This window comes from Elaeis guineensis, chromosome 2 (assembly GCF_000442705.2).
Source record: "Elaeis guineensis isolate ETL-2024a chromosome 2, EG11, whole genome shotgun sequence".
NCBI lineage: Eukaryota > Viridiplantae > Streptophyta > Magnoliopsida > Arecales > Arecaceae > Elaeis > Elaeis guineensis.
In genome coordinates, this window is record NC_025994.2 from 125,886,669 (window position 1) to 125,943,052 (window position 56,384).

A 56,384-nucleotide genomic window follows, 5' to 3' on the forward strand; every position below is an offset into this window, starting at 1 on the left:
CAGATACTGTCGGAGATGGAGAGATCATGTTCAGGGATATTGACGACGATTAAAGCATCCTATGCATCAGATATGAGATATACACCATCACCATATACTTCAGATATGCTAGCACCATATATTTTGCAGATGTCACCACCACATGCTGCACATATGCCATCATTTTTTGATTCATAGATGCTAGGACCTTCATCTTCTTACATACCCCAGATGACAGCATCGGATCCGAGTTGGCATCATGATTTTTCATCTAAATTTCTGATCTTTTTGTTACAGGCCCATCATTGGATTCATATAAGGGGGTTGAGGGGGTCACTCAGCTCAGATGCTCCAGCAGCACCTGTTATTCCTGATATGCATGTTCAGGAGACGTCCATTGTTATAAAAGAGGGACCATCATAGATGACACAGAAGCAGGAGCGATCGTTGAGGATCTTCATGAGAAGGTCTAAGCGGCCACGGGCATCACGACATCCTTGTGGAACTTAATATTTTTAAGATTTATAGTACTATGAGATTTTTTTATAAACTGTATATTTTTGTTCTATCTTATATTATTTATTATTATTTATATCAGAGTTTTAGATATTTTGCTTGTTTAATTCAAGTGTTAGGATATTATATGTTTGTCATGATTTTCAGATGTGTTTCGAATAAAATTTGAGGAAGAAAATGTCATGTTAAAAGAGCTATCTAAATTAATTTTAAAAATAATATCATGCACAAAAAAAAAATAAATAATAATAAAAAAATATATCACGCATCCAAAAATTTTGGTTAAAAAAATACAAATAAAATATATCATTGACCGAATGTTAAGGTGAAGAAAAAAATTATCTTAGAAACATCATTTGGACATATGCCATCACTTTTTGATCTACAGATGCCAGAGCCTTCATCTTCCTACATGTCCTAAATGACAGTATCGAATTCGAGTTGGTATCATGACTCTTCATCTGAGTAGTCTGATCTTTTGGTTATAGGTCCATCATTAGATTCAGATGAGGAGGTTAAAGGGGTTACTTAGCTCGTAGATGCTCCAACAGTACCTATTATTTTTGATATGTATGCTCAGGAGACGTTCACTGATATAAGAGAGGGGCCATTATAGGTGATACAGGAGCAGGTGCGATTATTGAGGACCTTCGTGAGAAGATTCAAGTGGTCACGAACACCACGACGTCCTTGTGGGACTTAGTATTTTTTTGATTTGTAGTACTGTGTGATTTTTTTTATAAACTATATTTTTTTATTATATTTTTTATTATTAATTATTATTTCTATTAGAGTTTTAGATATTTTGATTGTTTAATTTTAAATATTAGGATGCTATATGGTTTGTCATGACCTTCAGATGTATCTCGAAAAAAAGTTGAAAAAAAAAATATCACGTTAAAATAATTATTTAAATTAGTTTAAAATATAATATTATACATAAAAAATATAAATAATAATAAAAAAATTATCTAAAAATATTGATTTAAAAAATATAAATAAAATATATCACATATGTGATAAAAAAATGATATTTTGAATTGTATTCAGTAAGAAATATCATTGAAAATGACAGTTTTAAAAATAATATTTTTAATGATATATATTTTTTTTATAGTAAGATTCTACACTCAAGATGTGTTGGATCAAAAAAATATCATTTTAAATAATTTTTTTTAAAAAAAATATCATTTTAAATAATATTTTTTTAAAAAAATATTATTGAAATGATGTTTTATAAATTTTATATTATTTTGATAAAAAATTAAAATTTATATTAAATTAATAAAAAAAATAAATTGTATTAGTATAGCAAGGGGCTCTAAAAACGCCGACCTCTTGAAAAATTATTGCATGCACCTGGTGGGGTAAATCCGGAGCAAATGATAGCGCGCAATCGGGAATTGGGGGAACACAAGGATAGCGTGGCGTATTATCCACCGTAGGAATGGGGGAACACAAGGATAGCGTGGCGTATTATCCACCGTAGGATTTGACGTGGTGCAACTGCACCTGGTGCATGCAATTCAGGGGCCCTTGGCACCGCCCTGTCTCTGTCATTCTTGTCCGGCGCCGGTGGGCTCCAAGAAAAGGAAAGCCAGAAACCATGGAGTCGTTCTTCCTCCCCACTCTAAAACCCTAAACCTAAACCTAGTTCTTTCTTGAGTTCGATCGTCATCGAGATAATGGAGAAGGAGATCGCTGTTCTCTCCAGTGTTGTCGTCAATCACCTCTTCCTCGGCCAGTTCGAAGCGTTCCGGGCGTTGCTTCTCAGCCTCAAGAAGTGGAAGACGGAGGTCGCCCTAGAAGTTCTCCGGGCCATAGTCTTACAAGGTGGGAGTATCGATAGCGTCCTTTAATCGAGCACCTGTATCTCTCCTTCGCAACTCGCATGGCTGTCCGCCCTAGAGCTTCTCAAATTCGACAAAAACTCGACCTCGATCTGGAGATTCGGTTCCGACATTCTTTGCTTCAAGGTTGAGTTCCTTCTCTTAATCCAACTCGTCGCATCTAAAGTCTCAGAAATCTGGAAGAATCGGCCTCAGGATCCGTACCTTGATGACAAAGGGAAAAACCCTGATGTACATATCGGCTCTGTAGAAATCTTGAACAAGATATTATGTTTGGGTGTTCGGAGGTTGCAGAGTGATGTAGGGGGTGATTCCGAGGTTCTTGATGAATGGGTTCCTGAGGATGAATTAAGGGGTCTGTGGTGGGTTTTTCTTGATAACGCGGAGGCTTTTGATGTGCTGTGTGGGAACATTCAGAGGCAAGCCCACACAGCCGGACCCTACGAATCAAAATTGGTGATCAGTGTCAGAACGGCAGCAATGGGGAGCTTAGGTTCGACTCTTCTAGGAGGTGGAGGTTCTTGGTCACATACAGCGGCGTGTTCAGATGGTGCATTTGGATGTTCTGAAGGAAGCCGGTGAGATAGATGATTTGGACGGAGCCTTTTCTCACCTTCGGTTTCTTCATCAAGATTATGGTGTAGAAGATACCAAGTATGAGTAAGTGATTTGGAAAAGCATTTATTATCGAAGTAGTTTAATTTTTTCTTAACATCAATTTTTGCTACATTACAATCACTATTATCAATACTTTTTCTGGATATTAGTCTATTTTCAGCATTGCAATTTTTGCCCCTATATTCAGAAGTGAGCTAGATAATCAGTTATCTAGCTTCGATAAGTCATAGTAGGCCTTCTAATGCTCAATTATAGTTATCTGTAGTGTTGCTTGGGCAGCATCTTCAGAATGCTCTTTATTAAATTTTCCTTAGGTGTATAACAGAGATGATCTGATATTTTTATTGTTGATTGTCTAACCCTCGGTTTCCATTCTCCAATTTTACTTTTGATTGCTTCAAGGTGCAAGAGGATTTTAGACCATTAAATCTGTTACCTTAAAGTTGGTTTAAGATTAAGGTATGAGAAAAAGTAGTTGTGATTGTATGTATCTGATCTTCGGGGCCACTGAAGTTACTAAAGATTTTTTTTTTTTTTAAATCCTGAATTTATATTTTTGTGGAATTATTGGATTTAGAGTTCAAAAAAAAAAAGAAGAAAAGAAATTAGATGACTCCAACATATACTGTAAGATATGGCCAGCTTAAACCATTCTCATCCCGAAGAATAATGTGATACTATCATCCTTTTCTTTTCATATTCTTTTATTCTATTATCTTAAGCATTTTGAAGGACTTATTTTTATTATGACTCAAGAGGTTTTTTGTGTGGTGAGCTGTTATAGAGCACTAGAAACTGACTCTCCATTCTTTCTACCTTTTTAAAGTTCACCTGTAGCAAATCTTGAAATGTATAAGGAGATAATGCTGTCTCATGCCTGTCTCTAGGTTACAAAATCACTGGTTCTTTGTAATCTAGTGGTTGACAATGTCACACAAGCAGAGTACCATTTTTTTATGTCAGAGAAACTTATAAAATGTTTCGATATTTATCGAACCTATTTATTTGTCCCTTTGTTAGATGCAATCTCTTCTTCTCAATCTGCTTCTTCGCAAAACATATAGGAATTAACATGTTATCTACTACTTTTGACTTGTATGTGATTCTCTATTAAAGGCTTTCTTGTAGTATGGCGATGCATGTTTTCATCAAGAAGGCTCTATCTGAAAATACTCATTATGGAGAAACTTGGATTGATTTAGGAAATAAAATGATGTTGATGTATGCTGGAGCTCTTTCATCTAGTAGCATGCAGCTTGTACAGATGATTCAGATGACAAAGTTCTGCCACTGATCATGTTTACTTTACTCTCTGCAGTATTTAGCTAGCTTTGAACACCTAATAATATTTCTTGTCTTGATGCTTGGAAAAATTTTGCATTATCTTTCTATGTTCTTATGAAGTGTTCTTTTTTTTTTTAAAAAAAAATCAAATTTATAAAAACCTTCCCAAAGTTTATAACTATTAGCTTTTATTTGTAATCTATATAATTATGCATTGAAGTCAACATCTTCTATCGGTTATTGTTTGTACAGCCCAAAGGAGTCTTCCTTAAGTGCCATGTCATTGGTTGCCTTGTATGAACTTACGTGTGCAGCAGTCATATGGAGAACACTCAACCCAGTTATAAAATTGGGCTTCACAAGCGCTGTATGTTTACCACAAAATTCTTTCTTTCTTCATTGCTGATAGCTTGGTGCCCAGAGTCAAATGTATATGACATGTCATCATTGATTTGTACTTAGAAAATTCCTTCTTGGCATTGATAGCAATGGATGAGTTTGGATCAACACATAATAGCCTAATTATGTCTGTAATTGATCTATGTCATGACCAATTGGTGCTGGAAGAAATTATACATGGGAACGATTGAAGCACTTCCAGCTGTAGCCATGTGATTAATGAAGCAGTTTGGAGAACCAACCCCAAGCATGTGATTGTCCAAGTAGTTTTGCGAACTGATTGCAGTTTGAAACATAATGTGGATGAGATCACCATTTTTAGGTGGCTATGTTGCAGTTAGCAAGCATACAAGAATGAGGCCATGATTGAAGTGGACATCACTGACATCTCAATGCAACTGCCTTACATATTTGCATTGAGTCTTTAATGGAATTATACACAAACACTTTGCATACCTGTTCTTGGTGTGATAAAATTCCATCCTGGAGAACCTTGTTTGTACCCAATTATACTTTTTATACTAATTGATCTTCTTGGAGGCTTCTCTACCTCTGAGTTATTACTTTTCTCTTTATTTTACTACTTGATGCAATTCACATCCTACTAGAAATTGTGAGAGTCCTCTTACTGAAGCTTGACCGAACGTTGTCTTTTGACTTAACTGATCTCATTGATCTATCCGTTTGATGTGGTACACCAGCAACTTTATTGACCAAGGTTTAGATTCTCAAGAAACAAATATCAAGAAGACTAGCACATTAATCTTGGTGGATAACAAGGACTAAAAGAATTAATGGTGGCTGGGAAGGGGAAGGGTTATTTGGTGTGATGCCTTTTACGTTAACAAGACTAATCCACTTGACAGGTCCTTGTCTTGAGCTAATTATGGTTTGCAACATATGGTTTCTGAAATTTATATCAACACATTATATCTTGTACTGAACATTGTTTTTTAACTCCAGATTTTTTATCCACCAAGCCATTCATGATGATGTGTTTTATCTGGAAATTGAACAGCACAGAATTTTTGATGGTGATTCAATTCCTCTGTCCCTTAAAAAGTATCCGACAACATTAGCCTCTAAAAATGTTCCTAATCTAGAAGGCAAAACTCCTCCAAGCATGGCAATGAGAGACCTATACGGCTATACCACTGTGCACGAATATCTGGAACACATCCTGGAATGTATTATGGATATGATTCTGTTTTAAAGAGTTCAGTTCACAGTACAATGTTTATTTGAGGATAATAATGGTTGTATTCTTAGATTTGCCCTTTTACTTATTTTATTTGTTGTGGTGACTGTCTCAGTAATATACTTTTTATTGTTTTGTTACAGCAATTCGTTGTAATATGACATGGCTATGATACAGTGGATATGCAAAATGAATTTGACATCATAATTTTCTTAAAGGTCTTGTTCCATGTAGTTCTTGGGATAAAATGTCAAAATGTGATACAGCTTATTAGCCTGCAGCCTTTTGCGTCAACTTCTGCAGCCTGGAAGAGGTGCAAATCTCTATATGCTTTGACCTTTGCTGAATACCAACACTATATGACACAAATTCTTGGAACTGATATGTTTGATTTTAACTTGGGCTGTGTTGAAAATTTCATCTGACCTTAACACTCACCCTTGGCCTGCTTAGCTTGCTCTAGTTTTACCATCTACCTTCTGTATGTAAAGGTACTAGATGATCTTATTACCCTAGTTTGCATAGAAGCAAACATGGATTGGTTCAAACTCATAAATTATGCACTTGTTATTATTGTTTAGTTGTTACTACTTACTCTTCAGAATTGGTCCACCAGTTTTATTTGCTAAGCTTACCTGTGAGGGAACACTATCATTTATGATTTTTATCTGTCACATGCTGAGGTTCTTAAATGTTAGTATACTGTATATGGCAGAATGCAGGATATTGAACTCATTCACATGCAGTATGCTCCTGAGTCGGCTGTTTTTGCTATAGGAGCTATGGAGCAGAGTGTTAGCAATGAATTTGATAACCAATCTCATATAGCTATATCATATTTGAAAGACATGCAAAATCACATGGAAGCTATCAGTAATGCTCCTCGCAAGGTGTGTGCCTGTTCTTTTGGCATGCTAATCTAAGTGATCCATATCTTCTCCATGCTTACCATATCATGTTGTGTTTTAGCCCTACTATTCATTTTATGTGTCCTTAAGATTGTTGTCCCTTCTCCTAAAATTGCTATCCATTGTTTTCGTGGTACAAAGTGAAATAGTGAATGTTTAGTTTGCCAATAGAAGTGCAGCTTAGACATAACAATGCTTTAATGTATTTGACAATGTAGGCAGTTAGTTTCCTTGCATCTTTATTCTAATTTTGGTTGTTGCTCTTAGTTTATTGTATAATGATGTAACCACAGTCCTGCATCTTTTGAAGAAGAATACCATTGTATTTTAGTCAATAGTATGCATCTATCATATGCCCAACTGTGCTAACCAAGGATTTGTTTTAAACCTGTATCTCTTTCAATTTGTCACTGGATGAACTGACTTTTCATACTAGCATGTGCCTCAGTTTGTCTGTAGCGTTAGTGTAGTCACATGTTTAGCATTTGGTAATGATCCAGCTAGAGATAAAAAATCAGAATTTTGAAAAAAAATCTGACAAATTCATCAAAAGCTTTTAAGATTGGTTTTTGGTTGGGATGGAACATTAGAAAGGACTCCTAGCGATAACAGTTTTCCCTTTTTTTTTGGTTCAACAATGGTGAAAGTGCCATCTTTCAGGATTGAACCAGGAAACCCTTCCCAGCACATATTGTAAGGCTGGCTGAGACAGGTTTATTTTCAGAATATACAGACATTGCTTTGGGCACATTCAATGTACACGGTATCAATTTCTCAAGTCATGCAATATCTTCAGCACTCTGCATCAATGACCCGTTCCTTGTCAAGAAATCATCACCCTGACCCAAAAGCTCTCATCACCCTTGAGAAATAATTAACACCTGTATGATTAAAATAATACTAATAAAAACAGGGATATAAAAAGACTTTCCATGCGTAGTAACAAGTTCAGCATTTGGGAATTATTCAGTGAGAGATAAAATTCAGAATTCTGAAAAAAATCTGACAAATTCATCAAAAGATTTTAAGATTGGATTCATTGAGATGGACGTTTAGAAAGGAATCCTAGTGATAACAGCCTCATATCAGAAAGAGTTTGCCAAGATTAAGGGTCGGATAACTGTTATAATGGAGAAATCTAATTAGGGTAATGTGCTAAATCAAAAGTTGGGAAATGTTTCCTCTTCTATGTAGTGTTATGACTTGTAAGGTGTTATGCTGTATTTTGTATTCTAATAATTTCACAGGAATACGCTAAATAGGAAAAATTGTTCAAAAAATGGAGCCCTTGGTCAGAATAAATAGCAAAGAATGATTTATGAAATCAACCTATATAATTGGGAAAAAACATCTCCATTATCAATTTTGGTTTAAAATATACTCTGCATTAATATTGTATTAAGGTTGCGTTTGGTGCATTGTCAAGCAAAGGTAATCTGGATTATCTGATAATCTGATTTACCTGCAATCTGAATATATTATCAGTAATATTGATTACTGTATTTGGTACACGTAGGTAATGTTGCAGTAAAATTATTGAAAATCTTGATTGACATGTTTGGTATGACAATCATATTATTAATAATATAACATCAAATTTTCGAAAATATTCTTAAATCAAATTATTAGTTTAGCATTTTAAACTATTTATTTAATTTTTTAATGATAAAAATTATTATATGAAAAAAATTTTACACTATTTTATAATACTTATTATTATTATTTTTATTAATTTTTTATTTTTTTTCATTCTCCTTCCCCCGCAAGCGACACCTCTCCCCCCTCCCCCCACGCTCGGTGGCCTCCATTGCCCCCCGGCCTTCCGTGCCTCCTCCCACGCTCCCGCACCGCCTCTTGGCCCCTTGGTTAACCCGTGCCCGCCCGTTGCTCCTTGGGCACCACACCCCAGCCCCTCGGTCGCCCGCGCCATCGTACACCGGCCTCTTGACCGTCCATGCTGCTCGTGCTACCCCCCGATCATTCGTGCCTCTTCTCCTGGATCTCCTTCCCTGGAGGATGACACCGTCACACCGCTTTCCCTTTGCCATGTCATCTTCGGCATCGCCGGCTCTGCCTAGCTCTGGCCGCGGCGTCGGGAGTTCCTCCACATGTGATGGCAGCTGGGGGCCATACGTAGACACATCTGGCTCAACGACCGCATCCCCCACCCCCGGAATGCCTCCCTCGCCTGCACCCTACCCCCGGTCCGCATCTCCGGGGACATCTCCCGCCTTATCCAGCTCCGTCGGGGAGGTTGAGGAGGAGGCCGCCAGGGAGGAGGATGATGGAGGCTGCCAGGGAAGAGGAGGAAGCGGCGGAGGAGGTTGAGGAGGAGGCCACGCGGTGAGGGGGAGGGGGGAGGAGAGCAGTTTTGTCCAGAAATTTTTTTACAAGATTATCAAAGTAGTGGTAATCTGAATAGACATTTGTTCCCTTGGTAATCCAAATTACCTTATGACGGATAATCTGGATTATCTGGTAATCTGGATTACCAACCCAAAAGGCATACTAAATGTGGTAATTTAGTGGGGCCCTTTTAAATTGCCAGTAGTTTGGATAGATTGCCAGCTACTAAATGCAACCTAATTCTCTTTAATTATCTTGTTGGTTATCTTTATAGTGACTTTTCCTATGTTTTTTTATTTCTATCTCTCAGGTCTTATTTGTCTGCTTAAACTAATTAACTTTGCTGTTCATCTGTTCCTAAAGCAGATACTCATGAATCATGGTTAGCATTGTAACTTCACTATTTTTATTACTTTTTTATTTTTCCCCGTTCTCCTTCCCCCGCACGCCACACCCCTCCCCCCCTCCCCCCCACCCTCGGTGGCCTCCACTGCCCCTTGGCCTTTCGTGCCTCCCGCACCATCTCCTGGCCCTTTGGTGAACTCGCGCCCGCCCGTCGCTCCTTCGGCACCGCACCCCAGCCCCCCGGCCGCCCTGGCCACCGCACACCTACCCCCTAACCGTCCGTGCCACCCGTGCTACCCCCTGACCGTCCGCGCCTCTTCTCCTGGATCTCCTTCTCTGGAGGCCGCTTTCCCTCCGCCATGTCATCTTCGGCATCACCGGCTCTGCCCAGCTCTGGCCGCGGTGCTGGGAGTTCCTTCGCATGTGGTGGCGGCTGGGGGCTATGCGTGGACACATCTGGCTCAACGACCGCATCCCCCACTCCCGGAATGCCTCCCTCGCCTGCACCCTACCCCCGATTCACATCTTCGGGGACATCTCCTACCTCATCCAGCTCCGTCGGGGAGGTTGAGGAGGAGGCCGTCGGGGAGGAGGATGACGGAGGAGGTTGTCGGGGAAGAGGAGGAAGCGGTGGAGGAGGTTGAGGAGGAGGCCGCGCGGGGAGGGGGAGGGAGAGCAGTTTCGTCCAGAAATTTTTTTACAAGATTATTAAAGTAGTGGTAATCTGGATAGCCACCTCTTCCTTTGGTAATCCAAATTACCTTATGGCAAATAATCTGGATTACCAACCCAAAAGGCATACTAAATGTGGTAATTTGGTGGGGCCCTTTTAAATTGCTAGTAGTCTAGATAGATTGCCAGCTACCAAACGCAACCTAATTCTCTTTAATTATCTTGTTGGTTATCTTTATAGTGACTTTTCCTATGTTTTTTTATTTCTATCTCTCAGGTCTTTTTTGTCTGCTTAAACCAATTAACTTTGCTGTCGTTTGTTCCTAAAGCAGATACTTATGAATCATGGTTAGCATTGTAACTTCACTATTTTTATTACTTTTTTATTTTTCTCCGTTCTCCTTCCCTCGTACGCCACACCCCTCCCCCATCCCCCCATCCTCGGTGGCCTCCACTGCCCTCCGGCCTTCCGTGCCCCCTCCCACCCTCCCGCACCGCCTCCTGGCCCCTTGGTGAACCCGCACCCGCCCGTTGCTCCTTCGGCACCGCACCCCAGCCCCCTGGCCGCCCGCGTTGCCTTGGCCACCGCACGCCAGCCCCTTGACCGTCCGTGCCGCCCGTGCTACCCCCCGACCATCCACGTCTCTTCTCCTGGATCCCCTTCCCTGGAGGATGACACCGTCACGCCACTTTCCCTCCGCCATGTCATCTTCGGCATCGCCGGCTCTGCCCAACTCTGACCATGGCGTCGGGAGTTCCTCCGCATGTGGTGGCGGCTGGGGGCCATGCGTGGACACATCTGGCGCAACGACCGCATCCCCCACCCTCGAAACTTCTCCCTCGCCTGCACCCTACCTCGATCCGCATCTCCGGGGACATCTCCCGCCTCATCCAGCTCCGTCAGGGAGGTTGAGGAGGAGGCCGTCGGGGAGGAGGATGACGGAGGAGGCTGCCGGGGAAGAGGAGGAAGCGGTGGAGGAGGTTGAGAAGGAGGCTGCGCGGGGAGGGGGAGGGAGAGGGGAGGAGAGCAGTTTCGTCCAAAAATTTTTTTACAAGATTATCAAAGTAGTGGTAATCTGGATAGCCACCTCTTCCCTTGGTAATCCAAATTACCTTATAGCAGATAATCTGGATTACCTGGTAATCTGGATTACCAACCCAAAAGGCATACTAAATGTGGTCATTTGGTGGGGCCCTTTTAAATTGCCAGTAGTCTGGATAGATTGCCAGCTACCAAACGCAACCTAATTCTCTTTAATTATCTTGTTGGTTATCTTTATAGTGACTTTTCCTATATTTTTTTATTTCTATCTCTCAGATCTTATTTGTCTGCTTAAACCAATTAACTTTGCTGTTCATCTGTTCCTAAAGCAGATACTCATGAATCAGGGTTAGCATTGTAACTTCACTACTATGGATGGATGAAATATCTGTTGATTTGACACAATCTGCCTCATCCCAGAGTTAATCCTTCTCTTGGGAGCAGCTTGATCATAGTACTTCACATGAAACCAGAAGGTCGTAGCTTTTATTGAGCTGCTACTTGCTATATTGCACTGCAATCTGCCGGCAATTGGCCCTTAAGTAGAGCATATGTTGAACGGTAATCCGACAACTGCAGGTACACGGGCATTAGAATGGAGACTATCTAATGCTAAACATTTTATTGTAGACTGGGAATGATGCCTGTTCATTTTGCAATGACTTCAACATTTATCTGGACACCAATGGAGTTGGAAGGGGGCCTTAGTTATTTTGCATGCTGCTCCTTCCAAGATGTTAAATCTGTGAGTTTGTTAAGACCTTTTAACTTATTTTTATATTGTTTATCACATTCTTCTAATTGTGCCTTGCAAAAATGTGTTTTAGTTTTTACATGGAAGAACTTCATGGTTGATTCTTGATTTAGACCGTATTCATATTATGTCAAGATTTGCAGCAAATTGATCATGTGGTAGCTTTTTCACCACCTGCTGTTGTCCTCTTGCAACATCTATTGTTTAGAATTCATTTGTTGTGTTTGGGCTAATAATGTTCTATGGTTATGAAATAAGTACTCAAAGGCATTCACGACCTGGAATGTTCTACCCAATTTTAGTAGTACAAGATGGCACAAAAGGTTGGAGGCTCTAAAGCACCATTAGTAAGGTTGATGAACTTGGAGGTGAAGGTTGATATATTTGATTAGAGGAGAACAAATGACTGCATTCAGTATTGGCTGGAGTAGCATCACTTAGTGTTATGGCTCCAAATTAACTTAAAGTTTCTTCTCCTATTGCACTGTGTCAACCCATGTCACAGCTCAGTTTGCATGGAAAGCCATCTTTTTGCTTCTAATGTTTTTCATGGTCTTGCCTCAATGCAATTTCAACATCCCCTTCTACTGCACCATGGCAACCCATATCACAACCCATTTAACATGCAAACCATCTCTCTGCTCACATTTGCTCATGTTTCCACTAGATGCTGGATATCTTTAACATCAAGAAAAAATTCATTGCTCACATTGGCTCATGATTTCTGTGGGGTTGCCGGAGATGATACCATACATTGTTTAGAGGGCATGCTTGCTCCTTTATCAAAATTTGCAGTCGCTTTTCCCTGATGTTACTCTTTTTTTCCTATTAAATGCCTTCTTCTTTTCTTGACAACAGATATCTGCTGGCTTCTTATAGTGTGAGTAGTCTGGGATTCGAACAGTTTTTGACCAGTCCTAGGAGCTTTAGCCAAGTGGAATTAAAATTCTGATGTGTTCTAGCATTAGCTCTCTAAATGGCATAGTACCTCATTAACACCTTAAATCACCATTCAAATTTGATCTTGCTAATCTTCTGATAAATTCTTGGAAGGACAAAATGATGCCCGATGATTATAAAGAACAACTGGCAGGACTTGCGGACAGTGGCCTTCTGAATGGACATTGTTTTGACTGCTGCTGAGAAATGAAAACTGGAGCAGGTATTGCTTCAGCTTTAGCTTGTGAAATGCAATCCTCCACACACAGACTGTACGTCTGCCTTGGAACCATGTGCGAATAGCTGGAGGATGGAGTGATTTCCACATCCACCACTCTAGCAATACAAATATTTGCTTTCATTATTGCTTGGATATCAGCACTGTCTGAGTTTCTAGTGATCCTGTGATGAAGATCCTCACTTGAGTGACTTGGACTGCATATGTCTGAGACGGTCTAATAAAAACTACCCTTTTTGGAAGCACATTGACAGGTAGCTGACAGCCGAAGATCCAAAAAATATGCCCACTCCTGGATTTTATTATTGAAAATCAGTTTCTGCTCAAATTTACCTTTTTCTGATGCATTGTATCTCCCTATCCTTATGGCAGATTACTTGAGATATTATATGGTCTTCTTTAATCCCTAAATAATTTACTAATTATGTTCCTGTACATATTAATATATTTCTGTGAAGAAATTTTAAATTCATATTTCTTGTTTGTTCCAGATATTTCTGATGATGTTATTTTTCTATATTCTTTGAGCAGTTGCATGCAAAAGGCAAAGTATGATATAGAGAAAGAAAGATGTGCATCGGCTTTCCTTGCCTGCTGAAGATAAAGCAACACTTGAACTCACTAAATGGGTGGCTGATCTTTTTTTTTTGGTACAAACGAGCGGTCACACTAATCTAGTGCAAGAGCAGTCCAATAGGTCAAGATACAGAAAATCCCGTAGAGCCTGTGGGCAAACCTCGCCCTGCCTCCATAGCCGGACACCAGATTGCTCAGTAACAAAAGTCACCACCCAATCTGCTGTCGTGTTCGTCTCGCTATAAACATGTCGGACTCTCACAGCAGCAGCTTGACGGAGGGAGACCCTGATATTCCGGAGAAGCGGATGACCATCAAGCTGCCTGGCCTCCCTCTAGATCCACGAAATGATAATAGCAGAGTCACCCTCTAGGACAATTCACTCCGCATGAAGCTGCTGCCTAGCAAAGGTGACACCTGGCAAAGCAGCATGAAGCTCTGCAGTTGGAACCGAAAGCTCAAAAAGGTGGGAACCACTAGCTGCTAAGAGTCTTCCATCCGAGCTATAGATAATAAAGCCAGCTTCGCTCCCGTCCATTCGAACACTGCCATCGAAGTTCACCTTGACAAACCTCGGGGGTGGGGGTTCTCATGAAATGGAAAGAACCTTATGGGTCACTGTCGGGGCAGCCAAGGAGCTACAGAGATCGGGGATGTCAAGGGACGAAGTGGCAGTATCAAACTGATAGTATTCCTGAGCTAAACAGACAGCTTACTCCAGTACTTGATGATCAGGAATCACCTCACCGTCGAAGACAAGGCTGTTCCTGGGCAGCCAGATCTAGTAGGTAATATATGCCAGCCGTCCTCCAGCAATAAACGTCCTATCAGCAACACTCTGACGGATCAAACTAAGGAAGGATGCCAACCAAGGGTCAGGACTCCTCTCCCAAGGGTAATCGCCCACCCATCTCCAAATCGCCCTTGCCCTAGGACAGCGCAGGACAGCATGCTCCGCAGACTCATCCTTCATCCCACAAATCGGGCACAAAGTTGGAACCTCCATGCCCAAGCAAGCTTCCAAAGAAAAGTCCGCACCCGAGGATGAGCAGTGGCTCTCCAAATCCAGGCGGCCTCAATCTGTCTGGAAGGCAGCAGGGTGTATAAACGGGAGGAGGAAACCTTCGAGCAGGAGCAATATTGATGCTTTCAGCAGCGCATCGATATTGTTGCACTTTGTCCTTTGTTGATGACTATTCAATAAATGCTTCACTAAATAAAAAATTTACTGGGCTTTTGAGTACAGTTTCACTATTATGGAGGATCTTATGATACTTTCACAAAGTAGCTCGGTTCAATTGAATTAGAGTTCAGAAGAGATGATGGTCAAAAGAAAGCATAAAAAAAAAGTTAGTGAAAGTTGGGTTTTGGCTTTTTGGCCTATCTGTTTTGTCCTGCTCATGTTGGATTGTGCTCTTGCTTCTTGTAGAACCTTTGCATGGGATAGACATATACATGCGTGTTTGGAAAATTAACAAAGGATAGAATAATAGACTGGATAAAAACTTAAAAATGGTGAAAAGAGATGAAGTAGAACCAATTCAATAGAATGGTCTTCTGAATATATGAAGACCAAATTAAAACCTGCTAGAAGAGGGTTGGAATCCTTGTGGCAGGGCTAGACCTGTGGTTGAGAACCTTCTTTAGACTAGCTGTTGTGAGTCCTGTAACTAAAAATTTAGTGCTTGACTGGAACAGTTGTGGTTGAGGAGGGGCAGGAATCAGGATGCTATGCAATTTGCTGCTACTGCCAGAAGTAGTAAAGATCTAAGGCATCTACGTCATATTGCTGCTCCATGCATCACAAGATGCTGTACCACTGTTAGCTTAAGTGCGTGTATTTCAGTCCATATGTTCTTATTATGCTGGCTTTGTTTTGGAGATGTTGACTTCAGATGATTGGGCTAACTTTTCACTGTTTTGCTACAGAAAGTAACTTGTCTAACAGTTCTTTCCAGATGGAAGATGCAGTATATTGTGTTGCAGAGGGAACTCTAAATCCCACCCTGGAGTTGGATATCCCATCCTTTCATAGTCAATTAGGTCCTTTAGGTACAGTAAGTACCAAAATGACAGTGGTCTATATTTTTTTATACTCTAGTTGTAATTGCAATTATAGACTGAAAAACATATCTCCTGTCAGATTCTCCTTTGTCTGCCGCAATCTGACAATATAACCTGGAAGTGTTCCAAGTTAAATGGATCTGTCACATCCATTACATCTTATTCAGAGAATTTTTGACATTACATCATCTAGTGATGCTGATCATGTTAGGTGCCTATCATGTTATTTTGAATTGTCAATAGATGTTAGGTGCTGCCATCAATATATATGCAAAGAAACACAAAGAATGGCTTGACTGTCTTATTGACATGTTAGTCAGCAGCCACAGGTATGAGTTGGTTATGCATTCTTGAAACTAGGATCAGTGTCATTGCTGTAATGCAGTACTATTTCTATGTTAGAACACTAATAAGGCACCTGATTTCTGACATCAGCATGAGTTGTATTGTCTCATGAGGACTTGTAGCCACTGTTCACAAAGGCATTGAGTTCGTGTCTTTTTCTTGCAAGAATGAAAGTGCAATCAGTTAAAGATGGAACAATCTGATGCAGTTTACAATGTAATGGTAAAACATGTGTGAAGCATGACAATGACACTGAAATAAAAACCCAAGAGCTTTCAAAGAAAAAATAAACAAAAGATTGATATCATAGCCAACTGCTGCATTCCTCTATTGCTATAGTTTTCTTTGGATGTCAAGACATAATCAACATTTCCATATTCAAAAAATGCTACATCAGGAAGCCTACATCCTAATATTATATTTCACCTCTGTTGCATGCCTTTGTTGGGTAGGGTATCTGTTTTTATTATTTATTATAAGTTTTTAAGATGAGCAACCTGCATTCTGACCACGTTCCTCACAAATTTTTAAGCTTTTTTTGGTATGCTCTTTACCATTATCTTATTATTTGGCATGACCAGTGGGATGATATACAGATTATCAATCTGTAAAGTCTTGCTATATGTAGGGCTGCCTAATGAGAGAGCTGTTCATGAGCAGCTTGTGTTTGGCTTGAAATTCAACTTGCAAGGAGCTAATTTAATTAGCAAACAAGCCAAACATCAGCCAAAGTTGCGAGCTTGAAATACATACAAGCAGGAGCTGGACCCAAGCTTCTTGTGTTCAACTCCCTATAGTTCAAATATTTAAAAATAAATATAAATTATAACAAAGCATATATTTATATTATACATATTTTATTTATTTTTTAAATTTATTCTATAAAAGTGATCCTGTTTTCTAAGTCATTAGATCAATGTCCAATGGCTATAAAACTCGATATATTTTATCTCAATGATCTCAGCCCTTGGATCAAATCCAATGGTTGAGATCAAGAGGTGGAAAGAACGAAAGCACCTCTATCCCTAATGTCCATCCGCATCCCCTCTTTCTCTCCTGTTGCCAATCTCACCACAATGCTGGCTAATCTTCACCTTCTGGTCCACCCTGAGCTCCTCATGCGGGCACACCACCACACTTCTTCCATTTTTATGTTGAGAAGGCAGAATAGTTGCCCTCCAGTCCATGGGATGACTGAGCCGAGCAAGTCAAGCTGGGGCATGATCTCCTCAGCTGATCTTGAGTTTAAGCCTATCTGGGGGATTGAGCCAAGCATCATTTGAGGTCAGCTTGCTAAAGTCTGGCTTGTTTAGAATGCTAACTATGTGTTCAATGCCCTTGTCTGAGTTGTGCTTCATTGTTGAATTAGTAATTTGCTTTCTTTTGCATTCTTCATCTTCTTCTGTAGCTTATCCAAATCTCAGACTAGAGAATGAGAGTTTTTTATTTATAAAAGTCTTAATTTTTTAAGGGATTCATTTATCTTTAAGTTATCCAAGTGGTGACATCACTTTATAGATGCTTTTGACTATACTACCAATTTTGCTTCAGTCATACAACAGTATGGCATGAAGGATTGCAATCTGTTCTTTCTTGTTATTCCAATTATCTTTTGCTTGTTCCTTGTCTTGGTCTTCTCATAGCCACCCAGTTAAAATGGCCCATATCTCAGCATATCTCTTTGAGCGCAAGTACTTCGAAACTGATTCTGAAATCTTATCCCTTCACTTGGTCTCTATAAAACTGTGCACAATTATCTAGATCCACCCCATCATTTTCGATTGTTTGTATCAATCTTTATTTGTCAATGGTTACTAAACAGAAGGAATTCTTTAAAGCATTTCTCGGTATAAGTATCCATTTTTTTATGGTCAAACCAACAGATAGGTTTCATTCAAACCATTTTCTAGGGCTTGGAGAAGTGCTTCAATGTTTTGATAAGTATGCTGATATGACATACAAGAGGCTTTTTTTTTTGCCTTAACAAATCAATCTTCCCAAGCTGTCTTCATAAGAGAATGTATGATTGGTGTATACGTATTCAAGATTTCATAAGAGAAGACATAGATACAAGAGTTAAGAGGTAATAGAAGCAGTTGTAAACTCACAGAAGTCATTCTGCTTCATCACCCCTCTCCTTGCCTGCCCTCTGTCTTTCTAGCATATACTTCCCGTGCTAGATAACCAAAACATCTTCTAGTCAAAATTCACTTTTCACTCTCCCTTGTATGTCATATCTGTTCTTTAAGATAAGGACAAAAGTAAGGTTGGATGGCGATGCAGTTATGGTCTTCTATCAGTTGGCTTTAAACTTTAAACAACATTCTTTTTTTCCTAGCTTGCAGTTGGACATGCTTGTATGCTAGCATATATCAAAAGCATGTTTGACAGTAATAATGTCTGGAAGCCTTCAAGAAATATTTCTCTTGAACATAGCTTGATGTGTATCTTACAGTTCTTTCTAGAAACTTTATACTTGTTTGTGATGATGTGTATCTTACAGTTCTTTCTAGAAACTTTATACTTGTTTGTGATGCCATTTCCATCTCAATAGGAAAGTCCTCACCTGTGGTCTGTGGTCATCTAAAGAGTGCTTTCCAGATAGCATCCCAAAGTGGAAGTGTGGCTGATGTTCCATATGTGGCCCATCAGGTTGGTGTTTCTATGACAATTACTTATACTATAAAAATTCATATCGTCATCATGTTCCTTTATTTTCTACAGTTTCACCTGGTACCTTGACATTGATCTATGACTATCTGTGCTACTATGTTATTGAGCAATTAAGTTGAAAAACAAATGTTACAATTTAATAGGATTTCTGTATTACTTGGAAAAATACACTCGCTTCAAGAAATGAAAAAAACTGAAAGAATGAATATTGTCCTTTTATCAGAAAAGGATGAAACTGAAAGCACTTGACCACCTATATATGTGGACTGAGATCTGCGCTCTGCCATCTGCCATATGCCCACACCATCTCCAACCATTTTTATGATAAAACTTACATGGAGAAAATAACATTTTCTTTGTCAAAATAGTTATGGTTTATTTTAGAATTTGCAAAATTCCCTGTTCATCCTCAAAAATACCAGATGCCTCTAAACCTTCTGTATGTTATGATTACTTCGCTGCGGTCAGATAAACAAATCGGACTCGATACTAATTGCTTGGGATGGATGGGACTCGAACTTTTTTCCTGGCTGACATCTCATGCAAGATAAAGCTAAGTAGTCACTCTGATTCATCATATAGTGTTACTTAGAAGTTAGAAATGTGTAAGTATTTTGCATGGCAAACCCTATACTCTTACATGATATTACTGCCTCCATTCTTCAAAAGTATTCGGGGATGCCTTAAGATGATGATTGTGACTGAGGTGAAGTTGTGCATCGTCATACCCACCTTAACTTTTGTGTTTCCACTAATCAGATTAACAAATTGGACTCAGTGTTAACTGCTTTAGTCTTGACACTTATTGGACTCAAACTTTTTGTTGACTGACATCTCATGCAAGATAAAGCTAGATAAAGCTACATAGTCAATCTGATTCATCATATAGTGCTTCTCAGAAGTGTTCTATAGCATGTCCTATTGGTTAGTGTTTTTGCATGCCAAATGCCATATTCTCTCAGTTTACATGACATTACTACCTCCACTCTTCGGAAGTATTCTAGCATATCTTTCTTAAGATGATAATTGTGACCTAGTTTTTCATCCCTCATACCCAACTTAATTTTTTATGCTTTCCACTAATCTTGCAGGTTTTGCATGCAAATGCACTACCTGTCCTTGACATGTGCAAGCAATGGTTAGCTTAGCATATGTAATTCTGTAACTTTCAAAGATACAGGGTTGGAAAAACAAAATGTTACAGGAACCTTTTATATGTATATATTTGAGTAAAATGATAGTGCATGCAATAAAATGGTTATTCCTTTATTTATTTTGAGAATATTGGCTTGTTTGTCAGTTCCATTTTCTCTACAGATTTTCTGTTCCTTGCATGGCTAATCAGTTGTATGGCTCATCGCTGAAACAGGTTACCATATTTTCAGTAAATAATAGTCATCCAAAGGTTGCCACCAAAACTTACAGGACTTAATAAACGCCATATCCATTCTTGGAACTGAATAAATGCCACATCAACAAACAGTCATTAGCAGCCCTAGCTGATGGATCAACTACCTGGTTTAGGCAACCTATATTGATGCTGTAGTGTTTTTGGTGAGTAATCAGGGTTCTTCTGCAGCTTCTGCTTTCACCCTTCTAACGGGGAGTTGGTCAATTGGTTTAACAATTCCTTTTTGAGACTGGTGCTATACTTCCAGATCAGATCTCTCTCCAGTCCCCGATGATCCATATATCCATTCCCATATCCTGCAACTTCAAGCCATGCACAGCCCTCGTCCATCTCGATCTTATTGATCAGTATGCATATTTATCTTCTAGCCTGGAAGCTGTGGTTGTTATCTGTCAAGCTGCAGGGTCCCAGTTAAATGATACTTGTTACACACACCTCAAGTAAGCCGTAACACGAGAACTGTGAAGCCGAAAAATCTTTTACTTGTTCATCTATTTAAACTGATTCGCTACAACCATGTTTTGATCAACATGTGGCTGGACTGTTGGTCAATTAAAGTCTAGAAAAGGTCTATTTTATTCATATGCGCACGTATCTCAGCAACGTTTTGGCTAGAAATATATCCAAAAGCAAAAGGTGATATGCTGTGGCTGCTAGTTATCCGCTCCTCCATTTGGCAGCTTGACAGTTGACCCTATCTGAGCCGCCAGACTGATAGGTTCAGATAGATGGCTAGTTCATTATTTATGGACTGGGCCTTGCAGGTGAAATACACTGCCACTGGTAATGGGAGTGAGGCTCCTTCTTCAGTTTTCTAGATCTACTTTTCTTAGTTCTCAAAATAAATCTGCTTTGGGTTGTGACTACTCAGGTAGGTTAGCCACCTCTTTGCAAAGGCAATAGACAGCCTACAGCAACCTTATGCTACATCTGCCTTGGGTACCCTTCAAATCTGAATTATAAGAAACTTCTGCACCTTTGTTGCATGGCAGGCTTTTATGGGGTATAATGCAATTTGGACGAGATGCTTTTTCTTTTCTCCACGATCCAAGTTGATTTCCTACAGTTTCCAACGTACAGGTCCACTACAATTGCATGAGATATCTACAGCTAGTTGAATATATGATGGATTGAAACAGAAAATTTTTGTGGTGCTTGATAGTGCACATGAAAAATTTTGAGACCACGTAAGCTAGCTTGCCATTCTATATTCAAAATTCCTAGTTGAATGCTCTGGAGACTTGGAGTCGGGCCAATTGTTTTATGTCACATGACAGAACTTTTCAAATGGCCGTCTCCTAGTGTTACTTAGATTTTATTCGATCATATTATATTGAAAATCCAGTATAATTTTACATGTTAGAAATCCCTGAATCCGATTAAATAAGTTCTTATAATTACGCAAGGGCTTCTTCCTTACAGTTTAACAACGTCAGTCCATGATCAACAGTCAACAGGGGACGGCCACTGTCTCCGCTTTTTTCTTTCCTCTTGATTTGGTTCATAGCCGCATGGACAACGTCGATTTCTCTCATCTATGCTCATCAGCGCTGCACATGTGAGAAGCATCGTACCATCGTTCCTCATCTCTCTCTTCTCCGGCCAGCTTCTTGCTGCCATTGCTGACGCAGCGTTGCACTGGTCGTCATGAGCACTCGGAACCCGACATGTGCGGTGCACGAGTCGACGAAGGCCGCATGTTCACCCGACTACTCCGCCTTGCTTTGAGCGGACCGGATGCCAGCCCCTACCCACCATAATCAAACCGTTTTGCGCGGCGCCACTAACCGTTTTCTCAGACAATATTTCCCCATCTCACCGGAATGGAAATGGAAATGCTTCAGCGGCCACGATGGCCAGAGCAAGCGATGGCGACGACGCCGATGAAGCAGCGGGCGGGGGCGAAGCTGGCGGCCGCCACCGGGGTCGGGACCCGCGGCTCAAGGAGCTGGGCATCTCGTGCATGCTCAACACGGAGGTGGGCGCCGTCCTCGCCGTGATCCGGCGCCCCCCAGACCCCATCTCCGGCTTCATCCCCGGCGGCGCAGACGAGGGCGCCAACCCCCACCTCCTCCAATCCCTCAAGTCCCTCCGCTCCCTCATCTTCCACCCCCAGCACGGCGAATGGCGCTCCACAGAGCCCTCCGTCTACCTCTCCCCCTTTCTGGACGTCATCCAGAGCGACGAGATCCCCGCCGCTGCCACCGGCGTCGCCCTCTCCGCCGTCCTCAAGATACTCCGCCTCGACGTCTTCGACGAGCGCACCCCAGGCGCCCGCGAGGCCATCCACTCCATCGTGTTCGCCGCCAGCAACTGCCGGCTGGAGCGCACCGACCAGGCCTCCGAAGACGCCGTCCTCATGCGCATCCTCCAGGTGTCGACCGCCATCATGCGGTCCCGCGCGTCCGTCCTCCTCACCGACCACGCGGTCTGCAGCATCGTCAACACCTGCTTCCAGGTGGTCCAGCAGTCGGTCCAGCGGGGGGATCTCCTCCAGAGGAGCGCCCGCCATGCCATGCACGAGCTCATCCAGGCCGTCTTCTCCCACCTCCCGGAGATCAAGGTGCCCGAGACCGCCGACAGCGCTTCCCAAGTCGACGACGACGACGACGACGACGACGACATCCCCATCACCGGCTACGGGGCGCGCTGCATGGTCGACATCTTCCACTTCCTCTGCTCGCTGCTCAACGTCGGCGAAGTGGTCGATTCTGCTGAGGGATTCGGCTCCATCAGCACCGATGAGGACGTTCAGCTCTTCGCGCTCGTCCTCATCAATTCGGCGGTGGAATTGGGCGGTGAAGGAATCGGGAAGCACCCCAAGCTCCTCCAATTGGTCCAGGATGATCTCTTCCACCATCTCATCCACTACGCCCCATGCTCGAGCCCGCTCGTTCTATCCATGATCTGCAGCGCAGTCCTGAACCTCTATCAGTTCCTGCGTCGGTAGGTACTAAATATTTCCTCCTCACCGTTCCATTTTGCTTGTCGCGATGCAAGATTAATTAAAAGAGGGAGGAGGAAAGAGCAAACATTTTTGTTTATTCACAGGCGTCTCAGGCTCCAACTTGAAGCATTCTTCACCTACGTGCTCTTAAGAATTGCAGCAGGAGGGAGCGGAGTGCAGCTCCAGGAAGTCGCCATCGAAGGGATCCTAGGCTTCTGCCGGCAGCCGACCTTCGTGATCGAGATGTACGTCAATTACGACTGCGACCCCATCCGGCACAACGTGTTCGAAGAGATCGGGAAATTGCTCTGCAAGATCGCATTCCCTGTGACCAACCCCATGTCCCCCATGCAGGTCCAGGCCTTCGAGGGTCTCGTCACCGTCATCACCACCATTGCCGACAGCATCGAGGTAGAACAAGTTCCCGACCGGGGGTCCTACAGTACCGACGTCCCCGATTACAAGCCCTTCTGGGTCGGGAGGTGCGACACCCACGACGACCCCGACACCTGGCTGGAGTTTGTTAGAATGAGGAAGATGAAGAAGAAGAAGGTGATGATCGCTGCCAACCATTACAACAGGGACGAGAAGAAAGGGCTGGATTTCCTGAGCATTTGCCATCTGGTGCCAACTCCACCGGACCCCAAATGCCTGGCCTACTTCTTCCGCTACACGCCGGGCTTGGACAAGAACAAGATCGGGGACTTCCTAGGCGACCCCGACGAGTTCAACATCCAAGTGCTGAAAGAATTCACCGAGACGTTTGAATTCTCCGGCGTGATCCTCGATACCGCCCTCCGAACCTACCTCGAGACATTCCGGCTGCCCGGAGAGTCTCAGAAGATACAGAGGATCCTCGAGGCGTTCTCCGAGAGATTCTATGAGCAGCAGTCATCGGAGATCTTCGTGAGCAAGGATGCGGTGTTCATCCTCTGCTACTCCCTCATCATGCTCAACACCGACCAGCACAACCCACAGGTGAAGAAGAAGATGACCGAAGAGGAGTTCATAAGGAACAACAGAGCCATCAACGGCGGGATGGATCTCCCCAAAGAATACCTCTCCGAGCTCTTTCATTCCATCTCCACCAACGCGATCACACTCTTCGGCCAGACTGGTCTGCCCACGGAGCTCAGCTCGAACCAGTGGGCCGACCTCATCAAGAGATCGAGAATCGTGGAGCCCTTCATCATCTGCAACTTCAGCCATAAGCTGGGCCGGGACGTGTTCGTTGCCATATCAGGAACCTCAGTCGCCACGCTTGCCGCCACCTTCGAGCACACCGACGACGAGGAGATACTGCAGGAGTGCGTTCATGCGCTGATATCCATAGCAACAATTGCAAGATACGGATTGGAAGATATCCTTGATGAGCTCCTCTCTTGCTTCTGCAAGTTCACCACTCTGCTAAATCCTTACGCCACGGCAGAGGAGACTCTGTTCACATTCAGCAATGAGCTCAAGCCAAGAATGGCCACTCTGGCCCTCTTCACCATCGCAAACAAGTTTGGGGACTCAGTGCGAGGGGCATGGAGGAACATGGTCGATTGCATGCTCAAGCTCAAGCGGTTGAAGCTATTGCCTCAGTCTGTTATCGAGCCCGAGAACGCTCCATCATCGGACTCCCTCTTCACCTTGCACGCTAAGTCTGAATCCGGGGTCATCTTCCCCTCATCCCACATCAGGTTTGGCAGCAGCCGCCAGGTTTCAGGATTGATCGGGCGGTTCTCGCAGTTCCTATCGCTAGATGGCAGTGGCGATTCCATGCTCAATGCCGGGAGCGAGTTTGAGAACAACTTGAAGATAATTCAGCAGTGTCACATCGGGAATATCTTCAGCGAGAGCTCCAAGTTGCCTGATGAGTCATTGCAGAACCTTGGCCGGGCTCTCATCTTCGCAGCAGCAGGCAAAGGCCAGAAATTTAGCACTCCGGTCGAAGAGGAAGAGACCGTCGGATTCTGTTGGGATCTCTTGGTCATGATTTCGATGATGAACGTTCAGAGGTTCGCAGCATTCTGGCCTCAGTTCCATGACTGCTTCACCGTCGTATCGCAGTTCCCTCTCTTCTCGCCATGCCCATTTGCCGAGAAGGCCATCGTTGGGCTCTTCAAGATTGCTCTCAAGCTCTTCTCATCTCCACCGCATATCGACAAGCTCCCTGAAGAGCTCCTCTTCAAGTCCATCAATCTGATGTGGAAGCTCGACAAGGAAATTCTCGACACATGCTGCGAGAGCATTGTCGAAAGCATGGCTCAGATCCTGAATGAACATGCGAAGAACGTCCAGACAATGATTGGGTGGAAGACGCTCCTTCACCTACTCTCCGTCACAGGCCGGTACCCTGAGACATTTGATCAGGGTGTGGAGGCTCTTATGAAACTGATGAGCGAAGGAACCCATGTCACAAGGTTTAATTATTCCTACTGCATCGAGGCGGCATTTGGATATGCGGCGCTAAAGATCAGCCCACTGGAGAAGAGCTCCAAGATTTTAGAGTTGATGGGAGAATCCGTGAATTGGCTGATCCAATGGCATAAATCAGGTTACTCTGACCCGGGCAGCACTCACAGCGGCTCGTCCATGGAAGACGTACAGAAGATGGGTGCTAACGCCGGCAACCTCGGGGCCAATCTGTTTGTCAAACTGGCTGAGGCATTGCGTAAGACTAGCTTGGTCCGACGAGAGGAGATCCGAAACCAGGCGGTAGCGGAGCTAAGGAAGTGCTTCACAGCCGCAGAGGAATTGGAGTTCACGCCGGCGAACTGCCTTGCTTGCTTCAATCTTGTGATATTTGCTATGGTGGATGACCTGCATGAGAAGATGTTGGAGTACTCGAGAAGGGAGAACTCGGAGAGGGAGATGAAGAGCATGGAGGGGACGCTGAAGGAGGCCATGGAGCTGCTTGTGGAGGTGTTCCTGCGGTTCATGGTGCCTCTGTCGCAGAGCCCGGGGTTCCGGACCTTCTGGCTTGGGGTGCTGAGGAGGATGGACACCTGCATGAAGGCTGACATTGGGGGTATGGGCGAGGAGGGGGTGCTGCAGGAGCTTGTGCCTACGCTGCTGAAGAAGATGATAACCGAGATGAAGCAGAAGGAAATTTTGGTGCAGAGAGATGGGGATGAGCTTTGGGAGATAACGAACATTCAGATACAATGGATTGCTCCTTCGGTGAAGGAGGAGTTGTTCCCTGAGGAGTTTTGAACTGTCCTGACTTGGGAGGGGAAAGTGAGGGAAAAGGGCATCATTGTAGTTTATTTAAAAGGTAGAGGCAGATGGCAAGGAGAGTAGCAGGCCTTTGTGGATAAGCTGTTTTTGACTGTCTTTTTCTGGTCCTCACTTTTCTGTTGTTGTAGTTCTACTTAAAAAAGGTTTTCCTCCTCTCTTGGTCGGTCGGTCAAGAGAGGAACACATTCTCTTCACGGAAAACGATTGGTTTTTATATCTGTAATTTTGCAATTTTATACCTGCAACTCTTGGTTTCTACGTGATTTATATGGCCATAATTTGATTTTTGTTCCTAGTCTCATATGAAATATAAGTCAGAATTCATAGAAATAAGGATCCTGGAAAAATGATATTTGGCAGGAGCAGTGATGAAATCTGGATAACTAATTGCCGATTTGGCCTTTAGCAGATGAAGGCAATAGCATGTCAGGACCGATAGAGCCAAATCCAAGATATAGGTGATGACCCATCTCCATCCAAAAAAAATAAATTTGGGGGGGGCGGGGTGTTGTGACCTGTATTTGGGTGGAAACGAATTCGCATGTTCAGTGCCTGAGAAATATCAAAGCAGCAGGGCTGCTTAAACACAAAGCTTGCTTTGGTTGAGATATCAAATGGAAGTGTTTCCTGAACCTTGGATTTTCAGGTTGAATTTAGTAACTAGGGTAGCTAAGCAGAATGCCAACCAAATTTGATCGCTCCTTGCAAATGAAGAAAATTTAATGTATCAAAGCCTATCATTTTTTGGAAACATTCCACGCATGCCACATGCCACCATGCTTGCAGCAAAATTTGTCAATAAAAATAGGAAAACAAAATAATCCTAAGCAAATATTAGCTGGCTGTAATAATACAGATCTTCAGTCGTCGTTTAAGGCCATCAATATGATAATAAAAAAGAACTGGTCTGGCAAAATTTTTCCTTTGGAAGTTGAAGGATGGATCTCCGTGATTAGTCTTGCAGCCTACAAACCTATCCCTCTGAGCAAGTTCAGAATTTGAACAAATTTGGAAGTTGGAAGCCCCGAGCACAGGAATCCACCCTCAGGCCTGCACCCAAATTGAACAAGACTTCTTGTCAAACATCTAAACTCTCGTGAAATGATTGTTTCAGCGAAGTACAGGTGGTGATTAGAAACCGTGGTGCATCATTCAGTTAATATATGCCAAATTGTTAGAGCAAGATTGATACTTCACACAAGCTTGAGATGACAACCATCTAATATGGACAGATCTCTGTTCCAATTGACGACATGACGCAATTTAGGAACGTTCCGCATAATCATTGATACACCAACCTTTTCACATGTTCCCATCAGTTTCTCTCAGGAAAGATAGGGTTAGCGGATCAACTCAACCACCGGAAAGCATGCAGCGGGCAAACGAAGACCCCAAACGAACAATCATGCAGCTTTAAATATTCACAAACATGCCTTGGAAAATAACCATCGAAAAGGGGAGGGGTGGGGGGCACCGGTGTGCGGGGAGGGCGGCGCTGGAAAATCAACTATTGTTGGAGCTTTTGACAAATAGATTAAAAAAATGTGTTTACATCTGTTTATCCAGAGCTTAGTAAAAAAAAAAAAAAATGACCTTCCTCAGCTCTGAATACATAAAACTTAATTTAAATTACATCTGCAACGCTATGGCGTACCATAATTCAATTTTCAAGCAAATTCTCTTAGCCTCTTCTATTCTTGTTGCAAATTCATATACAGCCTCTAGTTACAGAGGCTGAACTCCTAAACTCATGCTGATGGCAGTCAGATGTAACAAGCCAAAAATGAATCTACAGAAGAAAACCAATACATCAGAGCTTTAAGATTCACACATTATCTGAAAATAGATATCAATGAATGAATGACAAAGGTTGACAATAAATACCACCATAAAATTCATATTTACTTGTCTGCAGATAAAACAGTGTAGACAAGTACTAGTAACACAATGGAGCTTGAAATGATGACTTCTGCAGTAACTTCCTAAGGTTTTTCTAAAAACTACAGTTAAGCCAACTACAGAATATATATATATTTTTTTTAAAAAAGGTGCTAGCAATATGCCACTCATGCATGAATGTCAATGATATTGACACTAAATTGCAAAGAATGATGTCTATTCATATTGACATAAACATCAGATTCACCAAGGAACTTCCATTTACAGGATAAAGCATCTGGAGTTCATGGCATTCATTGTGTATCCCATATTTGTAATGAATGGCTGCCGGTAGAACCAAAAGCATGATTTAAAAGACAATAAAATCTGTCATACAACTGTAAAAGCCGAGCCTATCATCAAGAGCTGAGGCAAATATGGATACTTGCTAAGCAAAATGTACTAAATCTGGGAAAGAGCAATATCGGGCATGAATTGCCGCATTAGAAGGGCTGCAAATAAACCAAGCCAATCATGAACAGCTTAGGATTGGCTAGACTATTGGGTTGTTCAATCAGTAAACGAGTGATGCTCAAATCCACTTGTAGGCTCCACTGGTAAACAAGTCAAAAAATCAAGACTTAGCCAGCTTGTAAAAATAATTATAAGCTCAAGCTCAACTTGAGAGTTGGCTTGTATATGGAACTTACAAACCAAGCATGAATAGCAATGGCTGAACCATCTCTCACTCAAGCCGAGCTTGACCAGTTGCTCGTATGACCAAACCAAGCCTAGACAACCCAAACCTCTTATGATAGATTTTCCATCTAAGGCTTGTTTGGATATTTCGGCAGGACTATCTTATAGAAATCAGGCCTATAGGCCCACGTAGCCCGGCATCTTATAAAGGCCCACCAAAGTCCCAACCTAATCCCAACCTGCAGACCTATTTGTCTCCAGGGGGAAAAAAGACCTATGAAGTTTTTTTTTCCTTCACATAGAATTCAGGCTATTGAACTGTTGGGTTGGTATGAGCCCTTGCTCAAATGGGCTTCCTAGTTTGTGAATCCGGCGGGAAATTCAGGCCAAATCTTGCAGTATTATCCAAACAGGCCCTTAATGTCTCATAATGTTAGCTCTTCATGGACATCATCACAGACTAATAGAATGATGCATTTTATATATTCTAGGGAGCTTTCCATATGATACAAGGATTACTTCAGAACCTACATTGATTCTTGAATACTGCTTCTTTTGTCTATGTATTTCTATTTTACCTTACATTACTCTCATAATTTTTCTCTCTCAAAACTTTTATACATTTTTCCCTGAAAAAAAATTGCTAAATTATGTGATCATTTTTTGTCACAACATTCATACTTCAACATCCATTGGAAACAAGTAAGCATGCTATGAAAAGACATATGACACATAAGGTATGCTATGAAAAGACATATAGCACATAAGCTTTCAGAAAAGACATTTAGCGTGTGTGATTTAACATGCGTATGTAGGAATTCTTGATGTATGTTAGAGTGATATCATGGCTTATGTGCAAGCACTAACTTCAGAAAGAAAGAAAGAAAGAACAAAAAATTTTCAAACTATAACCAGCATTTGAATCAACTGCATCACATCATGTTTTGTATCACCCATCTCTGTAATGAACAATACGGACAATGCATGCTATGACTAAAATTTTGCAGGTTCTTTGCTAGCAGACTTGCAGAAGATGGTCAACTTTTAATGTCTAACAAGTCCTTGCAGGTAGGACGACTTTAAGAATATGTGAATTTAAGCTTCCTTCACTAGACCACAGAAGACATATGCTAATGCTAGAATGAAGACCAATAGCAACTGTAAACGATTTGTTCCAGCTTTAAGTTACGGAGGAAAAAAATTGAGCATCCAAATTAGCCTCATTCATTCAGCTTGCTGAAAAAGATCTTTGATATGAATCTAAAGGAGGCTCAATGCTAAATTTATCATGCAACTCTTTCACCAATACAACTCTATCTTGCCAATTAAATCGATGCATAAAGGAACTTTTACTGAAATTTAAATAGTCACACATCCGAATATTGTAAAAAATTCTCCTGCTGAAGAAGTCTATTCTAATTTGACCACTACTAACTTCTGCCCCAACTAACGAAAGGAAAGAAAAACAAAAATCTACTTTAACGAAGCCCAATAAGAAGCAATAAGACTTCAAAGAAAGACATCACTAACAAACAATGTTAAAGGAAGACTAGAGAAGGCATATAAGATCTCAGATTTGAGTTTCAGACTGAGGAGATGACAATCAATTTTGAGCTTCCTTGAATTTACCCTCATCAAAAGTAAATTTCAAAATGTCAGAACTGATTCCAGCAGATAACATTATCATGTCTATTAGTTTTAGTATTTTCAAATACATAGGTTGTATTTACACCAAAAGGCATCACTCAAATAGTAAGAAAAGCAATTATTCACTGCAGTAGTGCCTAAAAATCTTTTTCTAGAAAGTAGAAGGTTATTACCATAAGTGATGAAAATTAAATCTTGGCTGAGCTTCAACCCAAATATTTGTTGGAATCATAACTCTGGTTAGTTAATGGCTTGAAGACAAAGTTGGAGAATAATACTTCATTAGCTTCAATTAGACTTGTGAACTTTCTTAGAAGAAACCAACTCTTTAGAAAAGCATCCCATCCCAGTATCAGGAAAAGGTTAGTTAACTTGTCCCTAAAAGAATCCCTTAACTTCATAATAACGACAACAATGCAAGATATAAAACTCGGATCAACATGGAACTCTACATAAAAAGGCACCTAAACCACTTGTAAGTGCCATCTCTATAACAGTAGGACTCCACCAACTCAACCAAATACTAGAAAGGGACTTCTCGATCAAAAATGGAACTCAGTCACTCAGAATACAACTCTGTAGTCAGTCTCAACCTTCCTTATTCCCAAGTTATAGGAGTGCAGATTAGCTCAAGCACCTGACTTAAACTGCTAAAAAAGGGGCATCCCAATGCACAAAGCTCCCTCCAATGTAGGGTCTAGGGAGGGTTAAATGCATGCAGTCTAAACCCCACAAGCGGAGAGGCCATTTCCATGTTTTGAACCCGTAACATCCAGGTAAGAATAGTGCAACCTTACCATTGCACCAGGAACAAAAATAGGATATACGAGGATTGTAATCAGCAGATAAAAGGAACTTGGAGCCAGCCTGAGAACTTGGAAATAGTTGAAAGACTCAAACCCCCTAGACAAGTAGTCCTTGACAACTCAATATCTCAGATCTTCAATCAGCTTCAATTGACTTGTGAATTTTTTTAGAAGAAAAAGCACCTCTTTAGAAAGGGTCCCTTCCTAGTTCCAGTGAGAGGTTAGTTTTGTCCCTTACGCCTTGGTTGGGAGTTTGGGGAAGAAAAGAAAAGAAAAAAAATATTAGTAAGAAGAAAAAAAAAGAAGAAAGAAAGTAAGTATATCTCTTTCCTCTTGATTAGGAGTTTTAAGAAAGAAAAGAAAGTAATTTCTTTCCTTCTTGATTGGAAGCAAAAAAAAAAAAAGGAAAAGAAAGAAAATATTACAAACTTCTTTTACTATTATACCCTTAAAAGGAACCCAACAAACTCAAGAAAGGAACCAAGAAAAGATCTTAATTTTTTAATTTTTTCTATCTTTTCTTTTGTTTTCGTTGATTTTTTCCATCCACGGAAGTCTCAATCGGATGGGAGACTTAAGTGGAATGCTTGAAATAAATCTTAAGATTGAAATGTAATATTAATTTTGTTCTTTATCATTAAAGGGGTAAGATGAAAATTATAAAAGATTCACTAACTCTCCATTCCTTTCTCTTCAATTCCGCTCGATTTTGGAGGAGAAAAAGATAGTGGATTTGAGAGGATTTATATTCTCTCCGTTTCTCTCCTTTTCTTTCCATTTCTTTCATAAAAAAACTCCCAACCAAGAGAAAGGAGTAACTTTCTCTCCCATTCTTTTCTTTTCTCTCCTATTATGCTCTCCCAACCAAGGCGTTAAAGATTCCCTTTAAGAAATTAAAACAACCACAATGCAAGACACAAAATTTGGATGAATATGGAAATCTAAATAAAAAGGCATATAAACCATTTATAAGCACCATCTCTGCAAACTTAGGACTCCATTAACTCAACCTAATACCAGAAAGGGACTTCTTGATCAAAATGGAGCACTGCATCATTCTTAATACAATTACAGGGCCACTATCAGCCCTCCCTATTCCCAAGTTAGAGGAGAGCAGAGTAGCTCAGACGCCTGAATTAAACTGCAGAAGAACGAAAATAAGAGACACAAGGACCGTGATTGGCAGAAAAAAAAGAACATGAAGTCAGTCTGAGAACTTGGAAATAGTTTCAGGACTCAAAACTCCCAAGACAAATTAGGACCAACTGATATAAGAAATTCCTGCATCTGCAGGAACATGATGAAGGGTCTACACCTGTTTCGTTTGTTTTATCATTATGATGTCAAAGAATATTTCTAATATGTCTCCCAAACACATTGCTTATACCAGCAAGCGAAAGAAACAGAAGAAAAAACAACAAAACAGTTCATGCCTAGTAAATTAACAACCTACTATTAGATGTATTAATAACAACTACACATCTAGATTATGGAACGTGAGAATGGCTAGGGAAAGCAACCATCCGCAGTTCCGTTCAATCGAATAAGACATCTTCAATCTTCTATGTAGCTGGCTTATTTACTTAGACTAACAACGTAAGGTACACTCCAAACAGAGCATTTAAAAAATTTAAAGAAAGAATCTTATGGTACTAATACTTGTTAAAGCACCAGAGCAAGCGAGGTTGAAGCGATCTTACCTCACCCACTCAAGTTCTCCGCAGAAACATCAATCTCATCATCCCCGTCCCCATCATCTTCACTCCCCTCCTCCTCCTCCTCTTCCTCCACCCCCTCTTCCGCCCTTATATTTGCAATCTCTGCCTGTGCCCTCTCCAAAATCTTCCTCTTATGCATCTCCAAATCCCTCTGGAAGTCCTTCCTCATCCTCTCCAGCTCCGCCATTTGCTGCCGCTTTTTGCTCTCCATCTTCGCATATATATCCCCAAACTTTTGAATGGAATCAGCCAGCATTCTGAACGAAGAATCCGTGCTCCCCATCGAAACCTTCTCCCTCGTCGGCGGCGGAAGCCCATCGGACTCATCATCCTCCTCCTCGTTCCCATCCTCCTCCGATCCAGTGTCTCCGGGGCTGTCCCTCATCTCATCATTACCATTCGAGCGGTTCAGATACACACTGGAGCTCGCAAAGACGTACGCCCCTGCATCAACCCCGCACGGCAGCCGCGGCGCTTGCTGCTGACGCACCCCCGCCGGCGGCGGCGATGGTGACGACATCAATTCATCCATTTTCTTGAAATAAACCCACTTGCTGCTAGAACTCGCGTGCTTCGCCATCCTCACCTTCTCTTTCTTGTACTTCTTCTTCAGGGTATCGAGCCGGTTCCGGCACTGGGCGTCGGATAGTGTGGCACTGGAGGACTGAGAGACCTTCTTGGCGACCTCGCTCCACTCGTCGGATCGGAGGCTCTTTCGGCCGTTCTTGACATAGCGATCGCCCCAGGTGTCAAGGAGCACGAAGGTCGAGTCTTCAGACCAATCGGTGGGGGAGCTTTTCGCGGGAAACTTGCCCTCCGGCGTCACGACCGCGGGACGAGGTACGCGGGGGGCGAATTCGAAACCTAGGGAGAATTTCCCCACCTTCCTCCGCTTCCCGCGGCTTTCCGCCGAATCCTCCTCCTCCTCCTCGTCCCGGATCTGGCGATGTCTACCGCCACCGTCGTACTCGTCCTCATCATCATCGTGTTCGTCCATGGCTTCATCCATGTCGTTCTGCTCGTCTTCGTCGTCCTCATCGGCGTAGCGACGGTCGATCGGCGGAGGGAAGGAGGATTTCCGGGCAGCGGCAATCTTGGATCGATGGAGGGAGGAGGAGGAGGAGGAGGAAGAGGAGAAGGGGCGGCAGTGGGCCGAAAGGTAGGGATGATTGGGGAGATACCTCGCGTCGTCCTGGATGTCGTCCATCTCTCTCTTTCACTCCCTCGCGAGGAAGAAATGGGAGACTTTAGAAACCCTAGCGTTCGATCGGGGATGCCCTAATAAATTTGGGCTCCTGGAGTGCAATTTTGTGGTGGTCGGCGTTCCGGTGGACGGATGGGGGACTGCGGAGGAGAGATGAGATGACGATTGACGGGTGACGAGGAAGGGGATGACTCGCGCCCCGTGAATCGGCATGCGGACCGGGTCCGGATCGGAGTGCGGTCCATGTCGGTGGCTCGTTGGTCAAGTTGAACCCGGTTCCAAACCGAGTCCCGGAGACTGTGTGTCCGACATGGGCCGACGGAGAAAAAATTTATTGGATCACGCGATTAGGAAGGAAATAGACATTTAATGTTGCTTTTTTTTTCTAAATTTTTTAATAAAAATATTTTTTATTTTATTTTATTTAATTAAAATATTATAAATAATAATAAGATGATTTAATAATATTATGATATCTTATTGAAATTAATTAACATCTTATTGCATCCTATAGATAATTATTAAGATATCATAAAAAGCTATCAGTACGTCATAATAATATTATGATATCATTTGGGATCTTTATATCTTATATAGATAATTATCGAAATATCATAAAAAATAAACAGGATATCATAGTAATATTATAATATCTTGCAATCCTATGACATTCTGTTACATCATATAGATAATTACTAGATATTATAAAAATATAACAAGGCGTCATAATAATATTATGATATCTTGTTGCATTTCTATAGTAATCTATTACATCCTATAGACAATTATCGAGATATAAAGATGAAAATAATATGGATAATATTCATTCGGATCCATTTTTGTATCCAAATCAATCTGAATATAGATAGAAATTTGAGTATCCGACTAATATCCGTACCCGTATCTATATCAGTATAAGAAAATAGATATAGATATGGATAGACAACTATCTAATCTGTATCCAAATATCTGAATATACCTGTAATCCTATATAATTTTATATAGTACTTATTAATTTTTTAAAAAATATATCACCATATAAATATGCTATTAACTTGATTTATCATCTATTTAATAATATTTTTGATTCTGTAGTTATAAAATTTAATTATCCAATTTATATCTATAATTATATCTATACTTTTAATATCGAAATTGTATTCATATGTATTTAAAATAAATATGAATATAAATTTTTACATTCGAATAATATTCATATCTATATTTATATTTGTCAGATAAAATAAATACAGATATGAATTTTATAGTACCTGATTTATATATATCTGATTTGGTTTCAGCCCTATCAAGATATCATAAAAAACTAATATGATATCACAATAATATTATGTCATCCTGTTGCAATCTTATAAATTATGTTGTATCTTATAAATAATTATCGAAATATCATAAAAAACTAATCGGATATCATAATAATATTACAACATCCTATGACCATCCTATGATATCCTATTACATCCTATCGATAATTATCGAGATATCATATAAATCAACAGGATATCATAATAATATTATGATATTGATATTGCAATCCTATGATATCCTATTGCATTTTATAGATAATTATCGGGATATCATAAAAACTAACAGATCTATTTGCATCCTATGACATCCTATTGCATTCTAGAAAAAAGCAACAGGATGTGGAGCGCATTAGGAAAGAAAATTTTGGTTAGAAAAAAATCTGAGAAAAAAAAGTTGAACCGCATTAAATATATATCTACTTATTAATTACGTGACGTGGCACGATAAAGAATTACTTAAAAAATTAAGGGTAATTCTTTGTGGACTGCGTATGGTGTAGCAAAATTGATGTGGAGCGCATCATCCAATCACATGAAGCCATGTAACATAATTAATAATGAGACAGACATAAAATGTCGCTCAATTTTTTTCGTCATAATTTTTATTAGGATAAATTATGTTCGTAGTTTCTGAACTAAGTTGGATTTTTTTAAATAGTCCCTAAACTACAAAATCCTAAACTTTAATCCTTCAATTATTTGAACTCCTTTAATATTGTTCTCAGATACGATTCCGATCGTTTTCTCTCATCAAAAGTTTGATCTGACAAAATCTGATGCTTATGTGGAGTAAATTTTACTTGTATGGCTCAAATGAAAGTTAATGTGACTTATATTATTTAAAAATATTTGATGACATGGCAAGAAAAAAAACTATTCCCTTTGTTGCTCTTGCTTCTGCTTCCCTCCGCCCCATCCCTCCATGGCCACCTTCCCTCCGGCTCTGCCACTTTCCCCAACTTCAATCGCCAGGTCCACCTCGACCATGACCCCATTCGGCTCTCCGACTTTAGGTCCTCCACCTTCACCACTGCAGCCATGGCCGCCTGCTCCGCCGCCATCAATGTCCTGTTGCCTACCTCCACCTCCAATCTCAACTGCTGCCATCAATGTTCCCTTGCCGCCTGCTCCTCCTTCGCTATCTCCATCGCTGCTCAAAGCCCACGGAGAGCGACCCACTTCTAAGGCTGCAAATAGGTTGGGTTGATCCGTGACCCAACCCGACCCAACCCGGTTAGAGCCGACCCAAACCCATTTAAAAAACCCATGGAGCCGGGTCGAGTTCAAAAATTGGACCCGTTCCCTTTTTCGGGTCGGGTCTGGAATTTTTGAATTTGGACCCGATCCGATCCGTTGAGAGTTTAGGTTAATTTGGATCTTAAGATACATGATCCAACCCGATCCGATCCGATCCGAATCCAAATATAGGATCCAAACTTAGTTAGAGTGACTCGCCCAAATAGGAGTTTGGATTTGGACCAAAATTTTTCAAACCCTTCAGTTTTTTCCATCCAATTCCCAAATTAAAAATCTCCAAAACTAAAAAAATTTTCAAACCTTTCAGTTTTTTTATTCTAACTGTTGTAACATCTATAACAATCTGAGGAGGAAAGACTAAATGAATTTATGAAAACGGGCATCTCGATTAGTTCTTCTGACTTCTTGCTAGGCTCAATTTTCTAAACCTTCTGGTTTATGTTTACCATGCCATGGATACAAAAGTAAGAGGACTTCTTGAATTCCAACTTTGTTTTGTTGACTTTAAGAAATTTCAGAGTATGTTCTAATGTGCACAGATGTTGTATCATCCATGGTATATACAGTCTCATTTTTAACTATGTACAAATATTTCTCCTGTATGATATTTTAGATTGAGACAATTATATTATTATATAAAATATATATATATATATATATTTTACTTTTCTTCTTTTACGTGGACTTCTGGAATCTTGACTATTCTCAAAAATCACTTGTTTCCCTCTGCTATCCAATACAATTAATTATTAGAAGCTACAGTTGGAGGATTGGAGGGAAAAAAGAAAAGAGGCCTTTCTTAGTTGTCATCCAGTATTAGTATTCATTAATGGTAGATTTTAAATAAATTAAATCGGTGACCCAATCCGATCCGAATCAGATCCGAACTGGATCCATATGTCATGGATTGGGACTGGATTATATATGAAATCGATCCAATCCAAATGATCTAATGGGTCAATAAATTCGATCATAGCTTCGATCTGATTTGATTCGATTTTTTTTTAAAATAAATATAAATTTAATATTTAAATTTGATCAAAAAATTGTATCCGATCGGGATCACTTAGGATCCGATCCAATTCGATGTATTTACAGGTCTATCCATTTCATCGTCCTTATTGCTGCTCGAAGCCCGTGGAGAGCGATCCTTTCACTGTCGCCGTTGCTGATCGAACATGGTTCACTACGTACGGTGGTTCGTCACGAAAGTCTGAGACACCTGAAAGAAGGCCCACATCTATCTCGCACCTATGATGCCACTGTCCGTGCCCTCCATGGCCTCAAGGTAAAGATCAACTTCCCCCTCTGCCCTACCTCCCCCTGCCCTTTCTTTCTTCTTCTCCTCCACCGCCATCACCGACGTTGGATTTCCCTTCCACCACCACCACCATAACCCTGATTTTCCTCAGCTCTCGGTGTCCCGCTTATAAATATATCACTTATTATTCTCTTCTCAAATTGTCTTGTTCCGTTGTCCTTCTCCTCTCTACCTTCCGATTTCTTTCTCAACTTCTTTCCTTCATTCCACCCTCATCTATTTGAGGGCGTCTGTTTCTGCAACAAGGAGGAAAATACAAACTAAAAAACTCCCAGAACCCAATTATTCTCCGCGATTCCTTCAATTATTCGGTTATGGGGACAGATTTTTCCTTTTTTTTTTTGTTCCTAACTTGGCATTTTGGGCCGCCGCAGAAGATTCCAACCATAAAGAGAGATCCGTGTGTTGGTAGACGGGTGCCTCCCCTTTGCCTGCTGAACTCTATGATGGAAGAGGCGGAGATTAAAGAAGAGATCCTGATTCCGCCGGCGATCTCCTCCTCCGGCTCGACGTACCTTCTTCAGCCTCTGAGTCAGCCTTCACCGATGTAATTTAAGGAAAGATTCGCTGTCCCCTTCTCTTCCATACCCTCCATATACTTCAATTCGTTGTCTGGGAAAAGACAAAGGATCTGGAGAAGATGATGCTAGGGAGGACGAGGAGCCCGACCGCGGCAAAGGAATTCAGTCCCATGAAAAAATTTCTAGCGGCCGCGGCGGTGGCCGACGAGGTGCATCAATGGGAGGTCCGACACTGCGGGATGCTGTTCCAGAAGCGGGACCCCTGGTGCGGTTCTTGAGGCGGCGAAAAATCGGATCCGATGGGGTGATGGAGGGAGAAGGTGTCATCATTTTTTTTAAATATTTAAATTTAATATTTCATATAAATACCAAATTTTTATCGCAACATATTTTTGACGAGAAAAAATAATTAAAAAATATATTTGAGGACAACACTAAAAAAATTTAGATAATTAGAGGATTAAAATTTAAAATTTTATAATTTAGGGACCACTTAAAAAAATTCAAGTTAGTTTAGAGACTACAAATATAATTTATTTTTTTATTATAAAAATATCATTTTTTTTATAAAATAAAGAATGAATAGTATTATTATTTTTTGATATCTTATATATTTTTTTATAAATATTTATGATAATCTGAATAATATATATAGATGACTTGCTTTGACTTTATGACGTCCTGAACAATATATATGATTTTCTGATGTCTTGTATGACTTTCTGTGAACATATATGACATCCTGAACAATATATATGACTTTTTATGAATATATACATGATATCCTGAATAATATATATAGCTTCTTAATGCTTTATATGACTTTTTGTGAATATATATGACATTCTGAATAATATATATGACTTCCTAAGATTTTATATGACTTTCTGTCAATATATACGACTTCCTGAATAATATATATAACTTCCTATGTATTATATGATCTTCTGTTGGTTACAAGAAGTCATATAAGACATCAAAAAGTCATATATATATATATATATATATATTGTTCAAGATGTCAAATGTATTGACAGAAAGTCATATAAGATATTAAGAAGCTATATATATTATTCAGGATATCATATATATTCATAGGATGTCATATAAGACATTAGAAAGCTATATATATTATTTAAGAATAACGTATATTCATAGGAAGTCATATAAGATATTAGAAACTCATACATATTATTCAAAATATCGTGTATATTCACAAGAAGTCATATATATTGTTCATGATTTCATATATATTCATAGGAAGCCATACAAGACAACAGAAAGTCATATATATTGTTCAGGATATCATAAAGACACAGAAAATCATATATATTGTTCAAAATATTATATGTATTCATAAAAGATCATACTAGACATCATGAAGTAATAATATTATTCTTTCTTTATTCTATGGAGAGAATGATATTTTTCTAACTAAAAATTGGAGAAAATGAAGCTCAGCGGCATTCAATATTTATCTCATCATTAAGTATATTACGTACTCTAATATAATTAGATGGTACATTCTATGTCGATTTTATTATACTACACGTGGTGCATAAAGACTTTCTCAAAAATTAATAGCCGATTAATATCCCAGACCATGCAAAGAAAATGCCTCCAGGGTCCATCCTGGGCCCTCAAAACCGTGTTGAACCAGGCTTGGGCTTGACTCAGTCCAACCAGGCCTGGCCTATTTTTGGTCTCTCGAGATCACAACACAAGTTTGAGGACCGTAGTGTGCCACACTAACCATGTTACACATTTTTTTTGACACAAGCATTGTATTTTTCCTTTTGGGAGCATCTGGGTTCGGGGACAAAATGATTACGTTTGCGAAACAATTTTCAAAAACTAAGTATGAAAAAAGAATAGTTATTTCAAACAAAGTTCCTTATATCAGACATACTCTTAAGAAAAGCCGTCACACGTTATTCTGGGCGTAATGCCTTTGAATCCAAACCAATATGAGAACACACCTGTAGTGAGAATCTGTCTTATAATAAATATAAGGATTATACTAATTGAGCATGCGTTACAAATTGAAGTGCGTTTATTTTATTTCTCTTATCCAAAATAATGTGCGTTTATTAGTTCCTATACTGATAAAGTATCTGAAAGATACAACTAACTATTTAGGATCTGTTCGGTTGGGACATGTCAGATTATATAGTAATTTGATAATTTTTAAAAATTATTTATTTGAAAAAAATAATTATAAAAAAATAATTTTTATTATATTTGATTGATGAAAAAATTATTCTGAAAAATGATATTAGAAAAAAAATTATTACATTTAATTAGAGATAAATCTATATAAGAATGTGATTAAATTTATAAATATACTATTAAATATAAAATATTTTTTTAATATAAAGATAACATTATCATCTCTAATTAGTTTTTATATAATGACTATAATCACATCGTCCTTTACATAATACCATCTCCATCTTAATTTTTTTACAAAAATTCTTTATCGAATGAATTTAGAAAGATATTAAAATAAATTTAATAATTATATATGCAGCTTTATTATGGATATTTTTGTCAAATATAGATTATTGCTATTTGAAAATTTATCAAATACTAATCCCCATAGTATTTATTTTATTTTCTTTCTTCGAAAAATAAACATAGAGCCTATCAACTTTTTTACCGTCTCTTTCTTTTTTTTTTTCATATCAAATATGATAATCTGATATGAAAATTATTTTTCCATACCAGATTACCCCCAACTAAACAGCCTCTTAAAGAATATAGAGGATCTATCATCAAAAAGGAGGAGGATTATTTAACCATGCCTATCATAGTCCTAATCTACAAGATTCAATATCATAGTCATAATATTTAAGATTGAATATGAGGATAAGACAATATATCCCCAAATGCCAAATGAATAAGCAAAATTAGAAAGCCATCTAGCAGTTAGATGCAAGAATCACCCAAAATACACTAAGGTAAGAGGTATCTCAAATTCATTTATTATCTAAATCATATAATAGAGCACTCTGCCAACCATAGTTGATTATTCCATATTCCAAGCTAACATCTTATTGTACTCTATCAATCATAGTTGATCATTCCATATTCCAAGCTACATCTTCATATATCTAATAGGCTCCGGAAGGATCCTCTGATGATTAAATTAGACGGGATATCAAAAACAATAAAAAAAAAAAGGAGTATAGTACAAAATAATATCATAGATCTTAAGCCTTTTTATAAACGAAGAATCTCTATTTTATAGGTGTTGACTCTCCATGTTTAAGTAAGTGACTACCTTTTGATTTTCTTTTCATAGATCAGCTCGGAAATAAAAATTCTATTGAAATTGATCTCCTAATAGTCTATTGGTCAACGATAGGTAGATTAATTTTAGACCACATCATAAGAGATATCTATACATAAATTTTTTGGATGTATGTACGTGTGTATATGTTTATGCGAGCAAGTAGGTATTTATGTTAGTTTGAAGGAGGGAGGATTGGATTAAACCTAAGGACGATAATTTTATGATTTAATCCATCAATTCGATCCATGAATGATCATCTTTAAATAGATTTGAATTTAACATAAACAGATTCGAATCATAAATAAGTGAATTCATTTAAATTTATTTATTAAATAGATTGGATTTGAGTTTGACCTTTAATCTATTTAATCTATTTTGAATCGTTTAACAATTGGACTGAATCATGACCAACTCTATTTAATATATTTAATCTATTTAAAATCTGTTTAAATTATTTTTGATATATTTAATCTAATTTATTTAATTAATTTATTTATCTATTTAATAAATAAATTATATGGATTAGATCGGATTATATGGATTAGATCCATTTATTCGATCCGCTTCCAATTGATCCAGCCCCGTTACCACCTCTAGTTAAACCTGTTTGAATGGCAGGATTCTCAGCCCGGTCCTCTGATTACTTGAATTCTCAGAAAACGATAGAATAGATAAAATAAACAAAAGTTAAGGTCCAACGGACAGGAATATTTTGAAATTTGCAAGGAATGGAGCCTGCTACAATTATGGCAGTGCCAGGGGTACCCTGATAAAATAACATCTAATTGGTGGGGTCAGGAATTGGTGCGCTGTGAGTATAGACTGACTTCACCAATCCCGCCTGTCCCTAAATCCTGATACAATCCACTTTACCATTCTTTATGACCGTCATCTTGCGTCGAAGCATGTGAGCCATAGGCAATTTGCCCCCTGAAGCCTAGACTAGGACCTAATTAGAACCTGATTAACAACCGATGTCCACCGTCCAAACCATGCACTTCCTTTGATAGAAAAGATCAGGCCCTTGGATCGGTATCTTTCTCTTTAGCTACGGTCCAAGAAACTCTGCTCGCTGAGGATGGACACGCGGCGGGCAGCATGTGCTCTGATCCCGCGTCGCTTGCCACTTTTAGGAGCGCAGACTGCGGAGAGAATATGGGCCGCTGGATTGATTTAAAGATTCGTGACTTCCAGGGGAAGCAACGGTTGCTTTCTGCAGCACGGAAAGCCATGAAAAGCGTGAGGCACGGAAAGCGACAAAAAGGAACGGTCTCTGGCTTTCCGGTGGTAACATAAAAGTAAACGGGGTTTCTACGGGCCGGTTTCAGCGGTGGTCACCTCATTTCCTAGGAATCGAATTAAAAAGAATCATAACAATATAATTTTTTAATATACCACATAAGAATGAATTTTTTAATATTATATATATATATATATTATTTAAATATTATAATCTATTTATGACTAATTCTAATAAATTTATACTGCAGTATTCTCTAGTCTACATATACTATGTGCTACGTCAGTCCTAGTATCACTTATAACAATTTAGGATTTTATTAAAAAAATTAATCGAAAAATATTATTTAAAATTTTTAATTTTATATAAATATTTAAAAAAAATTATTAAATAATTAATATCGGACTAAATATATGTCCATACGAATTCTCACACTAATTGATAATTGTTAACCACTAATTAATTTTTTTGATGATTACCATCATATGTAAAATGATATATACGTAAGTAATTGTTAGACAATTTTGACTTTGGAACCAAACGTATATTTGTGAACAGCGAATATATCATTACTTGATTATCAAGCTATGCCCTATAAAGCCCTGGAAAGTTCATCTTACTTGGATGAATCCTTTCATGAAGGAGCAAGGAGGGTTAGTTCATAAATTTAAAATATCTCATATAAATTTACTAAATATCTTATACATATTTATTAGACTACCGCTTATCTTACGTTTTCAAACAAAATTAACCAGGGACTCCTAAATATATATTATTTTGTGAAATAAATTATTTTATGCACAACTTACTAGCTAAAAATGTATAATATAAAATATCACCAAATCATAAATTTATTTTTATATTTTAAGAAATGTAATGCTAGAAAATCCCTTCAATATGATAGTGGCTAAACATGTTTTTAACTTTTAAACTATAATTCTAAAGTAGCGTTATAGTTTCTCCTTTAAAAGAGAAAATATTTACAGAATAGATAATTATCTAAAAAAAAAATCTTCAGACATATACTCCGTGATTCTTTCAAAAAGAGTACCTCATAGATTTTTTTTTTCACTTATGAAACAATAGATAGGACCTGGTAGAATTGTAATCAATCTAAAATTGGTTCCTCAATTTGAAATTTATAACTTAGCAACTAGATGGACATCCCACCCCCCCGCCCCGAAAAAAAAAAAGGATGGATGAGTTCTAAGAGTCATTTTTTGATAAGGTGATGTTATATTCAAATTGTGAATAGTGACTTTTAGAATCTATAAGATTAAATTCTGTCTCAAAACCAAATAATAACATAAATCTTTTGCCAATTATTTGATGCGAGAGATGCAAATAAATGCATCAGTTAGGAGGTGAAGCCCCATTGAATATTAGAGATTGTTGAGATATACCGACCGACTCCATCCGACCGACCGACTCCTCCCGACCGACCGCGGACGATACCGACAGCGACTATCGATTGCGCCCCGATCGGAACAGATCGGCCTAGCGGCCCCACGTCGTCTCCGATCGCTTGATGGGCCGACCCCCCGTCACCGACTTCCCATCAGATGGAACGCCGACGACTCACTATCGGTTTGGATGGCTGTCGTCCCACCTCTACAGGCCTTCCTAGATGCCGGATGAGCGGCGTGGGCTGCAGTCCCATCAAGAAAACGCCGCACGAACGTCAGGGGGCATTATCCTGTCAGGAAGCCTGGGGCGCTGTCCTGCTAAGGACGAGAATTAATTCCTAGGACCTGTCAACTTTGTCAACGGCATGACAACTTCCGACGATTTGACAACTCTCCAGTTGTCTACATCACCGACGGCGGGGCCGTACCACCTCCTACTATAAATCGGAGAAGGCAACAGTGCTACGGGGGGGCTTCGGGGAGAAAACGCTCAGGCTTGCTCTCTCTCTCTCCCCCTCTCTCACCGCAGAGCTCCTTGTCTCTATTTTACTGTTGCCCGGTCTCCTCTCTGACTTGACCGTCGGAGGGTCCCCACCGGAGCTGCCTCCGATCAGTGTGGACTTTCTTTTGCAGGCGCTCATTCTCGGCGATCAGACGATGAGGAGATTGACCGCAACAGAGATTAAGTGAAGGGTGGATGAAATCTAAATATAATGCATCAAGAAAGCAGCTTACCAACTTGGGCACATTCTAAACATCCAAGCATCATAATTGGAATAATAAGTAATATCAATGTTAACAAATTCACTACTCAAATAAAATTAGATCCTCCCTTTCTCTTACCCTAGACATGCTCTAATGCCAATCAAAATATTAATTGCTAGAACTATCTTGCTTCACACAAAAATTTTGACTAAAAGATACATTTGGTATGTAATTTTTCAACTACCAAGATCGGAAAACTCAGCTAGTCAGCTTGCAGCTCAACCATATTAAGTCAAACATTAACGTTAAAAACCAAGATGGTTTTGGGTAGCATTAAAAATCAATAAAATCAGATTGAATCAGTGAGTCAAAGAAATCAAGCAAGTAATAATCTTAATTTTTGCCCGTATAAGAGCGTAATTTGACCAAGTAAATCAGGCTATCACCGAACCAGATCAAACTATCATTGAGTTAGATGACGACAAGAACGTACATGATGAATAGAGACATTATCCATTGAGTCGAGAGATTAAAAAAAAAAATTTGCAATGAAAACAGAAATGATGATGATCCTTTGTGTATGCGAAATATTAGTGCAATGATGGGTGATACGAGATGAAAACTTTGGTGTTTTTATTTTTTATATTAATTTAAAATTTATATATTTTCTGGATAAAATAAGATAGATATGATTAATTTAAATAATTTAAAATATCTAATAATTTTTTTGATAATGCTACTCTTGCATGTGATTTGTATCCAGTTACCGCTATTCAATCCAAGCGACCTGTCAGCAGAGACGTGACGGGCAGCGTCATATTTTGGCGCATGGCCGTCAGGGGACTTCCATCACTACCTGGCGGCTGGGGCCCACCTGTCGTCATCTCTGTCGTTTTCTAGCTACTTTTTAACCCCCATCCTTCTCCCGGCCGATTCAAATAATGGAACCATTCTTTCGGTACCACTCTAAGCTAGTCCTCAAAAAACCAAAACTCTGTTGGATCAGAACCGTCCATTTCTTGCAATGCCCAACAAAAGTCCCCCAGGTGGATGGCTCTGAATAGCGATCTGTGTGGTCCTCCAGGTCCAGAACAATGGCGTCCTCACACCGTATCTTATGCATGTAGCTGTAATTAGATTATTAATTCTTCTGACAGTCATTAATACGATTAGGAGTGCTCCAGAAGCCACACTACCTCACTAATATTGATGCAAGAAAGCAACATACACCCAGAGGGAGAGAGAGCCGTGAACGCTTCAACATCAAATATATATATATCCATACATTCCAGGTCTCCGAAGGCTCTGTAAGCGCTTCTTGGAAGATAGAGGAGGAAAACAACAAGGTCTGATTTGATTTCCAGTTCATGTATGTCTTCCATATGCTTGTTGACTCTTTGTGTTGCATTTCATGGACTTCTGTCATCTGCTGTGAGTTGCCAAATTTAGCGTCGGACAGCCATTGAGAACAACTTCTTTTACCTTTGGTTTCTTCGATTTGGGACCTTTTTTGGGTACATTGCTTCAAGACGGATCATTTTGGTTTTGGGGCATTGATGCGAAGTGTTCTAAAAGCTAAATTAGTGCAGGAGTCAAGCTCTTTGGAGATTTGATGATCCAAAACGTAAATAGATATTTTTTGCCTTTAGCAAAGATTTCTTTTGCCCCCTAAGTTTACATAATTTTATTCCTCTTTTAATGCACTCGCTTTGTTTCCTAATTTGTAATGCTCACCCATGGATAGAGAGATCTGGGTGGCTTCCATTTCATTAATTGCTCCCTGCTTACATGCAGGATCCCCACGACCCATGCAGCTCCTCCAACTCTCACATGCATCTGAGAACCCGTCTGAAGCCCAGTGTTCTGGACAAAAATTTATAATCTAGACTTCATTTTGTTCTATAAGGTCTCATGGATTTTGTTGGCATGTGAAACATCCACAGAGTAATGTTATGTGGGTACTCTAAATTTTATTTATTAATAATGATTTGATTAGACAAGACCAAGTCTTGTGATGATGTGAAAATTTCAATATATAACTACTGATACTTTTCTAACCATTTTCATTTTCCATACAGTGTTCTTCTTCCTTTCTGATATATTTGCGTACCAATTAATGCCTTATATTAGACCTTGTATCCATAAATTAGCATTGTTCTTCCTTCACCAATTACCAATTTCCTTTATTATATTTTTGCCTCCTTAATTCTGGCCAAGCTTCTTTGATTCTAGCATATTTCTATGCTGTATTTCTTTCAGGAATTTAGTTTGTTTTGCTGGGTGGAGGAGGGCTGAGAAGCAATGCTTGGGAAGAGCAGCAGGAATATTCAGAAAGACCAGAACAAAGCCTCCTTGTTCCCCTTGTCTAATACTCTGGCGCAAAAGACCCGGAGTGCGTCAATTATTGGAGTCTCCGATCTATATGCAAGGTTGAACACCATGGGATTGTTTGATTTGGATTCATCCAGTAGTCCTACATCTCCTTTAGACCGCAAGCTCTTCTCAAATCCTGGAGGCCCTTCTGTTAGCTCCCCTGGATCACCAGTTCATGATGGACTTCCAAAGAACACAAATCCCAACAAGGTTGGGCTTGGCTTGGTAGATTCTCTCACCGATGAGGTCATGCCCCTCGGACAGGTTTTAAGGTTTTCCGAGAGTAGGAAAGTAGTATTGGGATCAAAGATGGGGATTCAAATCCCAGGTCCCAAGGCCCATTTGGATGTTTTGTCACATAATCCTTCTGAAAACCATAGGAGTTCTCGGCAAACACCTACTGATTGCTTCCATATCAGATTTGGACAGCCAAAGACACAGCTAGCATCCAAGATAGCTGGAGTGCAGAGTGAGGATGATGGTAATCTTGATGGGAATAATCACAAGTTTGACATTGAAATTTCTGAATCAGAGACGAAGAATTCAACATCAGATTCTCCGACTATATCTAATGATTCTTCTTATGAATTCATCGGTTCTCTCTCTATCAGCGATATCGAACGATCTGAAAATTACACCTGCATTATTTCGCATGGTCCGAACCCGCGAACAACTCATATCTTTGGGGACTGCATATTGGAGAGCCACAAGGATCAGTCGCCTGATGGCAAGCATAAGGACAAGGGAGATAGGGGAGAGTCTTCCTGGGAGGTTAAGCCTTCTGAAGAAGTACCACTGCATTCCAGTACTGATTTTTTGAGCTACTGTTATTCATGTAAAAAGAAACTGAAAGAAGAGGATGATATTTACATATACAGGTAAATCCTCCTGAGATTTCTAATTTTTTGTTTGCATGTCGTCTCTTTCAGAGATTACGACCTCTTTCTCTGCATGCAATTAAATGTGTGGTATTCTTATAAAATCTGTGTGGTGCTAAATTTCTCGTCTTTACATGCATTACAGAGGTGAGAAAGCTTTTTGCAGCTGCGAATGCCGAGCTCGAGAGATTCTAACTGAAGACAAGATCGACAAGCATATGACAGATTCTTCTGATTCTCCTGGTTCATCCTTTCACGAGGACATCTTCATGGAGGATGATTGCCACTATATGGGCTGGAGGATTGCTTGTCCATTCCCACCGGTCACCGAATGAGGAAAGCGGTCAAATAAACAATTTGATCGAGCTTTATATCTGAATTGATGTATATCTCTTCTGAGATTCAGATCATACGTTTAAAAATGGATATGCTCTACTTTTAATTGTATAATATAATGCTCTGTTGCATGTTTGCTAGTTCCTGTCTTTTTGGCTGCACTGAAATACATTGAAAGGAGTAATTTTGCTTCATCCAAGGGTAAAGAAACATCTGTGAACATTGATAGCATTTTTGACCTTGCCTTCGTGGTGCATGACATGATTTTAGCCTACATTTACATTTTTGAGATTTATTCTCTACTTCAAATTATAGAGTGAATACAAAAGACTCCTGAGGTTAAGTGTAAATTACAGTAATACTTAGTAGTTCGAAAATCTACAGTTACACCCTTGAGATTTCCTTTTTACCCTTGAGATTTACTTTTACCCTTGAGTTAAACCTATACCATTAGATGGGCCTTTAGTCCTAAATGGGATCCAAATACCACATCAGAATAAATTTGTAAAATGATTAAAACAATCTTGAAAAACCAAATGACAAAAATGAAGTTGGAAATACTCTCCATTTATCCCCTTCTCTAATAATTGATCTCCTCTCTCTTCTTACCTAAATGCATTCTTCTCCTATGTGAAGATTGGCCTCCTACTCTTACGCACCTCGGCTCTCTAATTGTCATTTGCCATCAGCATCCTCTTGAGCCTCCTTCCATATTCTTCCCTCCCACTTGAAACTTGCTTTGCCCTCTCCCTTCTTAGGCCCCCCCTTCTCCATGTGATCCCAAGCAGGCCTATCGAAGCCCTAGATCGGCTCTTTTTATCGAAACTTTAGCTTTGCACCCTACACCAGAACCCTAGACCTACTCGCTAGCGACCAAATTGATATCCCCACTAGTGTAATGGCTCTGAGAGGGATGTATTCAATCCATCTCCTCAACTACTCCAATCACATTGCCATCAACTAGCTCGAGTACACCAATGCGTATCTTGAATATATCTTGTTTCTTGGCACTCCAAATGGTGACACCATGTAGCACATCACATCCCACATCACGAAGGTGCTTGCCTATTGTGTCCTTTTCTCTTGGCTGAGCCTCTACTATATCCCTCGCCTCCCGATGGTTCTCCGACATTGCCTAACGCCCTCCTTGCCCATCGCCACTTCTTCAAACTTTGCCCCTTCATCCACCTCACCTTCTCAACTCCAACCAAGTCATCCTCGAGGTGATGGAGGGGGGGTAGGTGGTCCATGTCATCGATCTCGACAGCACTGTCAGCACCACCCTTTGCACCTGTCCTGAGGGCCTACCCCATCTCTACCTCGCCATCATCAATGACCACAAGGAATTTCTCAATCTTACAGCACTGTACCTCTTCGAGGAGGTTAAACATCTCCACATCCCCTTCCAATTCCACCCTATCATCTCCCACCTTGACAATATTGACATCAAGATGCTCCACATCTGGACTGGCAAGCTGGTAGCTATCGATTGGCTTCCGATGATGCTTATAAGCATTGTTACCCAGAGGTACTTTCGTCTTTTCATATTATCTAATTAGTTTGACAGATGATGTGAAATCTTAAGGGCGTAATGTTTATTTTACAAATTATTAAGTGTAAGTGTAATAAATAGAAACCTCAAAAAAAAATTTGAAATTTATTTTTTTATTAAATTATAGCACGTGCATCAGATATGTCTAGATGTATGTATGCTTGAGTTTTGATAGACTGTATTACCAAAAGAAATTTGAAGAAAAAAAAAAAAGCAAATAGAGCAGTGGGAGGGCTATAAAATGTAAACCGTGCATCTAAAAAACAGGAAATATGGAGATGGTGGCGATGAAAGCATCTCATGTATGCAGATGTCCACATTATATATTACAATAGATAGTCCCATGTTTTGCACAAATTAAGACTTCAAATTACCCATCTCATGAGGTTAAATGTCATCGGATATCCTATGATGGTTTGTTTAATAAGTAGATAGATTTTACAAGTGTGAAGCATTTTCTTTCAAATGTCAACTGCAAGATAAATTTTGAATCTATATTTTTGTGCTTAAAAAATACCATTATTTTGTGAGAATTGAATGGTGGTGAACTATATTTTGGAAAATCTGGAAACCTGACTCTACTCTGGGACCCTGCCTTTCTTTTTGGAGATTCTTGATCTTTTCTGTTCTTCTTGAATGGTTATCTCTATATATCCTTCATCTAGTCTCTGCTGACCATTCGCAAAATCACAGTTGGTGCTATTTCGAGAGTTACTCACAGCCTGTCATATTGCTGCTCAATTTCTCTATAGTTTTTTGTAATTTTCTTCTGTATATACATTAGCTTCTGTTTCCTGTAATTTCTGTTCATCAATAAAATAGGTGGCTTCAGCCTCCTTTCAATCAAAAAAAAGATTTAAGATGTGTTTCATGTCTCACTTGTGTAAGCTTACCTTAGTTTTTCTTCTCTCAAGCATTCTATGACTTCCTTCAGCATCCCAATGCCCGGGTTGTCAATAGTTGTCACCCCTGACGACACCAAGAAGTGCGAAACTAAGACCATTGTAATCAAATACGGGTAACATGCTACATATATAGCTGCAGTACATTTTCCCATCAACCCAACGTAACAGAATTTGAACACGATATTATCACTGTGAATTAATGATGCCTTGGCTACTCAGCCTTGCTTATTTCTTTTCTGAAATGCCACACAAGTCAAGCGAGCTCGTATTACATAAAAGCAAGCTCATAAGCTAAGTATGAAGGCAACGTTAAGACTGCAACCTGAGCCTCAGCCTTAAATATCTGTTGGAGAATGGACAAGCGAAAATAAGCTAAAAAAGCTTAAACATCGACTAATTTGCATATTTTGTATCACGGATGCACAGAGGAAGAGGTAGAGATTGAGACTTGCAAGCAATCACTTGCAACAATTAATTCAGAAAATAAGATAAAGAAATTAAATTAATGGATATTTGAGTACAGAGGAAGGGCGATCAAGGAAAATAAATGTTTATGTGATAATAAGGTAGTGAAATGTTCATATGAAATTGGTTGGTGTAGTAGAGGAATAAGGGTAAATGGGAATTTGGTCCACCTGACTAAAATGGCATTAATGTACATATACGTATGTCATTATATGTGATCATCATAAGAGCTATTGTTAGTTTATTACATTGCTGTAACAGTCATTATAACCTGTTGTTAGGACTCAGCTTACTACAAAGAGATATCGGCCCTGCCTTGCATCAAATGCATATTATACTGCATGTGAATTACTCAGTAAATGCTGCACGTTAGTTGTTATCATACTTAGGTAATGCAAAGTTATTTTATCTCATTTTAAATGTTCAATATATGATGGAGAGTGCAATAAATAACTGGTCATGCTGCTATTTGAATCGATGAGATGTGGTCAAGCTGGCATGAGCGACTTAGCTCCATTTAGCCAATAGATTGAACAATATATTGAAATCGGGCTTAAGCTAAACAGACAACTGTACAGAAAATTTTGGTCTAGTACTGCTGTTAGATTCCTTTGTTCGAGTTCAACTAAGTAAATCCAAATTCCATTTCTTTGACATGCAAATTTGCATAGTCAGCATCATCCCTCATGCCTCTACCATACTTCACATGGTAACGGGGCTAGAGCTTGTTCTAGTTAAGTGGTTTTAGTGTTGATTGAATCATTTTCAATATGCTGCAAGTCTACCCTCACAAGCATACAAGGCTTACCACCAATATCAAGAATAACATTTAGAAGATCTTCCCCATCCTTTTTGATGCTATTATCTTTATCTTCTACCCGCAGCAAAACATGATGTTAACTCATGAAAGGACTTCGACAGTTCTAGAGCACTGCTAAGAGTGGAAAGGGGAAAAAAATGAGCTTGTAAAAGCATGTTTTTTATAACCTTTTTATTAGATAGCCAGAGTTTGCAAAGTAGATAGGGGAACCCAATTGTAAGATTAGGACATCAGGGAAGCTAGATGAATGTGGATACTGCTCAATATCACGATATATTGCAGTTCCTGTTATGTTTCCAAGCTTGGAAGTACTGGGCCTAGCCGCATATAACAATGCTCTTAATATTGACAAACCTACATGTGAAAAAGACAATATAGATTACTAGAAGTGCTAGTAAATTTGAGTAATTACTTGCATAGGTAATAAACATCATAACTTTTCAATCAGCAGAACTACACTATTTGCTCTTCAAAGTGCATTGCAATAAATTAAAGGCTACGGCAATGTTTTGAAATTATTGGTCAACCAATGCAACAAAGCAGGCCTTTTATATGAAAATAGATAATGAAGTTGTACAACTATATTTGAAACCATTTTCTCAATGATTTTTCACTTCTCTCATACTAGGTATTCCTATTCATTTATCTGTCAAGATTGAATTATATAAATCCTGTATATTCAGAAGCTCCTTAAAGAACTACTGTAATTAGCAAGAATCTGTTTTCTTATCAATAGATGTCAAAAACGGCCTCCATATTCAATAACATGGTTCTAAGCCAGTCCCATGTTCACAGAAGGAAATACTTCAGAGGCCGGATTAAAAGAAGCTAAGCCAAAATCTTCTTAGAAATATGACTGCTAGCTACGTGCTAAAATTGTGGATCACCATAGTGAAGAAGGGTCTTGGGATTATTTAGGTTGTCTCTTCCAAGAATGGGTCGCCATTTTCAGTATGGCAACCGCAGCATTCTTGCTTCTATGTAGCCATATATATATAATCGAATTCATATCCCATACATAGAAAGAGGACTGCCCTTCCCCATGTGCACACTGGCAAACATAAGAAGTTATGGATCACAAACGTTTCCGTCTCAGGATAGAGATAGAAAGAGACCGACATCAAAAGCTTTTTTCTATTAATATCATACATTCCGCCCAAACAGAGGTCAAAACTCCTATCTAAGGTTGAAAAATAAACAGACAACAAAAGCCATGAACATTAAGCTCTGACCAATCCATTCGGCGGCTATTTCTCTTGACAAAAAACATATAAGAAATGAGTTGTCGAGAACTCCTAAAGAGAACCTACGTGAGCAGGATGTTCTCAAGGGAAATGGTGGTGTTTTTCCCCTGGTTTTGTAGAAACAAATGGCAAAAGATATAGCTATCAGGAGTGAAAGTGGCATGGATATTATTCGTTCAAATTTAATTTGTATTCGAATTAATCCAGATATGGATAGAAATTTAAGAATCCGATTAATATTCATATCCATGTCCGTCTATAAAAAATAGATATGAATATAAATAGACAACTATCCGATCCATATCTAAATATTGAATCTACATATAAACCTATATAATTTTATATAATATTTATTAATTTTTAAAAAATATATATAATCATAAAAATAATTAAATATGTTATTAATTAGATTTATCATTTATCTAATAATGTCTTTGATTTTATAGTTATAAAGTTTAATTATCTAAGTTATATCTATAAATAGATTCATACTTTCAGTATCCGAATTATATCCGTATCCGTTTAAAATAAATATGGATATGAATTTTTACATCCGAATAATATCTGTATTTATATTTGTATTCATCAGATAAAATAAATATAGATATGAGTATGCTCGTATCCATTCTGGTTTCAGCCTCAATATCCATGAAGCTAATCTTTGTCTAAATGATCAACGGGATGCCTACATGGATTTAGAATATATTAAATAGAGTAGGAAAAAATTACATACCGATCGTTATTACTACATGTTACCATGCAAGCAAGTCCAATTTTTTTTTTTTTATTTTGATAAAGAATAAATGAGAAGACAAAATTAAGACCTGACCCAACGGTTGGCAAAGCAAAATTCATTCTTCCACGCGAAAGATACAACCCGAACCCAACGCCGAAGAGGAATTCGGAAGGTGTGGTGGACTGGATATGATAGCTCCAAGTTTGTCCGGACGGGTCGCTGTTAGGATAGGCCATTGGATGTCTTATATAGCGATTCATACGAAGTGCCTATGCCGCAAAGTTAAAACAAACTCATTGCGGGAAGAAGTATTGCGAGTTAAACCCAAGGATTAAAGCAAACGAGCTTGGGTCCGTAGAATTAGCATACTTTTTCATGGAAGCACGTCAAAAAAAAAAAAAAGAGTCTAGAGCGAAATTCTCAAGCCCATTCCGCATGCAAGTAAATTTGGTCAAGGAAATTGTGATTATGAAAGCATGTAGAACTTAAAAGAAGCATTACAATCTCACGCAGAATTAAAGAGTTTTTTATTTAATAGAGTAGAGATGACCCCACGCACACATGTGTGTATATATATAAGAAAAGACTTGGGTTATATTCATCAGATTTGGGTTAAGATCTAATCAGATAAAACTTAGATAATAAGAATCTTACATCAATGATCTAAACCATGAGATATGATTTACTATCTCTAAATTACTTCAACATTAAAAATTATATGATTTGAAGATTCCTAGCTTATCAAGTGATCAAAAAATATATCTAATTTAATTTTATTTAAATTATCCAATTTTTGACTATTTAATGCATAAATTAGGAATCTTCAAATTATATAATTTTTTGTATGCAAGTAATTTTAAGATAGTAGATCACATCTAATATTTGAATCATTAATATGAGACAAATATTATAGAAATCAAAGTTCAAATCTAGCCGACCTTATTTTAGTATAGCTATATGTGTGTCCGTGAGTGTTTCAGGGGGTCAAACTCTCCTCTATCTCAACATTGGGTATGCTCTAGAGGCCAAAAAACTCTAGACAGGGAAGCCATTATAGGCATTGATTTTGAGGAAGATATGTGAGAAAAAGTAACTAATAATTTGATCAAGTCAAAACCAATCAAAGGTGTCTGAGGGTAAATTGTCCCTAAAGAAGACTCAAATTCGATTAGTGGAAAGAAAAATGGGAAGAAAGCTTAGGCTAGCCAAAAATACTTGCTATAGGATTTGGCAGCTCCAGCTACATTGATGATAGTCTTTCATTGCGACTTGATTGCATGATGAAGATCATTATGTCCACCTATGAGTGGCTAGTTAATACATGTAGTTCATTTAGTAAGTAATCATGCCAAGAACACTTTTCTTTTGTTGAGATACTCGAGTATAATAGAAGAAGGCTCTGATTACACTGCTTCATTAGAAGGAAGAATGGCATGGTATAATTGACAAGATTTCAATCAAGATGAAATCAGTTGGTTTGAATATCTGATAAAAGACCGTAAAGTAGGACATCTACAAGATAAAAATAAAGATAGACTACATATCATAGAAATTAAACACATTGGAATCAGCATCACCTTATTCGTCTGCAGATATAGCACTCAAAAGAATTATGATTCAATAAATTGGCTATTAATCAACATCCAAGATTTATTAAAAAATAGGATGAGAGGCTAGAATCACACAATAGAGTAAAATACATTGCTAGTTATGGCTTTGTGGCC

General features: G+C 39.4%; 2 protein-coding genes and 1 long non-coding RNA gene across 37 annotated transcripts; 2 read left to right on the forward strand and 1 right to left on the reverse strand.

Annotated features, from left to right (window-relative positions):
• The first annotated feature begins 1,933 nt into the window (after window positions 1-1,933).
• On the forward strand, window positions 1,934-26,610 carry LOC105058953 (ARF guanine-nucleotide exchange factor GNL2). 30 transcript variants are annotated; one of them, XR_012138259.1, is made up of 9 exons: window positions 1,961-3,005; window positions 4,500-4,614; window positions 5,988-6,157; window positions 6,560-6,734; window positions 11,490-11,902; window positions 13,620-15,716; window positions 18,628-18,725; window positions 21,580-23,103; window positions 23,209-26,610. It is a non-coding gene; the product is annotated as an ARF guanine-nucleotide exchange factor GNL2 (long non-coding RNA). The 30 variants fall into 30 exon arrangements; XR_012138260.1 differs by having other exon boundaries at window positions 1,961-2,999; XR_012138275.1 differs by lacking the exons at window positions 4,500-4,614; window positions 5,988-6,157 and adding an exon at window positions 12,965-13,342 and having other exon boundaries at window positions 1,960-3,005; window positions 11,788-11,902.
• A 428-nt stretch (window positions 26,611-27,038) lies between these two features.
• LOC105034567 (uncharacterized) lies at window positions 27,039-34,617 on the reverse strand. 2 transcript variants are annotated; one of them, XM_019853656.3, is made up of 2 exons: window positions 33,060-34,617; window positions 27,039-27,379 (listed from the first exon to the last, which is right to left on the reverse strand). In XM_019853656.3, exon 1 carries the CDS (start codon window positions 34,282-34,284, stop codon window positions 33,061-33,063), a length of 1,224 nt encoding a protein of 407 aa, XP_019709215.1. In that variant the 5' UTR covers window positions 34,285-34,617; the 3' UTR covers window positions 27,039-27,379; window position 33,060. The 2 variants fall into 2 exon arrangements, with proteins under 2 accessions (XP_019709215.1, XP_010911328.1); XM_010913026.4 differs by lacking the exon at window positions 27,039-27,379 and adding an exon at window positions 27,826-28,118 and having other exon boundaries at window positions 33,060-34,613.
• Window positions 34,618-46,500: 11,883 nt separating this feature from the next.
• LOC105038376 (FCS-Like Zinc finger 10) lies at window positions 46,501-49,157 on the forward strand. 5 transcript variants are annotated; one of them, XM_073251008.1, is made up of 4 exons: window positions 46,752-46,975; window positions 47,146-47,305; window positions 47,611-48,602; window positions 48,748-49,157. In XM_073251008.1, exons 3-4 carry the CDS (start codon window positions 47,653-47,655, stop codon window positions 48,935-48,937), a joined length of 1,140 nt encoding a protein of 379 aa, XP_073107109.1. In that variant the 5' UTR covers window positions 46,752-46,975; window positions 47,146-47,305; window positions 47,611-47,652; the 3' UTR covers window positions 48,938-49,157. The 5 variants fall into 5 exon arrangements, with proteins under 5 accessions (XP_010913555.1, XP_010912830.1, XP_073107109.1 ...); XM_010915253.4 differs by lacking the exons at window positions 46,752-46,975; window positions 47,146-47,305 and adding an exon at window positions 46,501-46,720; XM_010914528.3 differs by lacking the exons at window positions 46,752-46,975; window positions 47,146-47,305 and adding an exon at window positions 46,504-46,697.
• The last annotated feature ends 7,227 nt before the right edge of the window (window positions 49,158-56,384 follow it).

Bases quoted from the DNA above. Each gene is read 5' to 3' on its own strand.
- LOC105038376 (XM_010915253.4), top strand. From the start codon at position 47,653: ATGCTTGGGAAGAGCAGCAGGAATATTCAGAAAGACCAGAACAAAGCC. The intron at 48,603-48,747 runs GTAAATCCTCCT...CATGCATTACAG, and splicing joins GATGATATTTACATATACAG to AGGTGAGAAAGCTTTTTGCA.
- LOC105034567 (XM_019853656.3), bottom strand. From the start codon at position 34,284: ATGGACGACATCCAGGACGACGCGAGGTATCTCCCCAATCATCCCTAC.